The 63,367-nt window shown below is 38.2% G+C and overlaps 6 protein-coding genes and 1 pseudogene across 6 annotated transcripts in view; 4 read left to right on the forward strand and 3 right to left on the reverse strand.

Annotated features, from left to right (window-relative positions):
* The window catches only part of LOC106745466 (protein tweety), a 14,902-nt gene extending 3,196 nt beyond the window's left edge, over positions 1-11,706 (reverse strand). The window contains exons 1-9 of the mRNA XM_014621088.1: positions 10,990-11,706; positions 7,591-7,811; positions 4,564-4,836; positions 3,722-4,056; positions 3,048-3,479; positions 2,699-2,800; positions 2,133-2,372; positions 1,369-1,526; positions 1-1,078 (exon numbers count right to left, since the gene is read on the reverse strand). The exon at positions 1-1,078 is cut by the window's left edge and continues 3,196 nt beyond it. Coding sequence (XP_014476574.1) covers positions 582-1,078; positions 1,369-1,526; positions 2,133-2,372; positions 2,699-2,800; positions 3,048-3,479; positions 3,722-4,056; positions 4,564-4,836; positions 7,591-7,728 — 2,175 coding nt within the window. The 5' untranslated portion in view covers positions 7,729-7,811; positions 10,990-11,706 and the 3' untranslated portion in view covers positions 1-581. The remainder of the gene's footprint in view (positions 1,079-1,368; positions 1,527-2,132; positions 2,373-2,698; positions 2,801-3,047; positions 3,480-3,721; positions 4,057-4,563; positions 4,837-7,590; positions 7,812-10,989) is intronic.
* On the forward strand, positions 5,443-7,109 carry LOC106745465. The gene is made up of 2 exons (XM_014621087.1): positions 5,443-5,871; positions 5,955-7,109. Exons 1-2 carry the CDS (start codon positions 5,861-5,863, stop codon positions 6,871-6,873), a joined length of 930 nt encoding a protein of 309 aa, XP_014476573.1. The 5' UTR covers positions 5,443-5,860; the 3' UTR covers positions 6,874-7,109.
* A 6,744-nt stretch (positions 11,707-18,450) lies between the features above and the next one.
* Positions 18,451-32,984, reverse strand: LOC106745471 (ubiquitin carboxyl-terminal hydrolase 31-like). The gene is made up of 4 exons (XM_014621102.1): positions 31,760-32,984; positions 21,291-21,664; positions 19,618-21,034; positions 18,451-19,484 (listed from the first exon to the last, which is right to left on the reverse strand). The coding sequence occupies exons 1-4, from the start codon at positions 32,666-32,668 to the stop codon at positions 19,362-19,364; spliced, it is 2,823 nt and encodes a 940-aa protein (XP_014476588.1). The 5' UTR covers positions 32,669-32,984; the 3' UTR covers positions 18,451-19,361.
* A 943-nt stretch (positions 32,985-33,927) lies between these two features.
* Positions 33,928-37,269, forward strand: LOC106745449 (annotated as a pseudogene).
* Positions 37,270-38,573: 1,304 nt separating this feature from the next.
* On the reverse strand, positions 38,574-40,281 carry LOC106745455 (major royal jelly protein 1). The gene is made up of 3 exons (XM_014621060.1): positions 39,787-40,281; positions 39,131-39,545; positions 38,574-38,800 (listed from the first exon to the last, which is right to left on the reverse strand). Exons 1-3 carry the CDS (start codon positions 40,279-40,281, stop codon positions 38,574-38,576), a joined length of 1,137 nt encoding a protein of 378 aa, XP_014476546.1.
* Positions 40,282-41,699: 1,418 nt separating this feature from the next.
* Positions 41,700-45,887, forward strand: LOC106745454 (major royal jelly protein 5). Its single transcript, XM_014621059.1, has 3 exons — positions 41,700-41,923; positions 43,918-44,173; positions 45,264-45,887. The coding sequence occupies exons 1-3, from the start codon at positions 41,700-41,702 to the stop codon at positions 45,885-45,887; spliced, it is 1,104 nt and encodes a 367-aa protein (XP_014476545.1).
* An 8,319-nt stretch (positions 45,888-54,206) lies between these two features.
* Positions 54,207-58,798, forward strand: LOC106745453 (protein yellow-like). The gene is made up of 6 exons (XM_014621058.1): positions 54,207-54,228; positions 54,935-55,436; positions 56,490-56,592; positions 56,857-56,945; positions 57,550-57,842; positions 58,425-58,798. Exons 1-6 carry the CDS (start codon positions 54,224-54,226, stop codon positions 58,675-58,677), a joined length of 1,245 nt encoding a protein of 414 aa, XP_014476544.1. The 5' UTR covers positions 54,207-54,223; the 3' UTR covers positions 58,678-58,798.
* Positions 58,799-63,367: the final 4,569 nt, after the last annotated feature.

Raw genomic sequence — 63,367 nt, forward strand, 5'->3', positions numbered from 1 at the left:
CAGCTCTTCTCCGGCTCGACAAGCAATAAATACGTGGCACTGCATTAAATATCCCGTATGTCCCGTCTATTGCTGGATGTACGACACACTTTACGCTCTGCGCAAATCCAACCCAAGTAGAACGCGGGCAACAACAACAGAGAAAGACGATAACGCAGAAGAAGAAGAAGAAGGACCTACCACGATCACTGTACATGATATACAAGTACAAAATCTCGGATATAAAGTGTCTGTGTGTGTGTCTTAAGCATAAGAGTTCCCTGGTACACACAGTATTCTAAACTCTTTCTTTCTCTCTCTCTCTCTCTTTTCGCCCCCGACTTCTCTCACTTTTATCGCAAATCAAACCCGACGATCATCAGTTTGCCATTTCTTTTTTTTTATAGGAACTCCGAATCGCACGATTCTAGCTCTATTGAAAGACGACTCTTGGTAACATGTTGACGCTCTTACTCTGTATACTCTGCATGCTGCGAATATTCACGATGTGCCTCACGACGTTTATGACGGTTGAAGTGATCCGCTTCACGATGTCACGTAGTCTCTCTCTCTCTCTCTTCCGCCCTTTTCCGATCATACGATTAGAGTTCCGTTACAGCATACAGATTAGGATCGCTACCCTGTACCTGGCTCAGTGTGGCCACTGTCGGCTTCTCTTGCCTTCCCTGCGCCCGATTATACGTACCGTACATATTCGGCACCGTCGTATTGTTCTGCGCGCTACCGTTGAACTGGCTACGCGAGAAATTTCTGTCCAAAGTTCTGACCTGATCCTGCATCTGATCCTGAATGCGAATGTTAGGCGCCTTGTTTCTCACTAACGACCGGAACTGATTCATGTTGGTCTGCGAGCGCGACTCGAACTCCCACGTCGGCTGGCTCGTAGGATTCGGCGGTAGCGGCCGGTTCTGATTCCACGCCGGAGTCGGGCCCCTCTTGAGACTCGTCAGGTTCTTCGGGTCCAGCGTCTGCGTCTTCCGAGAGTCTTGGAAGGTAGCGAGATGAGCGGGCCCGTGCGAATTGTGAGACAGGGTACCGGTGAAGGACGCCACGCTGGGCGTCCAAGGTGGTTCTCTACCTGTAATATGAAGTCACTTTGTGAGTCTTTCTATTCGAACGTATAACGCGGGAATTTCTTGATATTCGTTTTCTCGTTTTCTCGTTTCCGACGTTACCGGATAAGGGACGATTGCAACTCAAATCGCTTTAATGGAGGATCCTCTCGATAAAAGAGGAAGAAGGGAGAAAAGGAGAGAAAGAGAGAAAGGAAGGAAGAAAGAGAGACACGAATATGTAAACATTATTACGCTACACTAATTCTAATTCGCTCACCGGGCCCTGCGGGGGCGTGCCCTCAGTAGAAATCACTCGATTCTAGAGTCTTGCACTGTTTGCTCAGAGTCGCGTACTGGCCAGGTTGATCTCCGAGTCCAGAACGGTGCTCAGCCCGTCCGCCCGTTGATTGCTGATTATGCTGAGACGATTTGTGATCCCCGCCTCCTCCGCTCCCATTAACACCCCCACCTCTGTAAATGGCGATGAAAGACAAACCAAGTTGCAGCATTATCTTAGTTTTAGACAGTAGGCCGGTATTGTTTAGCTTATCTAAACATAAATCCAAGTTCAATCACGTCTGCAAGTTCAGTCTATAACATTGTGTTTATGTTGACGAAGGATAAAACAAGAAAGCGCGCTATATACTATCGTCAATAATAATAATAAATATTGTGTAAAAGCAATTAATAAAACTCTCGCAGAGAGAACAATACATATATATATTTTTCGGTTATATATATATATATATATATATTCAGTCTGTCTCAATACTTCTTAGGCTGCAAAAATATATCGAAATATCCAAACAATCAGAACATCAAAGATAAAATCAATGCCGAGAAAATGATGTCTCGTCACGCACAATCGTTAGAAGAAGCGTTTGCTATGTAAATAACTGCGTCGCGATCTGTTATCCTTGGCGGCGCGGAATGATATACATGATTAAAGCGACATTCAGAGAAGACAAACCTAATCGACGGTATTTCACGCGACTTGACGTTTTTTTTTCCTTTTTCCGATTCAACATAGCTAACAACAAACGAAAAAGAATAAAACTGAAAGTCTCATGCACAAACTTTAGCATGCTCTCGTGCAGTTGACGTGCTCGAGCAGTCGCAGTAGCGTAGGACGGTGGGGGCGGCGTTAGCAAGAGAGGCTGCTTAATCGTATTATGAGTGCCAAGAGCATTCGAATTAAGCGGAGGGGCTGTAGGCGGGTACGACCCTTGGCCTCGAAGGGTCCGCGCTGCTATCGCCTGCGAAGCCGCTGACGGTGGCAAGTAAGGATCTTGCTCGTCGACTTGATGGTAATCCCTTCTGGAACAAACGTATCGCCGGTTACGGTTTGTTTAAACCCTCCGCCTAGGCACTTGATTCTGCACACGCAACTCTCGCACGAGTCGATTGAAAAGCACAACTACAATTATCTCGGTGAATTTCCGTTAACGTTAATACCAAGAAATATCTGACTGGAAATAACGAGTAACATTATGTTCAAGTAGATATTTATATCACTGGAATTTTCGTAGTTTCAAGCTCGATAAAATTTCAGACAATTACTGAGAGAGTTCGTCAGTAATAATGACGTATTTGCATTGAACGGAGCGCGTTGAGTGAGAATGGCAGAGGCAACTGGCGCATACCGCTTTCGGATATATATCCACGTATGAGAATCCACCCAAACCAGTATGGTGAAAAAGAGACCCGCGGCTAAACTGGCTAGTAGCATAAAAGTTAATCCATACCTGGAACGCAAATCACAGAGAATATTAGATATTTATATACCTGTTATTTAATGAATGTAAAGGTGATCGCTCGATCTCTCTTTTAGCTACGGTATAAACTAGGGACCCGGGCAGAATGAAAATATTTAATAAAGGTTTCGTTTCTCTGGAATGAACAATGAAAGTACCGGTTTTCACACGGTCCTCGATTCCGGTCCGGGTCCCTGGTACAAACACACATACGCAAGAAGAATAGACATCAACTTACAGTCCCAAGTGGCATAAGCTCTTAGCGGCATGAACGTATTGCTTGTGGAGAGGCTTACAATCGAGCAACGTGGCTAAGCCTGACACGAGTTTATCCACGGTATTAACGTCCGTGGACAGGCTGCTGAGTTTCGGCTGGAGTTGCTGGTCTTTGAACAGCTCTATCGCTAATCGAGTCACAGTGTTCAAATTGTGCCTCATGTTGCCTACCGCGCGCTGACCGTCCCGCAATCTCTGCGTGAACGGATTGCTGCGCGTGTTCTCGCAGTGGGTGTAATACGAGAGCACCTCGGAGGCTAAGGTCGACGGCACCGCTCTGCTCAGATAGCCGTCCGGCGATACGCAGAGATCACCTAGAGCTACAGAAGTGGCCAGGTATAAGGACGCCATGAGCCAAGAGACGATCACGGCGAACAAGCCGAACACGGAGAATCTGAAAGAGAGCCCCATTAGAACGATTCGCATCCCAACGACTTCTCGTCGTCGTCGTCGTCGTCGTCGTGATTGCGTGACGCGCTTACAGAGAAGAAACACAATCGGTCTCTCGAATTCCGTGGAAATTTCGCGCTTCTTTCTCGTTTACAAGCGGCCGAAGTGAGCAGCGAAATACCGTGAGAGACTTTGTCTAGCGCACAGTGAACGGATTAAACTGCCTCTTTTTCATATGGCACGTACGTTATGAGGACGCATCTGGAGTGTCGCGCGACACCGACCACCAGAACCACACAGAGGACGAGTAGAGCGCTCAAGACCGCCATAGTGATAGGCCATCTCAACTGTTCGATTTTCTCGCCCATCCCGATGGCCCCGGCGAGGCTGATGCCGCTCAGAGGCTTTCGGATCTCGAAACTCCGATTTACGGCGATGCTCGTGTTTTGCTTCATGCCGTTGAGCGCCACCAACAGCAGACCCAGCATCGTCTTGTTGCTGACCGGGGCGTCAAATTCGTCACCGAGGGCGGTTAGTTGCGGCTGCATCTTTTTCTTCAAGGTGGCTTCTATAGTGTCAGTCTGCAAGAAGTACGGTATCGACAGGTATCGTACGGTAACAACAGGAACTTGGTGTGCATATTTTATAGCTGGTCGTTATTATATTATAGATAGAGTCACTTGCATAGAACACTAGGAGGACCAACGAACGTGACTTGATCCACTTAAAGAGGAAGTGTATTAAGCAGGATCTACGATAAGAATTTAAGCTCTGAGCCTTAAGAAATTGAGCAATCACAGGTCGAATGTTAGAAGAATAATCGACTGTGATTGATCAATTTTTTCTAAGTCTTAGAGCTTAAATTCTTATTGTAGACTCCGCTTCAAACCTCTCTTTTTGACGAGTTTATGTTATCAGGGAAGAATAAAAAAATTGATATTATTGTTTAATATCAATCTATAGCGTCAGACACTTCTTCTGCACGATATTTACCTCAAGTTGACGAATCGAAAATGACACGGGAAGGATACAGAATATATTGTTCTACCTAATTTATGACAAACAATCGTTTTAGAAAGTTAAAGTACCTGATTTCTCACACCCATGAGGATCCCGTCGACGTTTTTAGCCGCTGCCACGAGCTGTACTAAGCCGTTGTGCACGTCATCGTTGCCGTAAAGACCAACAGCCACTGCTCCGCTGCAGAGCAGTGCCAGGACGGCCAGTGAACACTTCAGCAGGGTTATCGACCTCCTGGGGCGCGGCTTCCGGTCGCAACATCTTGTTACCAAATAAACTAGCAACACCAGCAATGTTAAGATCAACCAGGCTGCTGGAATACTTCCTAGTATCCCGAGACTCTGCAAAGATTACATCCAAATACAGTCCTTTCCTTTTCTGCATAAATGCACTATGCAGAGTGTTATTGAAAAAAAGGTTCAAAATATTGCGGGCTCGCACAGTGCTCTCACGAGATCGAATAAAAATAGTCAAAATAGGTCAATGTTTTCATAGTAAGTAACAATTATACACATAAAAATAGAAGATTAATTCCGTGTTAATCGCAGAAGTAGTTGGTGATTATTTAATAATTCGATTTTAAGATTATTTAATATTGAAGGGAGTATAAATGAATGACCCCGTAAATACATTAATAAACAGTAACATTAAATTAGTTAACAGTATTAAAAGAGTAATTAAAACAGTAATATTATAATTTCCCACTCAACGAAGTAAACGCAATATAACATGTAACGTATATAACAGTTACATCCGTTCAGTGGGAAATAATAACATTGTTCTAATGTAACTGTCAGTTTGTGTTTATCGAAGAATCATGTGATGTAATCACATAATAATTCAATTTACTAATATTTTCTGTTCCAACTATATAATATTTATATCCAAGTTAATAGCGAATTTTGAATTTTACTTAAAAAAAATTATCACTGTATCTCTACTTTTATTTACTTATCATGATCAATAATAATAATTTTAAATGTTGGATTGCCGCTATTGGCTTTTAATTACTTATTAACACGTGCTATTTGCAAATCACTGATATTTATAGGGGTATACTTGACATTTCCGTATCACACGTTCTCCTTCGAAGTCTTTCCGCGTACAAACGACATGCGACGATCAATGCATTTCCGAGCACGGTCATCGATAAAATATGTCTATCGTCTTTAGAACGGCCGTTGTTCACCATTGTCAAGTGCACTTCGAACATCGTAACCAGACGAACACCGATACTCCCGGCTGTGCATTTACCGAGACTATACTGAACGAGTCTATTGAGCAAATAAAGCAAATATTTACGCATGGAAGCAGTGCGATAAGATAATCGTCTACCGTTTCGGCACCGTAAGCGCAGAACAACAGATGTCGGATAGGTATCTCTCTCTCTCATTGAATTAATTAAAATAGAAAATCGCTGCTAACTCTAAGGGGATTGATGTACAGATATATATTTTAGGGTGTATTTTTGTTCGATCAAAGCGAGTACGGCGAGTCTACAAAAATATCGGATACCACCTTTCGATAACACACCGTACGTGCACGGGGTTATCCTAGACGCGATCGTCATCGGCCGTAACAGCGAATTCCCGGGGAAATTTTCGGACGAAGATACCAATGTCTACGGAAATGTCGCTTGGTCACGACAGTTCACGAGCGGGAAATGTCCCGAGATAAGTAAACGTGGCCTCCGAGCGAGGCCTTTATCTCGTTTCTCCTCGGCTCTCGGTCCGGTGATTCCGTCGTCACCTTGGCGCATGCATGACGAAAACGTGCATATCGCGAGACGAAAGTTTCCCTCGCAGGAACGTCGCCGGCGGTATCTTCGACTTCGACGGCCGAAGAAGACGGAGCGAAAAAAAAGGAGGGGGAGGGGGGGACGAAGGAGAGGACACGTGAAGGAGAGTGCAGGAGTCACGAATATGAGAAGAGCGGCGGGGATATACCCGTCGCGTAGCCTGACGTTTCTGAAGCACGTTGAAGCCCGCAAGTGGCTCCGGGCGCATTATGCGAAAGCCCTTTGTGCATTGTTTGAGCTTTCCCGGGCATTGTGCTTTCCAGTTACGCGGCCCGGATTTTTGCACGCTCGCGCGGCATCCACCTGTCCGTCGTTCCTGGCCTTTTCTTTACCAGCTTCTTATTCCGCTTCTTTTTCTTTCTTCCTTTCTTTCTTCTTTTTTTTTCTTCTGCGCCCTCATGTTGCAGCGCATCTCGCATTTGTTGCTTTCCGTGAACGCGTCAAGCGTTCCTTCTTCCCTCTCTCTCTTTTTTTTTCTTTTCTCTCCTTCGTTCCTACGCTGGTAGAAAAACCAGTCGATAACGCGGTCTTCCTCGCTCAACCGTTTCCAGATGTTTTTACTCGAGTTTTAGCAATCTGAATATATACCGATGTCAATCAACGCTCACGAGAGGCACCCCAGTTGAAACGATAATCTAAAACGCTCTCTCGGTGGCGTAGTTACACTAAGAGGATATCCCCGAGGGATCGAAAGTCGCTGGTATACAAGATCAAGGTATTAGCGGAGGATCTACTCGTGCGAAATATCCAATCAATCCCTGTTTACTGAAATTTAGCAGCGATAAAAATCCCCGACTGTAAAACGTCCTAAAATCTAATTTATAATCTTAAATTATATTATAAACGATTGAAAATTGGGGGGGGGGGGGGNACAAAATTTACTCGAGAAATCGAGAAAAGATACTTCAATTTTTTTTAATGTTCACACAAATTCAGCGTTTCTTATAAGTGGAAGTTAAAGCAATGGACATTGGTCTCTCTTTTCTCCGGGCACAGAGATATTTTCCAAAATCGATTTGGAGAATTGCGTGAAGTCCCCTTCGCCGGGCAGCTCGCTTATCAATTGAAATAAAGCTTTGAAAAGTCTCAGGTCGCGTATCTGTTTAATCGGATGCGATTTGTTTTAAATCAACGAAATCGATTTGCGTGCTGCACCAACGGGAGGCGAAAAGCGAATTCGGCGGAGAGCAGAGGAGAGGGTATTCTCTCTATTCCAATAATTGACAAGAAAGTCAGATTGATGAATCTATCCGAGGACACACATACACACATACAGACGGGCATACACATGATCTACCTCCAAATAGATTTCAGAGTGAGGATTGAATGTATTGTTGACCGAATGCAGAGAGACGTTCAGATGCGGCAGGCTGTGGAAGATCCTCGCGAGCTGTGGTACCGTGTATTGTTCCGGAAGCTGCTGACCGCCCGCCATTTTGGAGAATCCTTATCTGCCGAAGACCCTGCCGAAGACCCTGTCGAAGCGCCTCTCCTGCTCGTCAAGACATGCTACGAGCGCTGTAATAAGGTGAAAAAGGAAGTAAATTAATACTTCGTGCCAAGTTTTCTCAAACGTAAGAGATGTATTTTTTCTTAACATTAAAATGCGATAAAATATAATTGGACGATCTTAGAAATTGACTTTTTAACGGAGACGCGAATTTAATGAAATCTTACTGTCTTTCCCAACAAAATCAACAAGAATTACTTATTTTTCGCTGCTTTACATGAGAAAATTAAAATATCTTGGATTCGCATTTCAAATAAAAACGTAAAACAACAGCTGCATATCTTATCTCATTCGTTATCACGTCATCATCAATATAAATTTCGAGAGAAAAAAAAACAAAGAGAAAGAATAATTCGTACATAACATAAATAGATAACATAATTTGATTATTATTTTATTGGATTGTCGAGAATTCTGGCAATCCCGAAAGCAAACTAGAAAATCAAATCAAATTAAAACAGCGAACACAGAAGCAGTTGGTGATTATTTTTCCTCATAATCCAGTATCCCTCATATTTTAGTCTTTTATTGTTACTATAACACGAGGATTTGTTCCGAAAGTCTTTTTAATTTGATTATTATTGTTAGAATAGTGTGCACCCGTGTTACACTCTTCCGTTGTTAGTCATGATTCAATCTTGGTTAAACACATCGGCGCCGCTCAATATCGCGAAATGCTTTGCCGTATCAACTCTTCGTTTAGTGGAAACAACGCGGGGTTTAATTAATGAAGTCTGCGCCAGCTGTTCTCTCCATCTCACGCTTCATTGACATTATAAACGCGTCGGGAGGATTCTTAGCCCACAAATCGATTGAAGTAAACTTAATAGGCACAACAACGCTGTTATCCTCGTCATCAAAATCCTCGACGACTCGGGATGACTGAGTAGTCTCGCATCCTCTTCACTTCAGTTCTATAATTATGCTGAGATAGAAGAGAATAAACTTAATTCGCCAAGTTTATACGAAAATCACTCCGGGAATATTAAGTACGGTTCGCAGAAGCACGGGACGTGGGAAAGTAAACAAACGACCCATCCTCTCTCCCATCGTTAAACCAGCATCAAAAATTTTTGCACCATCTCGTCTGGTTAATGAGATATTGTGATATAACAGATTACGTGACTCGTTCTATGTATAAGAGCTCGTCATTCTACATATAAAAATTGGATTCTGTAAAAATGAATATAATAAAATAGTTGCGATTAGTTTAGTGCATACACTGAAAGATTTCTCCAAATTTAATAAATATTATTGTATCCAAACAAATTTCGTCATGTTCCAAGGAAACTAATGTTTCAATAAGTACGATCGTTAGACTTTTCAACGAATACGTATATTTATCTTAAATAAAAAATTCGCTTGAAACGAAAGATAATTTTCCCACAAAGAAATTATTTGTTTCATTTTATATATTTATTGTAACCAAATAATATTTTATTCGGTTAAAAGATAATATATGTCAAATAATAGTTCTTTCCGTTAAGTAATAGAGTTTTCTCGAATGAGACAATACAATTTTTACTCAAACAAATAATATTTCATATATGTTGTTTCTGTGAGACAAATTTTTGTCAAATAGAAATACTAAATCTAAAGAAACCTTTTCCTCGGTGTGTAAACTTTTCTAAATTGTTCTCTCTCAAATCTATTGAGACATCAAATATAATATACCGACCTAATTCGGTCAACTTTATATACTTTTTATATTAATACTTTATATTTACACCTTTTATACACGATAATCTATATTAAGCTCGTGTAAATACACACCACGGGTAACAAATACTTGTCTCTCTAATAAATATAGCAAGAATCGATAAAGTGCAATGAACATGTACGGTTTATTAACCTACTTTCCTGGTTCTGTTCTATCCTTGAAACGTACATTGTCGCGCCGCAGCACAGCAGACTTCGATACATTTAATACACACTCATACCGGAATATTCGTAATAATAATAATCTCGTTTTAATTGGAACTGCTTTAAAACATGATATAACTTCCTTCATTCGGTGGTACATTATGATGAGTTTTTAATTACTTTAGGGATATAAATTCACTTTCAGAGAATCCAGAGGGGGACTATATTAAATAATTCTAGAATAAATATATATATATGTAGTTTAGCGACGTGTTTCTCTTACTAAAAATATAAATCTGTGTTAAAAATTAACGCCGAGAGACGTCCGATATATCGTTAGTAATCATTAGTTAACCGAACAATGTAATGTAACAATGTAATTAATGGAGCTGCGCATTTGCAATTTGCGATAGCGAAAGCAGTCGTACGTTGAATCAATTATGTGAATAAATTACAATTTGTATTATTTCTTACTACACAAAAACGTCACTCACTCGCTCATTCCATTATTAAATTTATCGCGAATATCCGATCTCAGAAGAAATCGCTTGCGGCATGTGATTTAATAATTCTTCTTGTTCTTTACAAATATAGAGCAGTTGAATCATGCAATTAACTGTACAAATAAGAAGACACGCTTCCCAAGCATTATAGAAAAATTCAATTGCCAAGTCTCGACATAACATTTGAGTATCCGTCGAACATTTGAATATTACTGTCAACACACTTCTGTGAAGTTGACATCGCTTTTTCCAAATTTCAACAATAAATTTTCTAGCTCAGTATAAGCTTTTGTTTGTAAATTACGAAATAACTGTAAGATTGTAGGATCAAAACTGATCGTTCTATTACATGTATCTACATATACATTCTCGCACGTTTTTAGCAACAATAATTATACAGATAAAATTATATACGTACTTTTATAATAAAATTACAAAACGTACGCTAGTAAAGTAAAAGTTTATTACATAGCTGACAATTTTATAAGTAAACGCTTAAGTAAGATTTCAGAACTTTGTAGTCAAGTGTTTCTCTATAGTTTAATTAAAAAAGTGTACTCTTACTACGTACAATAGAATGCACGATTTAACCTCATTATGCTCATAGAGAAGAAAAATTTGGTGAGCCAAATATTTTGAATTCTCCTCAAACAGATCCTAATCCTTCTATCGCACGATATCGCGCAACCGCTAATAGATTCCGTTTAATAAAAACATCAATTTCATTGGAATGTACGATGGAATTTTCATCGCGACTGCAAACGTGATTCACGGCGAAGGGCGGAGGCTATAATATGCGTACGCATTTATACTGACTCACCTCGTCATATAAACGGGAAGTAAAGTCATCACCAATTGCATTGCAATTTTAAATGAACGCCATTAGTATTATGATCGCGCACCCATGCTGTCGTTCTAACAAGGAAACCTATTATAATGCGTCCCCCTCTGACTCTGATCCGCTTGGAACATGTTGCAGTCTAGTTTGGATTGGAATAAGACACACGCTTACGTTTTTATAAATCGGATGTTAAATTCACTGAAACAAATCATAATGTGATAGAAAGATAAAGGCTAAATTTTATATCAAAATGGTCAGTTTAAAATACATAAAACATGACTACTCGGTCACAAGTGTCAAACTGATTCTCAAGATGCGTCTATCGACGCTGTATTGCGTCTTGAAACCGACGAGTTTCTTCACAGAAATACAACAGTAAACGTGAGTTTTTGAATAAATGTCTCGACAATCAAGAGCAGTATCAGAGAAATGTGATGTAAAATCTAGTCACAAAGACAAACTTTTTAGCAATTAGGATATAAATTAACGACTTATTATTAAGAGAGTACAAATAAATTAACTGAATATCAGCTTCCCAGTTAAGCACTTAATTAGTGAGACAAACTTTATAAGGGGCAAATGGAGCGGTGCCTGGATATCCGTTCTGCATAATAAATTTCCGATAGAATCAAGAAATCTTTTGTAGTTATATAAGATTAAAATGGTAATCCCAAACTTATTGTTATAGACTCGAGGGGGTGTCTTATAAATCGTTCGCGTCCTCATAAATAAAAAGTCATCGACCTATCGCGATCATGGGTTGGTTAGTATCGCGACATGCAACTTACTACGATCGATCGACTATAACGCAACTATACTCATCTGTAGTGCTGTTTGCTGGTCCTAAAAGAGCGTCCGGTAACAGTCGCGTGAGGAAACATCGAACGTCGAATTAGTTTCTGGTACGGTGTAAGTTTACATCTCGTTGAAAAGATCAACTCGTTACGCGAAACAGGCGTTAACAACCCCGCATATTATTCAGGCTATCGCCGCGTTTGAAAATTTCTGCCTATAATATAGAAAGAATATAGCGTCGCTCTTTCGGGATTGACAAGAAATGATGATTTCAACGGTAAGAACAACAGGCAGATAAGAAATGATTTAATTGACGAGACGAAACTCGGAACTCTGATAATTTCTCGCAATTAAACGTATACATTTGATATTGAGACGCTACAATGTTTGTCAATTTTCCAAAATTAATATAAAAGTGTCATCGGCATTACGACATTGTTGCGTACTGCGTATTTAAGATTACTTCATGCGAGCGGAAACTTTTTTATTTGTATCACATTGAAAATGACTCAAAACGGGGCTGAAACGTTTGTGTCTATTTAATAGATTTTACTAATCATCTGTTAATTTTGTTTTGCGCAATCAAGGCTTGCTCTTATTGGTCTATTGTTTTCTGTTTAATTGATTTTTTTTTAAATATAAGGAATCCTGTTAACATTTGATTAGTCAAAAATGATTCAAGAGCGATGTGTTCAGAGAACATTCCGATATGTAACTTAAAATTTTATCAATTTCGAAGCAAACCTTGCTTTGTGGATTATTTAAAATCAATCGAATAATTTATCAGAAATAATGAAAATTACGCTCTATTAACAATGACATAGAATATTAGTCTTTTAATATTAAAAGCTTTTATGCTGCACTTAATTAGCGAATACTCGTGCAGTAGAAAATTACACAAGCGATACTAATTAACTCTCTTTCCAACAGACCTAATTTTAAACTTGATAAAAGTCGAGGGCTTAACAGTACAACATTTCATATGTTGGATTAGTTTCTCTCAGCCTTCCTTACCGAAAAAGAAGTCAAGGATCGATTTTCGGACCTACGGTGATCGGGCATGGCCTACAGCTGTTAACGAGTACTATGCCCTTCTCAAGTTCTGTACCTGTTTTTAGTACCTCTTTGTATATATATATATATATATATATTATATATATATATTTGTGTGTGTGTGTGTGTGTGTGTGTGTGTGTGTGTGTGTGTGTGTGTGTGTGTGTGTGTGTGTGTGTGTGTGTGCGTGTGTGTGTGTGCGTCGCATACGTGTGCACTCACACGCTTGTGTATATTCGGATCTTAAGAGAAAAAGAAGGAAGAAAAAGAAAGCATATATTATGAAAGTATAAGTAAATATAGCTAAGAAGGAATAGATCTAAATATAGCTAAAAATAAGTAATCGTAGAAAGACGTAAGAATACACAAGCGACAGAAATATTCCTTCTTACTTCACATGTATTATTCTTTTATATCTTTATTCGCCTTTCTTTCTCATATTTTTTTATATATTCTTTTATTATTTTATTAAGTTAGAAATATTTTAGTAAACTTTATTCATCAATTCACCGTTCGTATCGTATTCTTTGATTCTCATAAAATTGAAAGTGAATTCCTGTAAAATTTCAACCCGAACGAAAAATAGGATGAGAAATATAGTAGTTTACGTTCTCATGAGACGAAGAAAATCCAATAATACAATTTTGGTCCTTTCAGAGATCTTTTCGAAAGATCCCCCTGCAAAATTCACAGATCCCCGGGACGCGAGGGAAAGCTGTTTTTCACCGGGGATAAAATTAGACCATTAGTTTCTGTGCCATTAATCCGCGCATTTCGGCCCGACGTCTATATACCCCCAATATTCCAGCCGGTCGACAGATTTATAACGGGTTTCTAAACTATTCACAGCTTGTGTAACAGCGCGTCTTCCACAATTCCGACGAGATCGCGCGCTCACGAGCTCCGGGTGTCAGACGGATGAGCCGTCAGAACGCGATCTTTGAGAGGTCGAAATTTTTCGCCGGCTTGCACACGATGATACGCATCCCGGAGAGGCCGAGGTCGGTCTCTTCAAGCGCCGGGTGGTCAGGTCGGCGCGCACGACGCGCTTTTATCGTACGTAAAAAGTCATCGACCTGTCGTAATCGTGGCTCGCTCTCTCGTGGACGCTATAAACGCGAGTGACTCTACCTTCGATCATATTGGCGCTTCGCGCTCGTCGCGAGAGACCGTCGCCTTGCATGCGCGAAGAAAATGGATCCGTTCGATACCTCCCCGTCGTAGGTAGAGGTGCAACCCGCCGTTCCGTATCCGCGTTCGTACTCTCGCGCGCGCGAGAAAGTCCTCCTACGAGGAAGAGAAAGAAAGAGAGAGAGAGAGAGAAATAGGAAGAGAGGAGACACAGTTTCGGACTTGCTTTATCCGGCAACCCCCGGCTTTATGAGCGACGGGGTTTTACGAGCTTCTTCACTCACTCGCGCTCGCCTAGCTCGCTCGCTCGCTCGCACGCAACATCTGCCGCTGGGATTTCTTTGGTTTCGGCACCGCGACGAAATCCAGCCCCATGCACTCTCCTCTCTCCGACACTTCTCGTCTCCCCACCCGCGTCTGTGTGTATCTTTCTTTCTTTCTTTCATTCATTCTCTCTCTCTCTCACGCCCGTGGGCTTTCACACATGCACACGCATACGTAGCAGCGGCGACGCGTCTCCACGAGAGAAGCTCGTGTGTAATGTATTCTCACACCCACACAACGTCGTCCCAAGTGTGTACCGTGTATCGATCCCCGAGAGTACACACGAAGGCGACCATGAGCGCCATCAGGTTCCTCTGTTTCCTTCCACGCTCTGTTCTACCTCTCTCATTCTCTCTCCCTCTCTCTCACTCCCCCTTTTTTTCCCGACATCACCTCACTTTCTTTCCCTCGTCTCGCCCGAGTGTAACTCTCTCGAGGACGAAGCGCCTCCTTCGTCGGCGCACTACGGGAAGCACGCACCTTCCGCGTTACCTTCGATATATCGCCACGGTATATATCGTTAGGGCGAGTCCGAGAACGTGTCTCGCCCGGTGATGGCTCTCGCGTGACAGAAGTGCGACAGGAGTCGTTCTTCCCCCGTAGACGAGGTACCGTGTACGGTCGTGAGCGTTAATTCGCGGCGATGACATGCGAGTCTCTCTCTCTCTCTCACGCCGACGACAGGCGTGACGGTGGCCGCGCGTCGTCCCGATCGCGATTCTTACCTCGATTTTTTCAGTGAGGAGTCCGCACGCTCGCGTACGAAAGCGCGATCCACAACACACAACACGCAATCCACGAAGGCTCGAGCCGGACTGACGAGCGAAAGGAAAAGGTGGGGCGGCGCAGTGGCCAATCGCACGCCACCCCTTGCGAGGGGTACGCTGCGCCTGGACGGACGTGCGCGCGCAACCGGCGCGCGCCTCTAAAACGTATTTACAGATGGTGTAAAATGTTGACGCGGCGGTTAACTTTCCAACCAAGATTTTCCCCGTTCCCCGTTTTCGATCAGTTTCCACGAAAGCCGCGACTTACAGATAAATGTCTCTTTACGTTAAGTTTCGTGTAAACAAAACTGCCGCCCGTGTTTGTTTTCGGGAGAATATTAACGGAAGACTGACCGTTGCACGTATGGAAAATATGAGCGTGAATTTATGTTGAAAAAATCCAAATTTTAATCCTCGAACGTGATGATATCGATTCGTTGATATTGATTTGTTTTGATACTTAAGAGTTTACCTTGATATTACAACGCATCGCTTTCACCTTCGTGTGATATTGAATTTTTAAATTAAACTCGAGGAAAGTATAAACGCGATGAAAGAGACCGGATCTATCGTTCACGATAGTCTCGTAAGTGTTCTATACACACCTGTTTCGTTCATATTAACCGGAATTTTTATGTCTCCTTTTAATTTTCCTACTTCCTTTCCTCGTAATGCTTAAGTATACGTTGTCCTAGTTGCAACATATGTAATGTAATGCAGCTAAGAACGAGTGATTAGCATCTCGGCTATCATTTTCAGTTGATTGATCATAGGTTGAGGTGCTTTTTCATGCCGACGTTCGACGCTCATTTTTAGCGTCAGAACAGGTGACCACATAATCGAGATTGCCGATAACGAAAAGGGTATAGCAGCGTCAAATTTTGAACATTACGGCATAGAGTTTCTCTCGGAGAAATACGTCATTCTGGAATAAATATTATAACGTGGTTAAGAGACTGTACAGAAAAAATAATAGAATATAATAAGCAACGTAAGACATTAGGATATTCGCATTGGCAGTTCAAGTTACATGACGCATCGATAAAGTAACATTAAAGACTTTCAGCTCTGCGTAAATTTTCGTGTGATGATAAAAGCCCCGAAGGATTCGGAGATAATTGAAGAAGGATAGCATTATACAATTATTTTTATCCGATATAAATATCTGAGGGAGGGGAAGATCAAGACAATAATAAGACTATTCATTTTATTATTTATAGTCACCCCCCCCCCTCTTTCTTTGATGTTTTTATCGATATATACACATATAATGAAATATATTAAATATTTTCGTGAAACTGCATTTCTGCAGTTATCATTTACGCTGATTTAACACAAATTTACCAACAAATTTATCGACTGGAGGTTAACAAACGGCGAAATTTTCTTATACGCGAAATTCCGTAACGCCAATGGTCTTTAATATTATCTCATCAGTGCGTGACGCTTAGATACGATCTAATTTCTTTTCTTTGACGTTAGCGTCAATGTGATGTCACGTGATTACGCTCGACGCTGGTTTTAACGTCCCATGAATTTACGTCTTTGTACAATGTCGTAGGCGTCATTTATGAGTGTAGCGGCGCTATCTCGCGGAGTGAAAACGATACTACTATAGTCAAGGGAATCGGAGCCAAAAAAGAAGATGATAAGAAATGATAAGAGATTATAGTGAAGTCATATATTTATATATATATATATAGATTGCGTTTTTTGCTTATGAGGCTTGCAGACAAGATTGAAGAACAGATATATTCCCCTTTTACTGCCCACACTGGGAAAAACTAACACCTCTTATTTGTACTCCCTACTTACCGATATAATAAAACTTAAAAAAAAGAACACGAGCGACAAATTTCGTTTTCAAAAATAAATTCTACGCATTAAAGTATACAAATTATCAAAATAGATCTGAGGTGAAAGCGTTATACTATATACTTATTCATTTTAAGATAAATTTCAAACTTTATATATAAACGCGTTAACATATTTATCTCAATTTTTTTAAATAAAATTTGCAGATGCTTATAATTCAACTTTTTTTTTAAATATTTGCGCAAAGGTAAGGCATTTACCAGTTATACCATCTTGATGGAAATGCCTGGAAAACACTATGTTTCATATATTTCGTTTTATCATATTTTATTTATTTTCATTTTGTCATTGAATTATTCATGTTTCTGCCGTATCGTGTCAGTAAGACATTAAAATAGCAGCGATCTCATTTGCTTAAGTCCCGTTTCATTTGGTCCATAAATAAAGAATTTCGCACAGGTGAGCACTAATTCTAAAAAGATATCCGAAAAGACAAGGTATGCATGTACGTCTACACGACGAATTCAGGATCATGTTATTCTTTCGTACTTTCCTTTGTAAACGTGTAACAAAATGCAACGCACGACGAGTGGCACGAAAGGCGTAGGTCGAAAATGACGAAGTTACATGTATGACGTGCACAAAGAAAGAGAGAGAGAGAGAGAGAGATAGAGAGAAAGAGAGAGAGAATAATGTCTCCTCCATATATTTATACATACATACATACATACACACACATATATATATATATATATATATATATATATTTCATTTTATTTCTCCCTTGACGAAAAAATATGTAATAATATTAATAATGCGTAGATCCTTCAGTCAATTATCAAGTATACGTAAATTCTAAAATCATCGTAATTGGGTAGTGACTCGCGATTTACACATGCCCGCTCGCGCTTTACTCGACGTTACTTTTTTTCGCGCGCGTCTCCTACCCCTGTCCACAATAGTTTGTGACTAGTAATAGGTGTTAATTATAAAATAACTTAAATATCTCCCGCTCGATACTATATATAAAATCATATGTATATATTTATAAATTCTCGCTTTCACTCTTTTGCTCTCGTTAACATTCTACTCAACGTCCAATTGGAATGATCTCGTTAAGAACTGGAGGGACTGGAGTATTCAATTATACCACAAGAAACCGACTGTGTGGATGTGTATATTTACGCGCTCTCTCTTGGTAGAAAAGCCATTCTGTACGGAAATCGATTACACTCCCTCTCTTTGTATCGGTGGAGTAACTGTGAAACTTTGCACAGTTTATTGGAAGAACTCGAATAAAGGTTATAATATTATGTAACTTATATATATATATATAGTATTTCCTTTTTCTTTCTAAATAATGCAAATCAGAGAAGGATGCCGGAACTAATATTATAGCGTCGTGACTTTAGCGAAAAGTCTCAATGTCTAAAATAAAACGCTCAAAGTGTGTGTGTGTGTGTGTGTGTGTGTGTGTGTGTGTGTGTGTGTGTGTGTGTGATTAATATGCTAATAATGACACGTGTATCAGTATTAATTATCAAGATAAGGCCACTAGTGGATAATACAAGTATAATATAAATATTACAGTTAAGCACAGATTCAAAGCATGGTCAGAATAACTACACGGTATGTCCAGAAACGATCGATTTACGGAGAAACAAGTGTTGTATATTAATGCAGGACTGTAACGTACAATTGTTATTGTCATATACTTTCATTGTAAGGTGACACAATGCGAACAATACTTATGTCGAAATAATCACATTATAGAGGCGTATTATCATAATTGCACGAAACTGCTTCACAATTGTTTACTTTTTCCTCTGGACATAGGTAGAATTTAATGGCCTATTGCGCGTCGATGATCTAATTATATAAACACTAGAGGTCTTCCCCTTCATTTCACGCGATTCGCGATTTTACTTATCGTATATAAGATTTGTCTTTTTTTTTTAAAAAGCTACTTTTTAGCAGCTATCATATATATATACATACATACATATATATATATATATATATATATATATAATACAATCCACGCGAGCTGTATACAAACACGGTATTACAATTACAAAAATTAATAATGCCTCGTCATTTCTACCGTTTCTCGAAAAATGATCCGTACAGATTTATGTCATGCTCCTCCCTTAGTGGACACACTCGCAAGGGGAAGCAAGCTGCCGGGAAAATCTATCTGTTCGTGTCGTTCTTCGTACAAAAAAGCATTTTCTATATAAATTCGAAGTGAAAGAACGAGATTTGTCGCACTCTAAGGGTGAAATCGTCCAGCAATCCGGGAAAAATAACGGACACGCGACGCTCTACCAGAATTGTCCGTTCTTTTCTCTCGCATCTCGCCGCACTCGATGTTATTCGAAAACCCACATTCACGGCACATCACCAGGCACTGTGCATTGAGCATCGCTCGAGCCAGACCTCTCTCGGTCTGGCTTAAATTGTGTGTTACAACGTGGACTCGTGTATTACTGTTGTATTTGGATCGCTGCTGGCATTTTGGATTATGGCTGGCGGTATATGCGGTGTCAACGTGATGGACGATGTTTTCCGTACAGGTTTCGGAGAGGCCTGCGATCAGATATAGTCAACATATGAGAAGATTATTCAGTTAGTCGATTAATCTGCCTTCTTCTTTAACATTAACATTAACGGATAATTTGTCTCATAACTTTGACGACGATAATATATAAAGATCACGTACCCATTCCCTTCTGCAGGGCGCTTCATCGTCAGAGTAATGATCGATCTGGCCGATGTCGGTTTCCGTCGCCGCGTTCCTCTTCTTTGGCTGCAAAGTCGCGTAATTACGACAACCCCTGGTAAAATTGGTCATGTTCTTCTCCTCGACGATCTTCTCCTGGCACAGCACCTCTTGCGACTTGCTCTGCTTGTTGTTCGTCACGTTGGCGGTGCTCTTGTTGTTGAAGTGAAACGGCGGCATCTTCGACACCCAATGATCCAAACCCGAGCCGGCCGAACTCGTGGACGCGGCGGACGAGTTCCCGGTGGAGTTGTGGGTCAAGCCTCTGCGCTGGTAGAACAGCATGTACGCCGAGTTCGTGATGAGATTGGTGTCGTTCACCGCTTCCACGCGCGTGTCGTCGAAACAATACCACTGCGTGTCGTACGGATTCCTGCAGAACGCCGTGTAATGCCCGCCCTGGAGATCCTGTCCGTGATGGTTGCATATCGCGTAAAGGTCATAGACGTTCTCGTCGTACTTGGGGATGTTGTGCTGCCGGGGCCGTGGTTTCTTCCACGGCGACCAGCCGAGGCCGCCGAGGCTGGCCACGTTGTTGTGCGTCGCCTGAACACCGCTGTGGGCGAGATGCGGCGTCATGTCGAAGCCGTAAAGGGGAAAGTCCACCAACATGGTAAGCTTGGACGTCGAGCGCTGCTTGGACTGCTGACGGAATCGCTTCAGGTGTATGACTAGTATATCGGGCAGCGACCAGAGGCCCAGCTTCTTCACAACCTCTTGCTTCTTGTTGCAGTAGGGACAATGCCACGCGTCCTCCGCGCCCAATATCTCCGCCCTCGTGTACAGATCGAAGCATTCCTCCAGAGTCACCGCGCCGCCCAGCTCGGAATTCGTCTTCAACTGCTTCACGCTGGCGTGCTCCTCGATCTGGTCGCTGTCGTCCTGTATGATGTTGCGTTTCGTCGCCTCGTCCCACTCGAGGATGAGCTTCACGTGTTGCGGACCGGAGTCGTCGGCGCAGAGCGCCAACGCTTGCTCGATTTGCTCCGTGTAAAGCGGGTGTTCCACGCACGGGTCGATGCAAGGGTGTTCGTCCTGGATCGGCGTCGCGGCTGGGTCGGCCACGCGGATATTGAAGAGGCCCGGGCTCTGGCTAGTCGTGAGAACGTCGTCCGCCAGCGTGCTGTGCATCTCCTTCAGCAACAGCTTCTGCAGATCCTCGTACGATGTCTCGCGCGACACCTGCATGGTGTACGGGCTGCCGAATCGTTGTCTCAGGTCCCCCTTCACGAGGACGTTGATCCACACCAGCAAGATGTACGCTTGTTCTGTAGGTTCCTTCAGCTGCGGCAGCTCGATGCAATACAGCGGGTCGTTTTCCATGATCGCGGACAGGGGTTGACAGTCGGAGAAGGTTCTGTGGAAAAATACGAGAGGTAACATAAAAAATTGCATATGCTGGAAAATACAAAATGTTTATATATATATATATATATTTATATATATTATATATATATATATATATGTGTGTATATATATAAAGTTGTCAAGAACGTTTCGGTGGAAACTTTCTTTTAGCGAGAAAATCAGTTTGAATTTATTAAATTCTTCCCTTTTCCTCTCCACCTCCACGGATCGTTTTGCACGCTTTAAGTGTATATATTGTAGCCTACCTGTGAAATCCTTCGTCATGGATCTCGGTCAGCAGCATATGGTTCTCGTCTACGCCGGTGTCGCTGGCCAGGATTTCTCTGAGCTCTCTCACGTTGGCCGCTTGATTCACGCTCACGCCGATCTTAACTTGCCGCGGTTGTTGGGATGTATAGAGCACGTTGACGAAGAAATTCATTTGGCGATGATTCTGCGGGACTGGCACCGACACGCATAGGAAGGGGTCGAAGGTGTTCGATTGCCGGTGACATCTCGGACAGGTCAGGCTGGACCGGAATTGTGCTTGAAATACGGCGTGTACGAAGGAGTTGTTGCAGCGAACATGATTCGCCAGAGTCTCGGCAGCGACAATGTCATCCGGTCTGCCGAACGAGTTCTATAAATAGAAAAAGGTTGACGAACACACGGAATAATGGGGCAATAATCAGTGATAAGATTACGTACACTCAAGATGTCGAAATAAAATCATTCTAACTTCAATGATATAACTTGCAATAATTATTACAATTTTTATACTATACACGTTGTTTTTGATAATATCTATAAAAAAAAAAAACAATTGACACATATAAATGCGTGTACGCGTGGCTCAAAGTAGTGAAACGAGTTAAAGATTCATACTAAAAATACTCTTTAACGCGCTATTATGAGAGGTAGAGAGAAAGAAAGAGAGCGCAATGTCCTTTTAAAGGTATTAGATTGCTGATAATAATTTTTGTCTTTCTCCGTTAAATTCTGTTTAAATATATCTATTGATTTTAGTGCGGGTTTAAATTTTCTTTTTAAGAAAAGAAATTGACCATTGTTAATGTAATGTTCTCACCATTAAAAATACGATTTCTGATTTTTTACCGAACTTTAAAATTACTTTCCAGTTAATGGTTGTGTATAAGAAATTTGAGACTACAGCAACCAATTAGTGTTTAATCAGCAATTATGCGATAAGCTGGAATTCAATTTTTAATGACAGGGGTTAGTAAAAGTAATCGAAAAGCTCCTTCTTAGGAAGAACAACAGATAAATATAAATCTTTTCAGGAAGAACAACAGATAAATATAAATCTTTTCAGGAAGAACAACAGATAAATATAAGGAAGGGGAAGAGAGAAATATATAAAGAAATATATGAAATATATAAATATATCAAGAGAAGCGAACAATGACCTGATCGTGATAGTTAGGAATTATTTCGGGTCCGTATATTTTATTTTCATTTTTGCTTGACACGGAACCGTTTTATTTCACAAATCTCTCGCGGCAATCTAACGAAGTGAATTTTTTTAATAGGCTTACAGCATGTGCGAGTTACGTAACGCAACGGAGTAGTTTTAAGGTGAGAGCTATCCGTCGCGACGAAGCCGTACGAGCGCCGGTGACATATATTTCGCGAATGTAATTCTACAGATTCGCGATTAGTCGCGGCGGATCGGCCGCAACTTCTTCCGGCTGCGCGCATTACGTGAAACTCGATTTACCTCGATCGCTCAGTATACCCGGTGACAATTATTTGTAACGCTGATCTGAGCTATTAATAGACATAGCCGACGTCGCGGTCGTCGCGTCTGACAACTTCTTTCCGCGAACGCGTGTCTTACCGCCTCTCCGTTCTCTTCTTTCGTTTTTCACGAAGAGAAGAAGAGAGACGCGGAATATCGAAGGAAAGAGCCAACCGGACGCACTAAGGAACGACTCGCAGCTTAGTTACAATTGTCGCCGGTATGCTAAAATCTATATATTCATTAAAGTGGGCGTTATGCTTAGCAATTTAAAGTTAGTATTTGTTCAAAGCGATCACGCGATTATCTAATGTCCAGGAACTGCTGCTCGAATGAACTATATTTAGTCGGCTCATAAATCGCACGTGGAAAGAAGTTCTAAACCTGGGTAAATAATTACTCCGACGCTCCTCCTCAACTTCCTCAGCAAATTTTTTTTCGGACCAAGTAGATTTCCGCTTGGGCCGAGTAAATATCTTACCCGGACAATTTACATGGGAAATATTTCACTTGGAGTAATCAAGTGAATATTACGTAATCCAAGTGAAAATTCGCTAAGAGGCGTTGGAATAACTGTTTACTTGAATGTGACACTTTCTTCGGTGCACATTTTTTCAACACGAACGTAGAAAATATTGATTTCTTCAGCTGGTCCGCAGAAAAACAATCGGTAAGCGGCGCATTAGTGGAAAATGCGAGTCACTTTTAGTATATATATAATTTAGTAATGACAAATATAAATATAATATAGAGTGTGGGATTAATTAGCGTTCACTATTTATACGAGGCTATTCCTTAGGAATACTCTCGAGTAGAAAAGTCCTGGGCCACTTTTTCCGCGAAGCTTAGTGATTATTAAGCGGGGTCGGGTTAATTAACAGTGTCGCTTAAATAGGCTTGAAAATTGTTTACACTATCGCATGCTTGAAATTGCACGAAGGCGGGTCTTAGCGGTGTCGCGACAAAACGGCTTCGTTGCTTCGTTGCGGCGTTCACGCATGTTACCAGGCCTCCAGCAGACTCACAGACGTACGCCAATTCAACAACAGCGCTGATTAGCTAGACTTTTATTTAGTAATTACTACTTTATTAAGCCTCGTGTCTCGGGGAAAACGTCTCGGGTCTCTCCGTTTCAAGTTTTCTCCAAGAATAGCGCTGTATAAATAGTAAACGCGAGTTAGTTCACACTTTGTATATTATATTAAAAAGGGCCTGTTGTAAAATATTTTATGTTCGAAAATTAATTAAAAAAAAAACCATTTACGATTCAGCACAATAATGTTTAAAAATAAAGTTCTTACAAAGAAAATTTACTTGATCACAACTCAATTTGAGACCTATTTTTTTTTTTCTTATCCAGTCCAATGCAATAATCTACAGTGCATATATATAGCTTGTCTCACTTAAGTTGATAAGCATTGATAACTTGCTGTCGATCGCATTGTAATGATATAATCGAATGATATAATCTTTGTTGTTACTCAAATTTATACCGCCGTATTCTATTGTTTTATTATCGTTCGGAGTGATGAATTTTTAATAGTAATTGTGCTACTCGCTTTTAAACTTTGACAGTCTTTAACTCTGTCAAATCAATATATCAATGGAAATTGTATTATTTTGACTAATCGAAGGTGATCTTCGATCTTCAGATACAGAAGACTAATATATTATCGGGTCTGTCGGGAATATTACGCTTATAATTACACAGAGGTTTCTCGATGAAAACTGAATGAAGTAATGTTGCATTTATAACAGAATAGTTATTAAGGATTTTACGTTCTTACAAACTGCGACTTTCGCGTGAGGTTAAAATTTTAATGTAACTGCGCGATGAATGTCACGTCAGGGTGGCGGTCGACATTTTTATCCGACGTGACGCTCTTCGAGCCGAGGCATTCCTTCGAATAATGAAAATTCGTTAGCGCGCGGAGAGCATCGTGAACCGATATTACACTGTTTTACACAATGTCACGCGATATCCGTTCGAACATGCTCGCTTTCCGAACCCGTGTAATTTATAACACGCGATAAAAAAAAACCGCAGAATGGGATAATCACCAACAGTCATCGCACAGGATGTATTAGCAATCCGCTTACCGGAAGTAATTCCCGATGCGTATGCTCAAACGACTCGCACAGTTTACAATTGGTCAATGTCATGTCGGTGCGCATGTACCCTCGTAACTGAGGTTACGTATACTGATATCACATGTGTACGCACATGTGTATATGTGTGCGCTCGTGTCGGTCACCTCACAAATATTACATTCCGCCGCTGATCTTCCTAAAAGGATATCGCTAATAGATCAGCTAACGGTGGATTAGAAACGCTTTAATCTATTTAGCGCAAGTCGCGATTGTTTCGTAAGGGTGGCCGCAATAACTCTTTCTATCGGTAACGGTTGTGCATCTTCTGCACAGTTAGCCCCTGATCTCCATGATCCAGCGAGAAGTTAACGACGAAATTATGTAATTTTACATTACCCACGCACTATTGATGACAACAATAAAATACTTTTTTTTTACAGCCAAGAATTTTTCCATGAAAAGTTGATCGGACGATTGGTAAACGCTCCTCCTCGAACCCTATATAATTATCCGGATAATTAAGCCACAAAACTAAATATCTATCATGCATGATTAGTTCCCACTGTTGTGATTTTAAACAAATTAATATAAAAATATTAACTTCCGCGTCTCCTTAAAGTTGCTGGGCGAAAATCAATATTATTTTGATTTTTCAAGAGAATACAAAGAGCAGATGATTATGTACTATGTTCGTTAAATTTTTAGTAGATGTAGTGTGATCCATCTAGGTGGACGCATATATCGTATATGATTTATATTTAAAAATTGTGCAAGAAACTCACCGCGTATATTCATGATATCTTAAGAAAGCGTGTTCTGACTTGCATTTACATAGTTAATTAATTGTATAATTCGGATGAATCACGCTCGTAAACGTGGAGAAAAATTGAGAACGCACGTATCTCTAATCGCGCTTGCTAGGTTGTCGGCTTTACAGAACAACGCAATGAGTCATGTGAGTAAAACTAAAGCAAATCCTTTTAATAGAAGAGATTATAACTTACTTGATCGAAGCACTTAATTGATATTAAAAAAGTCTCTCACAATGAACTTTTCAATGTGAACAACGTGTTGCTCTTATTGCAAACTTTTCGACTTCTTTCTTAAAGCATCTTCGGCCGGTATCAACAAGTAATCTAATCACATGACGGTGTATACAAAATATAATTGCAAAAGAGTTCGGATTTCTAGTCATATTTTTTTTATTAATATTCAGTAACGAGACAATATATGCAATGTTTAATCAAAATATCTGCTATCATTATCCACCGCTTTCTACTATCTCTTGGATAATTGTCTGTCTGATTCCGCGTAAAATGACTTATCTTTCGAGCCGATAAAATCATCAACGGTCGGACGAATTTTTTATAATAACTACCTTTACTAAAGACTTAATATATTATAAAATGTAGATATAATTAAATCCTATTAAGTATGTAAATTAATTCTGTGCCTTTAGCTTTACCCGTTCTCATAAATGACCATATTAAATTTGATTATTTTCTCTCACGCTAATGCGATTTTAAAATACTGTCATTATATTTGCAAAACGCCATTTAATATAACGGAAGAGGCGACACAGCCTCAAAAACCAGCGAAGTGAACGCGATGAGTGCCGATAAAACACACGGTATCCACTTTCCTTTTAATTAAAAAAAAAGAAATGCTGCCGCCGGGTACAATTTGTACGGCTTTTAATGAAGATGCGATATCCCATGCGAAAAGTGATATCAATGGTTTCACGAGGGAAACTTCGATCCGACCAATTACGTTTCGATGAAACCGAAAAGAAATTTAAAGGAGAAGAATTGCGACTGTTATTTGACCAGGACTCGATACAAACTCAAAACGAGCGTGTTGTCTAGTTGGGAGTAACATGTGAAACCATTTTTTTTCCTTCCACGACAGCTGGAGAAAATTTACAAGGGAGGAAAATGGATTCCCTGTGTTCGTTTGATGTGAACAACGAAGAAAGGCACTTCGATACAGTCATGTCTTCGTTAATCTGACTCGAGAAAAAGAATTCACTATATCAGGTTATCACGGATGATAAAAAGTGGGTCATACATGATAATCCGAAACACACAAAGATCACAGATGGACATTGGACCACTGTCAACATCGGCAACGAAATTCAAATATCCACGCCAGAAAATTCCCGTTTCGCGTTGGATGTTTAGTGGAGATATGCGAGGTGTGAGATATATACATGAGCTGTTAAATCTGGGCAGAAAGATTAAAGCGATTCGTTGCCGACAACAGCTCGTAAATTTGAGGGGTGAATCGGAGCGTGCACAAGAGGTCACATATTGACAAAGAAGTCCGCAAAGCGATCCTACTCCGTGACAATGCTCGGCCACACATTGCGAAAGGGACAAAACAGGTCATCTTTAGTTTGGGCTGGGAAGATCTACCGCACCCGGCTTTATTCACCGGTTCCCTCCTTCCACTTCACACCTTCACACTTCTTTCACCTATTTCGGTCGCTGCAACATCATTTGTGCAATACACATTTCAAATAGTACGTTGTACGATGTTGAAAATTGCCTCATCGTGACTTCATCGATCCAAAATTATCGAGTGTTTTCCTCAATGAAATTAAATGATAACCCGAAAGATAGCTTAAATATGATCATCGAGAACAACGGAGGCTGTTTTGACAATTGAAAATGTAACATTTTTCTTTATAGATAAATTTTGAATCTTGTAAGGTATCGAATTAATTTACATACCTGATATATTCGCAAAATATGAAATCATCGACTGAACTATATCCATATCTAGCAGGGAAATTAATAGAAAATTAATATAATTATATGGTCTTAAAAAATCAAACGTAAAGATTATGTAATCTTTCATTTAAAAACTATAATATTGATAATAATAATAATAACAATAATATTAATCATTATATAATAATAATAATAATAATAATAATAATAATAACAATAATAATAATTTCCGATAAGTAACAATCTCACATACTGCATTTTTCGGTAGACAGTTAATGAGCTTACTTCTTCCTTCTTCATTAAGAATGCTGTGTGAGCAATTTTTTCAATATACTCTAGTCTCGTACAGCGATTATTGCAAGTCAGCGTCCGGTAAAATTCCAAGACTACTTTTTATATTGAAACATGAGTAGCGCTTCACACTTAACATCATGATTGAATAGTTCAGTAGAGTTTATTTTACTTTTTCGAACAAATACCGAAATTCCCGATAAATAGGAAACATCAACACCCTGAAACTCTCAAAAATATCGCGGTTGAAAGTTATTCTCGTCAAGCTGACTCTCTCTCCCCCTCCCGCGGCATCCTGAACGTCAAAACAATTCGCACTTATTGCAACATTTAGTATAGCTCATGCGTTAATTAGCTTAACTGCTCTAGTCCCAAGTTTTACGCTCCAACCGTCTAACAGGGAATCGCGATAAAAAAGGAGGATTGGCTCAACGTCCAACTATGTGTGCGCCGGGATGATCACAAACAATAGCTGTTGTGTTTGATAGATCGAAAGAAATTTATCGTAATATTTAGGCACACTGAAAAACGAATAATCGGCAACAAGTACTAAAATTTGATGAATATTTGCCGACCAAGCACTCGCATTACCGCGACCAAAATAATTCAGTTCTACAGCACCGGTAATTCCGTTATATATTGTGTATTTAGCATACGGTACTAAATTATTCGGTTACGGTAGTCAAATGTTTCATCGGCAAATATTCACCGAATTTCACTAACTCATTGGGCAAATCCTTCTTTCGGTGCATGCTCCCGATTTTCCGGGTCATTTGGCGATACTAATAACTAACCGGTAGTTCGCAGTCAGCATCTTATACGGCGTGAAATGCACATTGCAGTCACATTGAGCGAGACACGCCGTATGACAGTAGTTAGCCTACATACACGCGGTAATTCACAAAAGGACTCGGTAATGCAAACGGTAACTGGGACTCCGTGGCCTCGTTCAAGGCCGGTCCTCGTTACGGTACTAACTCCCGTCTACTGTTCAACTCCTCGATTTCTTCGTGCGTTCGACTTTGCGGGGATGCCTCGGTGCAATTTTGCGCCGCGCACGCACACGTGGTTGCCCCGGACGGACGCTTGGGGAAAATATGCAAGCTGTGCTCTTCATTCAAGGTCGCGAGTGATAAAGATCCTACTCTCTCGGCGCCGTTTGGCACCTCGTCGGTGCACCGTGTATCTTTCTCGCGCTACGTAAGACAACAGCGAGATGAGAACGACGCGTCCACTTAATATTGGCCTGATTCCTTCGTATCGCAGTTTACGTTGCCGAAGGTGAAGTGGGCGCAAGCTGGGTGCACAACGCGGGTGAACGAGCGCGCCATTGTGCATCGCTTACACTCGCGAGACACGTGAGGTAATATTTAGCGAGTATCTTATATAAATGGAACGTGAGGAATTTGGAATCGGACCCTCGAATCAGAATGCCGACGTGTAATATTACGAATTGCGAATAAAAGCCGGTTGCTCGTCATAAATCAAATTGGATCGGATATCGTTGATAAATTACAGTGATCACATTCATCGCAATCAGTGGACACTCATCGATGATTTCGTGCATATGAATGTTATTTCTTTCGCATTATTATTAATTATAAAAACGTAACGAGACAAATGACATAACGTGCATTATTGTTATTATTGATATTCGAACCGAAATATTGAGTTCCTCGATAAAGAATACGGCCTTATCTTATACGAGCTCGGCAAATGATTCGGACGCAGCGCAAAGCAAACGATAAGATATCAGCGAAAGATGCGTATGAAATGCCAATGGAGACCAAGTATACCGAGTGTTTTAAAAACCTGACTGCTTCTGCATCATTCATCGACTGTCTAAGAATGAAACGTTATTTTATATAAATAAATAAATAAATAAATAAATAAATAAGTAAATATATATATAAATATATACTCGGGGGGAAAAAAGATAATGTATAAAATTTGCTAATATATGATTATAAATAATCATATGTGTCCATAACGAAAAAATACTGTTGTTTACAAAATATATGCAAATGAAGTAAATGTTTCTAGCCATTTGTGCTTTTGACAGCACATGATGTCGACATTGAATTAAATGACATAACATCATTTTTTTCATATAAACATATATGGTCATATATGTAGCCACATTCATATATATATATATATATATATATATATATATTCAAAACTCACGGATACTAAGAAGCAATTTTTGATCAGATAACTTTAGGTTCGTAGATTAATTTCCTTATTTCATTTCTTCACTCTACATTCTAAAAAAATCTTACAGATATGTTTGTATTTATTATTTAGTCACTTGCATGATTGTGCTGAGCCAATATAAAGCTCAGCATACCGAGCTACTGAAAGCGCGCGACAACGCGATACTTTCCAGCGATAAAGTTGATGATAATTGAGAACCGTGACGTTTATGAATAATGCCATGACGTGTACTTAATCAGTGATGATAAATAATTGATAATCTTTGTGCGCCTACGTAACTTTATAATGTGTGTAGAACGTGCAAATGTCAGTTGCATTTATAATTCAATAGAATTTAGATTATTCAACCTTTGCGATATGGAGTCACGTTTATATCCTTACGTAACAATTAGCTGATGGAGGGCCAAATAATTCATTAGTTTGGCGGAGACAGTGATCTCCCCGCGCATTGTGTATATTTAGGCTAAACTTTTTTTCCAGTCGGTATTTTACACTCTCACTTCGTTTACCTTGGGATCTCGATGTTGAGAAGCGTAGCACGTAATTTCGAACGTAGAATAAATTTGGGTTAAGGTCTCGACGCCACGAATATTGGCAACTGAATACTTCGCTTTTCGAAGCGGCGAATAGAATTGTGGCGGAAAGTCCATTGCAATTATTTCAGTTATAATAAGAAATTGTGTCTACGTATACATAGAAAATGATTCATCTGAAATTTGCGTCCAAACTGATTTTTGTTTCAAACTGAGCATTTTTTGGGGGGAAAAAAATGTTTCAAATAAACGTTTTATAATATTGAGCGACATATCGAATGGTTATTTTGTTTTACAGTTTTAAAGTTTCGGGAAAAACTCCGTTTTTCTCCTCATTTTTCCGTGGATTTCTTCACTTTCCGTCTCGAGAGTACGAAAACTTGTTGTAGAAAAATTCACAGGTTCGCTTAAAACTTGTCACATTTAATTTTTCCCGTAAAGAAGATTAAAGACTCCCCCCCAAAAAATCTGCGGAAAAAATGAGGAAAAACGAGCTCTATTCCGAAATTTTTTAACTATATTTTATTTAATCTCGTGTCAGTCAGATTCGAATTAAAAATATAATATTTCAGTTGTGAAAGTAATCCTTATAATTGGAAGCAATCCTACTAACTCATTGCGAAGTCACCCGACCTTAATCGTCATCGCATGAAATTATTTCAAACTTCCGCTCGTAACGATTTCAGTGACAACTACAAAAATTCCAGAAATCAACAATTGTTTGCTCTCATTCCCTCCCGAGTTTATTTATATCCTCCCTCCGTTTCCCCCATCGAGACCAAGCAAATAAGCGCTTCCCGAAACAACAAAAGTATTAATGATCACAAATACGAAACGATAATAATTTGATTTTTCATTGTCCCGAGCCTTCATATCCTCCGCGTCTTTCGGGAGGGAAAAGCTAGAAGAAAGCTCGAATCGGGCAAACTGGCGTGCACAAAGAGGATCGGTGGCGAGGACGTAAATAAGCGCGCGCGAGCAGTGCGAATCCGGCGTCCGGTGGAAAAGTGAGAGCTACCCGCGGCCGGCTGGCGGCGAGGTATTTCTCGACGACGAAAGTCCGACTTCCACCGTGACCGTCGCCGGGCGAGTCGAGGGACGAGCATGCTCACCTTAATGATCTTGTACTTCTTCTTGGTCGCCTGATTTAGGTCCTCGTGCACCTTGTCGAGCAGCCAGAGCAGGAATTCCTGAGCGTCGTGCTGGAGATTGCCCCGGTACTGGCTGCCGTACTTGTCCACGACGCTCTTGAACGCGGTGCTCATCTCCGGATCGTACTGGCAGCTCCAGATCGCCTTGAGCAGCAGCGCCAGCTGCTCGGTGATCTCGCCCTTGGTGCCGTACTTCTTCGAGTTGATCTTGTTGCGGCGCGACAGGTCGACCTTGTACTGATCCAGCACGAAGTACTCGGCGAGGATGTCGGTGTGCGACAGGCACTGCAGCACGGCGTTCATGAAGCACGTGTTGCCGTGGTTGCGCAGGCCTATGACACCCGGTACCCGGTCGGCCGGTATGTGGGCCGGCCGCGGCGGCGGCACCCTGATGTCGCCCGCGCTCGAACCGAGGTCGTCGCCGCGCTGGTGGTGCGACGTGGCCTTGTAGCTCTGCGCGCCCATGCTCGACATGTGCCGCACCATCTTGTTGATGAACTTCTTCCAGGAGGGCCGGCGGAAGACCTTCTTGCCGCACGGCCGTTCCTGGCAGTCCTGCCCGCCGTACAGCCGAGCCGTCGCGTTCGGCCGTTGCTGCTGCTGCTGCCCGCCGCCGTTACTTCTCGTGTTCTCTTTGCCGGACGGCGCGCCGACGTCCGCCTTGGTGTCGCCGCGGGTCTGCTGCTGCTGCTTCGGCCGTCGTCGCGACATCCTGCTGCTGGCACTTTGAAACGGGTTTCTCGGCAGTGTAAAAGTACGCTTCAGCCGCGATGACGGGCCGCGCGACGACTCGACGAATTTCACCTTTTCCTCCAGCTCACCCTCGGACACTGATTTCATCACCGTGATGCCGCGATCCGCGGCGTTCATCGCCAGCCACCGCCAGCCCCGCGAAAGTCCACGCTCGGCTTATGTGGAAGCGTTGGCGGTCGCCGAGGCTCACATCGCTGCTACCGCACACCAGCTCGATGAGGACGACGGCGAGGACACGGGAGCGACGGCGACGACGAGCTGGCCGGCCGACGGCGATCTCGAGGACGACACGACACGCACGTACGCGGCACTTGTGCACGCCGTGTGCGCCTACGCGTACCCGTGGCCGAACGTCATGCGCGTAACGAGTTGTCACACTGAAACAACACGGCGGCCAACGGCGGCCATTTGCCGCTATCACGAGCTTCCATGATTTCACAACGCCTCGGCCACGGGCAATCGGTAACGTTGGCGGCCGACAGCCGCGCAACCGCCGAATCCCGCCGTCGAGCCATCTCGCGTGAGAAATCCCGCACTGGCGACGCGACGCGATGTTCGCTTTGTACCGCTGGTGGAGTTCGTAGATCCCGTTGCTCGGTAAAGTTAGCGAACCAGCGGGAAACCGATATCGATTATCCTCGTCGAGCGGAGGGAGTGAATTCGATAGTCGGAGAACGGTCGATCGAGGTATCAAAACTTGAGGGGGACTTGGGGAAGGTTAATATTCCGCGGTACGCTTATTTTCCCTGCTGTGAACTTCATATGTTTGCCGTCTTGTGCAAATGCAAGCTTTCAGGTTAGAAATATGCGTGTACTCTATATGTAATTTAAATTTAATATATTTAATATTAAATATATTAAATACATATATATGTGTTTTTTACTTCGTAAAAAATATAAATAACACAAATATAGAAGATATGGATACATATTTATTTCATTTTAATTGTAATTTAAGAGAATTGTTCTTGTAATTGAAGGTTATAGCGAAATAATCCGATTTTAATATTTCAGGCTAATCTTGGAGGCAATGGCATTATCACAGCTAATGGTAGCGAGAAAATAAAATTGGAAAATTGATTGGCGATTCTCGTCTCCCATCTTTTTTTACATCTATAAGTAATATAAAATTCTATAGGTGATTAAAACTTGACGTATCTCTGATGGAAATATTATGCTGAAAATTTTACTGAAAATTTTCCCTCAATTGACCCAATTTCACTATCATTCTGTCGACGTATCACCGACTTTTAATTAGGTCCGCTTGAAGAACCCTCGTCAGCGACGGATTTTTTTTCGCTGACGATATGTTTCGGTGAAAGCAATATCATTAAGTCAGAGTTACCTCGCGCATTCTTCGCACAGTCGTTTCCAACATGATTTGCTCGCAGAGAACTTGGTTTGTTCTCAGTATTAGTACGTTTTACCATCTTTCAGCCAGCGTGTCGTATTCCTGGAATTTAGCGTCCCTAAACGTATCGAGTGATGTTTTAATATGGAAATATGCCGTGTGGAAAAATCGAGCTTTTCTTACGATTCCCAGATAGGTGAATAAAATGCAAATAATCTACCGTGCCTGCTTGATTTGCCTTCCGATTTAGCGCCGCGTCCTTCGTGAACCGGAATATTTATGAAATGACCGTCGGAAATAAATCCGCGAAGGACGTTAACTCGGAAGCTAAATCAAATATTTGTCGTTACCGGGAAAGCCTGAAACATCAAACCTATAGGTCACAGTTGATAATCATATGATACGATATAATGAAACAATAATCTTATGGAGTTATATTGTTTTTCTGTGACTAATATAAAAAATGATAAAAAATAATAAAAAAAAACATTCTCGTATCAATATTCCACCTACCGACAGTTTATGTTATTGACAGCTCAGCTAATTTTATCTCAGTTAATTTCTTCCAGTTATGCGTAAATATTGCATAAACTACAGCAAATCGTATTAATAAGCTAATTACATTTATAACTCTATTAATCATTAAATGTGACAATTAATGTTTCATAATATAGTAATTTTATTAATTTCTGTTAATATCAGTTGATTGCTATAATCTATGCGGTATTTCGACATAATGAAAAAACGAAATGAGCTGAGCAATAAGAGTCGATATCGATCGAACTGTCAGTACAGTTGAATATGATCGTATATGTGTAGCATTGTGAGCCTGAGTACGCGCAAAATCTACACACGCACAGTCGGTGGATAAAAAGTTGCAACACTTTTACCTTGGTGAGTTTCGCAACGCATTTACAATAAGCTATCTGTTAACAGTCTGACGATAGACCGGCGACAGATCGAGACGCGATCTGTTGACAGAGTCCCAGTCATTCGTGCCTGTAATCTGTTGTTCCGTTGACAGCCTGCTGGTGGAATCTGATTGCAGAACGGCGACAGAAAGCGAGCAGGATCTGCGGAATATTCCATTTAAATTAAATTCCATTTAAATACATTGGAACATTAGATCCTGCTCGATTTCTGCCGTTAGTTTGTTATCATACACCGTCATCAGATCCTGTTGTATTTTTGCCAATAAGCTGCTTACAGAGTCCACAGCAGATATTACGCTAAATCTGTTTTCTGCAGGCTTGGCTATCCGGCGATTCTGTATTAAATAAGAGAATTTATTTGTTTGTTTTTTTTTTCTTCAGTAATTCTCAGAAGAGATGCATTTTCTTGCCGGCTGCGGAATGCGTTGCGAAACTTATCAAGATGAAAACGTTACAATCTTTTGATTCTATTGATCTACACGATGTCAATGGCATCGTGTGCGTCAATTTTAATCGTCTGTGTCGAGGAAAGTATATTTATATATTGCGGCCACGATATTTCGGTGTATTAATATGATATCTCATGAGATTTTTTATTTGTATTGACCTCTGAAATATAATGTTCAAATATGTCAAGATATTTGCGGATACCTTATACATTAAACGTATATTTGAATAATAGAGCAGCAAGCGAAGAGAAGGATAAATATATACCAACTTTAGTAGAAGTTCCTTGGCCAGAAATTAATTTACTAGTCGCAAATACGGCAAACGTGGTACCTTTTTCTAAGAGGGGATCAGCGAAACACCATTACGCGACTTTTATGTCTGTAACTGGATTAGACGTGGATCCTCGAGGTCGGTTGTGGATTTTAGACGCACCCGATAAAGACGGTTACTAACTTCAGGTCGTGATTTACGATTTAAAACGAAATGACCGATTGGTACTCTATTTTTTCTCTATTTTGCATATTAAGTCATATATTTTATATGTATGGTGAACATAAAGGTTTACAGTTAATTTTCTAACTCTCTAGACTTTATTTCGCGATAAAGCGGAATTAAACAACAAGTAACAAATTTATGAAAAACTTCAAAGGTATCGTCCACCAAACTGATTAATGTATCGCCGAAACATTTAAAAACTCTCGTAATTGATCCGTTTGAAGATCAGTGGGGATCTCGGGGATATATCGCGGATGCTGGCGACGAAACGATTATTGTTTATTGTTTAGGTAATTTATATATTTATGAACAGAACCCAGTAAGTGCAAGAAACATTAAGTCGATCTTTTGAAACATTGATTTTGTGTGGATTTTATAAACATTTTGACATAATATTTTATAAATGTTACTAAACTGTCACTTGATAACATATATTTTTTTTAATATTAAAATTATATTGTAGAAACATTATTTTTAATATTTCGATTGAATATTGTTAACAGTAACGTTGTATACAATATTAAGAACTACGTATTTGAAAACGTTACATGTTATAAAATATCAATATAACAACGTTAACGATTTCTTGCTTACTGGAAAGTTGCGCATGGTATTATGAAATACTCTTTTATCTATTTACGTGTATTAATGACAAACTAATTGCAGGACAAGACAAGTGGTGGAAATTGAAGATGACGCACGGACCTGAAGTTCCTCGCGTGTATTCCTCCGACCTTGCTGTTTCTCGAAAAAATGCGATTCTACACATGACAGGCCATAACACGCACAATCTGTTCAGTATAAATTTGAAGAACATTAGGACCAGCCAAGCATTTCATACAGTGCCCTCATATGTACGTCTTAGACTACTTGTTCCGAAAATATTTATTTTATATTACCTCTAATATTAAACATGATCACGCGTATCTGTACAGTTTTAAGTTTTGACGAAGTAAAAATACATTTGACATGGGAAACTTATCGCGATTAGTAAAATCAATCTTCTAAACGTTAAATAATTGTGCAAAAAAGGAACTTTCTATGAATTATTCTACGTGATATTATTCTAGAGTGTACAAAATATAACAATGGCATGGCTTAGAAAGAAACTGGGCTCTTCTGTCGGTCTATTCTGCGATTTAAAAGATGGTCTACACTACTTTTTAACTTTGGATAGAGCCAGTGTGCGATGGGATACCAAGTCTCCCATAAGTGTAAATTGTTTAATTTAATTTTCTTGTTTTCTTTTTTTATCTAATAGTATGACTATAAACAGTTGATTAATCAATTTTTAGGCGGAGAGTCATTCGATCTCGATACAAAGCAACAACATTCCGTGGATAACGAATTATGTAATGGATGCACAAAAATCCATATGGGTTCTGGTGAATTTGGATTGTTCCGATGACATGATAAAGCCAAATGTTACGGAAAAATCCAGATTTAGATTTAGAACTGTCAGGATTCCAAAATATCCTTTAGCATCATAATTAACGCAACAATTGTATTCGTATAATTCGCCTAATTTTTATATGACTTTTGTGTAGCTTGTTATTATTAATATAATCATCTCTTTTTCATCCATTCTCTTTTCTCAAGTTTAATTTTTTTTAATTTCCTGGTTCAGTCTTAAATTATTTTAAAGTGGTATTCATTTTAATTCTTTAATTCATAATAATAATAATTTATATATAATAATAATTTTATTTTGCAAACTGATCAAAGGATTTACGTGCAAAAAACATAGGATAATTTTAAGGAATTCTGTATTTTCCAGAAGCGGATACATTAAGCATATCCGTATATTGGGTTACGTAAGACAGCACGTGTTTTTGTATTGTTTTCGTATGCATTTACATAAGCTTACGTTTATTAGTCGTTTGAGTCAACTTATATAACAGTGATTAAGATGTTACAATCAATGGTATGTATATTGCTAACATTAAGTTACTCTTTCTATTTTTTTTCTTCTTTTTGATTTTGTATACCAGCTATCGATCATTAGAAAGATGAATCATCGCAAAGTTTAGAAATTCGCGTTGAAAATTGGCAACCATTTTGCACTTAGGTGTCAACGATATAATTAATTTTGGCACTGGTCAACTTGTCCAATTGTGCTACTTAAATCGTGCAGCGCGCATAAAATGATTTTTATGGAAATATTTTCAGACAATCAAAATTACAATAATTATGACTGAATTACATCTGCTAATTATCTGTGCTATTGAAAAGAAATCCTTCAAACGTATATATTAATTTGAAGAGATTTGTAGAGATTTTAGAGTTTCTATCCAAGTAGTTTAAAACTCAGAATGCTGTTGATTATATGACTAGATTAGCGACAAAACGATCGAAAAGAAGTTTCCACATCGATGAAACTTTCATATTTCTATCTTTTTAATATTTAGCAATAATCGAGATTCTTGGACTTGTAACGATGAATGTTATTATATAATTGGAATAACTAAAAGAATATGTTTGATTGTGGTACAATTTTTACAGAAATCTAAAAAAATGAAATTAATATAAATATGCGAAGTTTTCAATGTTCGATGCTGTAAATGTGGAAAATGTACCTTTTACGCTAATTGTCGTGTTTTTACTGCCGCAAAGAGACACAGGCATCATTGCATGTGTATATCTATACATCCGTCGCATCGGATGGACAGATTTTGAACTTGTTGAAATCATCGATTTGAACTCCCCCTTATGTTCAACATCGATCGAATTGCGCGACGAATGTGACAGCGAAAGTCAGAGTCACAGAAGGAGGAAACTCAAGATTCATGAGACTTTATTCTTCGCAAGTCTTAACTAAGGGATGAATGGTCACTGACGCACCGGCGCAACTCACGGTGTTCTGTATATAATCTTGGAAATTGCTCTCGATCACCCACATGAGTCTCTTGTAACCAGGGACGACTTGTGTCGGTAGCTGACAATCGTTGCCGCTCTCTACCAGAAGGAAGTTCTCAGGTTTGAACAATGTCTCGGTGTTCCACATGTAGACATCCGACTCGCCTGGAATTGAGTGATTTATTCGTATTGAGGTCAGGTGTCGAGATTAAAATAAATTAAAACCAATTAAATGTTCCAAGATCTACATGATTCGTTGGACGGAGAACGTAAACGCCATTTTGAGAAACAGATGGTACTTCACTTTATTTAAATCAAGTATTATTTATTTAAACTGAATAAACATTACTCGGTTTAAATAAAGATAATTTAAATTTAAGTAAATATCGTGTAAGGACCCATCGAAGAAGTATTCGTTTGTTTGTAGATATTTTTTTCTCAGTGTACCGACATTCAAATTACGTTAAATCTTCTACACGAAATACGAAGAGTTACCTTTAAATCGGAAGAAAATCTCGGAGCCATTGTCAGTTCCGAGGAGGACTATCTTGTTCTGTTTTGGTCCAACGTCTACGACCGATCCCTGAGTGTATCCTTTCCTCAAGTTTACGGCCTTGATCGCGAAGAGTTTGTTGGATCCTAAATAGGTAAAGTACAAAATCGACGTGCCGCAGCTTTTTTTCACCAGTGCCAAATAGAGAACGTCTCTTCTCTGGACACCGGCGGTAACAGCGGATGGGAGAACCACTCGGTATCCCTTATCCGCGGTAACGTTGTAAACGATTATGGACCTGGCAGCAGCGTCGGCCACGTACACGTACACTTGACCGTCTTCCGCGTAATCGACTTCCAGATATTGCAAACGGGACAACGGATTCACCAAGGGACTCAGGTCGATTACCTTCACGACCTGCGAAAGATCAAGGCCAAGATTTTTATGCGAATCGTTTTGCTTTAAGAACGACACATTCCCAGTACAAGCAGGGAAACATTAAATTAACGTTTGGAACCGTTACCCAACATTGGGCAACGGTTAGCCGAGCAATTTGTGGTGCTCGAGGTACGACAGCATAGAATTAACATCACGAATTGGAAAAGCAGATATGATCTCTAACCTTTTTCAATTTCTAATTGTGTATGTTCTGCTATACCTTTCCGGATTTCACGTTGATACCGACGACCTTCGGAGAACACCTTCGCACCGGCTGCTCCAAAGTGTTGACGATACCGACGTCCAGCGCCCACAGGATGTCCTGAACATCAAGAGCTATGTCCACCACACTCTGCAAGGCCTCACAGTTACCCTCCTCCTGGATCGCCCAGCACGGAAAAGGTGTCACTTTCGGCGCGCAGTTCTTCGTTTTCAAGGACACGACGCCTAAAGTGAACGGCACGCCGGGCTTGTAGCGCGGCATCGCCACGATGGCGTCCTCCTTGTAGATCTGCATCCTCGTGGAAATGATGTTTCTGGAGATGTAACGCCCGCTGGTCTCGTAGATGTTTTTCGTGCTCTGACATGGCCAGTCCAAGCTTTGCCCTGACAAACTAAACGACAGATCCGGCAATACTTGCTTGTCGCACAAAACTATCGACAAACCACTCGCCAGGATCGCCACGCACAGAGCGTTCATCGGGATCCGCCTCATCCTGCGCTCGCTTCTTGTAATCCGATGTTCTACGAGTACACAATGAAAATTTGCCAACATATCGCTTCCATCTGTCCTACAAATATGAGACTGAAGAGTTTCTCTCATTATTTCTCGAGAAATAATTGCCAAAGTTTATGATACACACAGTATGCTGACGCAAAAGTTTATTTCGTTTTTAATCAGTTCTCCGCTCAGAAATCCCAACATTTCTGTCGGAGAAATGGCAGGTCGTCGAACAAAGTGGCGCATATTTAATTGATTGATTGTATCTTGAAGTAAATAAATATTGTATGCACATGTTGATTAAAAAACGAAACGGACTTTGTATCAGTCTGGTATTTAAAATTACGCGCTGACAAATTGATGCGCTGACAGTAAATGACGTAAAGTTGCGGCGGAGAGGTGTGAAAACTTACAAGATTTCTCGTGCAATCAGTTGGGCGATAATCTTTGAATGTGCGTATCTTTTATACGTCTTTATATTTATACGTGCGTGTTGATTATGTACCGACGGAAACTGCTTACGATTTTATTGCACATTACTACCTCCTCATTCAGTATTTTGCAACGATTTTCCTGCTTCGAACTTGGCCGAATTTGTAAAGAGGAAATACCTCGCGATACGTATTTTTGGTTATTATTAGTAAATAAATGATAAATCCAGGAAGATAAGAGTGGTATCAATAAGCGACGCTTGACCAGGAAATAAATCCCATAAAACAGGAAATACTTCGCTTCATTTACGAGTATTACATTCGGGATTTTCGTTTCCTGTTACTACGTACATATAATCCTTTCCTTCTTCCTACTTCCTTTAGAATTACATATCTTTCTTTAATCGTTTCTTATACCATTCTTTATTATTGTAATTAACATATCTATTCTCTCTCCAGTTTTTTTATCTCAAAATATAAATAATTACATTGCCAAAATCAAAATAATCGAGAAAATAGGATCGTTGTTGTAGAAAACATTTTTCATACAATTTCTGCTATTATTAATAGACTGAAAGTAAATTAATAGACAGAAGGATGTAACCCCCCCTCCAAGGCTATTTTTATATTATTGTAGTTTTCATGATTTATCTTACATTTTTCTCTATAACAGAAACAAATAAATACTATCGTGCTTATTTTCTACATACTATTGATTTTTTTTAACCATTTTTTATCATTACAACTGAGATTATTATTAAGGAAGGATAGGAAGAAGCCTCGTGTCAAACCATTGCGCGTCACGGCCAAATATTTTCCCAACCGGGACATTTCGTAACGCTGCCTCGATGTGACAGGATTATAAAACTGGTGCAATCCGGAGGATCTTCCAGTTTATTCGAATCAATTCGACCGACAAAAGAGACGCGTATCGAGGTGCGTGTCCGTCGGAAGGGGAAGTTCACGTAAAGGGCAGTAAAAATGCTTTCTTCACTGGCGGTGACGTTTATTGTCGCCGTCGCTCTCGTCGGAGGCAATGATTTAACAAAGTGTGATAGGAATCTTATATGGACCGGCGGGTCCTTCGAATGGCCTTGCCCAGCCACAAAGAGCATGTTCAAGAACAGCGGCCGTTACATTTCGAAGAATGTTCTCGCCACCAGAACAGCAATTTACAAGGACGACGCTTTCCTTGTTTTACCTAGGTATGAGAATACTTTGCATATAGATAGGGATTTCATAATTTCATTTTTCATAATTTTATTTTATACCTGTAAATATATATTTCGGCAACGAGGTCAGATTTGTTAAAGAAAAGGACTGGCGGAAGCGACATCACTAGTCATTGTATTGTACGTAAGTTAAATCGTACGTTTCTTTATCGTGATATTTAAAAGAAATGTTTAAGATATAGACTTTTATACATATTTATTTTCTAATTGACTCGGCTCGACGGAATTGCGTTTTCCTTTCTGATTACCTACGCATTGGGAGCAACCGCATTCTTCGGTAGGATCACTAATCCAGTTGGAGGCTTACGTCGAATTAAACGAGAGCTCGGTACAGGAAAAGTACGGTTGTTACGAATCGTGTTACGTCAATAACGGTCAATACACGCATTGCCAATGTCGGTTGTGGGAGCAGTCAAGTTGACTCGACGTGAAAGTTCGTAAACTGTTGCGATAATCATAGTCTTTAGAAGCGGGGAATAGAGGTGTGCGAATCAAGTTTCTGCGTGGTCGAAATCGAGTCGGATCTTTGATAATATGTTCGAAATTGAAGTCGAATCGAGTCTAAACTTTTCATTTCGCCGATGAAATCGAAATTACCGAATTCGATTTTTTTAGATTCGAAAATGGACTCGAATCGAATCGACAGTAATTCGATTCGATTGCGAATTCGAACGATTGCACACCTTTATCGGGGAAAATTAAATTGTCAGTTCACACGTTTTAGAAAAAAAGAACGGCTGCCTTTGGCAGAATAAAGCATTCAAAATGAACAATTAGTAATTCATACATCTGATTGGTTAAATCTTAGCGTATTCGTATAGCAATTAGATTTGCGAATCACTGATTACTAAGCTTTTCGTTCCATTGAACGTAGTCATTGGTTCTTATTTAAACTTCTTAAACGTAGATCAATAGGGTGAATACAATTCGTTAGGGTTTCCTGCGATTCTCAAACCTAATTGTACAATGTTACGGCATATCACAAGTAGCAAGATATCCTCTAAATGACGGTATTTTTGGCCATTCTTCTCACAATAAGTGACATAAAAGCGACGTGCTTTTGTCTCATCCCTGTGATCATGCGAAGAGACGTGTCATTTTCTTTCTCCGCCACCGCTAGATTTTATCAGTAAGCGTTAAGTTAGACCAAGATAGATTACCTGTGGTACTTTCTAATCAAGTCTTCACGGTCTCTTATGGAAGCGCTTTCAGTCTATTTATGTAAATCTACGGTATAGGCACAAGGCCCAAAGGCACGTGCCGCATGCTGCATCATTAATTTCGCCTAAGAACGTACAAGGTTAACACTCGTAATTCGTAAACCGTGTTATTTTTAGAGCAATTAATTTAAGAATGCTGACAAATCTCTCATTCAGGCATATTTGCAAGTATCTCTTTTTGCTATCTATTAGATTATATATAATTATATAATATCTATATATAATTATATATTATATTATATTATATTATATAATTATCTAATAAATTATAATCAAGCGGTAATTATAAAACATGACTGCTTCGCGACATATATAATGAATATATTTCCAGAAGTGTTATATGTTTATATTGTTAATTTATTATTTATTATATTATTATATTATTATATTATTTATTATATTAATTCACCGCACGTACATATTATTATTGTGAAATCACGGGTACAACTTTTGTGAAATACACGTAAATGATTTTCACTTATTCATGAGATTGCAAATACAAAACCATGTGTTGCATGAAATACATAAGTATACAATTTTCATCAATTGTTACATTAATGTTTTAATTTTATAGCGTTTCAATTACAAAAAATAATGATATCTTTAAATAAATATACATTGAAATTGTTACAAAGATCTTATTTCGGTATGATATTTCTCGAAAAATTGGTAAAATTGTGAAGAAGTGACTGGTGATGTCTTTAGAGCCGACGATGATACTAACGTGTGTTTGAAACGTTTCTCTAGGTTTAAACCTGGCGTGCCAGTGACCCTAGCCAGGGTATCTTTTAAAGATAAGAATTGCCAGGCCAGTCTCCAACCTTATCCTTGTTGGTCGCTTCAAGAAGAGGGAACATGCTCAGCGTTGCAAAACGCTGTGGACCTTTATTTGGATCCTCAGGATATCCTGTGGGTATTGGACACCGGCATAGTAAATTCTCTCGAAGAGCCCGTACGCAAATGTCCGCCGAAGGTTGTCGCTCTGAACGTAAAGACCGGCAAGGTGAGATAATACACTTCTAAAATGTGCAATATAAAGCAGGAAATAGCTTGTAGCGCATCTCGTGCTTTTCTCTTTTCTTTGAGGAAATAATTATTATAATTAATATAATTAATTAATAATAATTGTTGGGGGGAGCGTTCATATAAAAACGAGACGAATGCTTTTACTTTTTAGAAGGAAACAAAGAAGCAAAAAGTAATATAAGATACGAGAAAAGCATTCGTTTTAAAATGAAATTAGGAAGTAAATTTGTATTTACATAATACATAAACGTTAATTTTCATCGATTCAGTTATTTTTGTAATATCTGCTAAAACTGTTTGCTTATACATAGACGCAAATGTTCCGATATATTTATTCAAAATTTTCATGTCTTTTCGCACAATAACACACAGATAAAGTAATCAGAAGAACTGTTTGTTGTCCCGATTGTTCCATTTGTTGTCCCGATTTGCTTCGGCTTGTCTATATACGGTTTTTATTAGTTGCACTATTTATATACGCATTTGCGTTACACACTCGTTTCGCTTTTCTTTTTTACCTTTCGCAAAAGTTACACAACACACGAACATGAATTTTAATAATGCTCTTTTCACCGTGACGAACGGCCGCGAAACGTTCGATTAAGATGCAACTTTTTCCCTTACATTATGTCATAATTGGGCTATTGTTGTGTAAAGTGGACACGACATGTAGATATAATTAATAATCCAAATTAAAGGGGGTCCCCGAAGCGAGCAGAAAAATTAAATATTTTCTATATATTAAATCTATATGACATTGATAGATCTTTTACAGAAAATTCTTTGCGCGCGATTAATTACGACTTGGCTCTTACTATCTCTTTTATTTGTTTCTTGATTTCCTTTAGTCATAACCAAATAAGAATTAGTCCGATAAATACACACATAATTCATCGAATTAAGGTCAAACCGACGTCGATCTGACGTCAATATGACGTCGATTCGACGTACGCTTCTCACTGGGGTAGATTCATCATCTTTCAAATATTTGTTCTCTCTTCACGTTGTCTTTCAATTACGCGATGTAACGCGTAACAAAACAACGTGACGGGACGTTTCTCTTCTAGCTGATGAAAAGCGTCGATCTGTCCGGCCTGACCAGCCCCTCGTCGCGGCTGCAGTACGTCGTCGCGGACTACAATCCGGACGGCCATGTCTTCATCTATATATCTGACGCAGCCACACGAGCGATCCTGGTGTACGACGTGACTTCCGACCGAGGATATCGCGTCGTCCTTCCACAGGCTGTGACCATGAATTGCTCTCGCCGAGATGTACTGTACCTTGCTCTGATGCGCCATCAAGACGGTAGCACTTGCCTGATCTTCACGTACTTGGGCAGCAGCCGGCTGTTCTCCATTCGAACGGACCACCTCCGGAGCGGATCCGCTCACGGCAAGATACACGATCTCGGGCCGAAACCCAAGCGAATGATAATCCTCGGCACGGACAACGGCAGCGCGCTCTTCTGCCGGTTCGAAGGCGGGGCCGACGTCTACAGATGGGATACCATCACACCATTCGTACCCGCTAATGTTCAGCAGGTCTACAAGAGCCACGAATGCAACCTGGTCACACACGTAGCGGCCGATTACAAGAGAGGTCGAATGCGCGTGCTGGAGAGCAATTTCGCGGATTACATGCAGGGCACTGTCGGCTGCGGGGCTAATCACGCGTTGAATCTCATGTAGAGTGAGGTGTTCTCGCCTCGCTGACTCGTGAATGTAATTAGTCAAGGAGGAGAGTCGTTCGAACGTTATCGTCGGCATGCGTGTGCGCGGATAACAGTGACAGGTGGCTTCTCAGTTCCATGTCGATCGACACGGGTTCACGAATCGATCGGGAAGTCTAGTCGAGATCGTGTAGAAGTCAATGCCGATTTGATATTTACAATACTTCATCGCCATATCTAGAAGACGTTATGTAAATGCTGACGATCTAGTCGTTACTCAAGACAAAATGATTATATATGATTATATATAATTATATAAAATCATCTGTGAATTTTGTCCATATATGTGGTTACATATATGATTATATATGTCTATACGAAAAAAACGATGTCGATATCACGTGCTGTTAGAAGCACAAGTAGCCAGAAGCATTTACTTCGATTGTATTTGCATATAATTTGTAAACAACAGTTTTTTATTGAGACATATATGATTATATATGGTCATATATATGATTATATATGGTCATATATGGGTCATAAATTTCATATATGATCCTTTTTTTACCGGCTATCCAATTTATAGCATGTCCACATTAAACTGATATATTGATGTAACGGTACGATTTGAATATGATACCAACTAAATAACAACTAGATCGTCAATAAGTGGTCGACATCTATATGATGTCTTCTACATATCATATAGATAGTTAGATATTACCGATAGCTAGATACTATAGATAGCTAAATACTATTGACTATACCTGATATTAACAAAATGTCACACAAAACTGTCGCTAATGTAGCGTCGGTCCTTCTTTATATCAGTGAAAAATCGAATAATTATTAAATCAAACGGTCCGAAAAATCCAATCATCGATTTGCGAGCCCGGGGAGACTAACATTAATAAGATAAGTCGGACATTTTGCGTACGGCGCAACACCTTTAGCTAATTATCGTATCTCCGTTGTAAATATATGTATAAAGATTAATTTCTGCGGCCGTGGCATCGAAGTTACGAACTCACCGTGATTATTTCGATTCCCTTTCGATCCTGACTACGCAACAACTCAAACGGTCAACGAAATGTCAATCGCTGATATTTTCTTTCTCCCTTTCTCAGTGAAGCAATAAACATATAAAAATTCGGTATTTTTTTATGTTAATTTTGTCCTTGCACGCTCAATTTGCGCGCTCTCGGTGTCTCCGATATAAATCTTGTGTTGGAAATTGAATTTTAATTCGCATTAATACCCATTAAAGCCATTCTCTCAATTTGATATTAGTTAATTTTTTTCTAAATAATCAATCGCCCTTTCGAATAATTAATCATAAATCGCATGTCACTTTTTTAGAGATTAATACTTTTAGGACTTTGACTATGTTAAAATTCCATGTATTTCCTTCTTTCATAAATAATGATTGTAATCGGTAATAAATAATGTCTTAACGAAGATAAAGCACTTAATTTTCAACAAGACAATTTGAACAATAGTTTCCCTTTCAGATCTCCATATCTGATTCATGTTTCTGATAATGTTTCATAATGAATATCCGGTTAGCATCTTGATTATCCTGACAGGCACTTTTACGTCGTACTGGAGTGTAAATGATATGCTGAAACGTTCGATGAAAATCGATATTCAAGATCGGATTATCTTCCTGGTCTTACACGACATTCTACGCGAGACGAAAGTTCAAATGTATTTAATTACGGGGTAGATAGATATTTTTTTCATTTTAATTTCCCACGATATCCGAGCTCCGACTTTGAATAACACAGCTTATCAATCTTATTACATTCGATAAAAGCAAATACAGCCGAGTTAAATTTTATCTTCTACTATAGTGCTTTTCAATTGCGATAATTTAAATCTGAATTAAATTATATTACACTTTAAAATGTAACGCAAAATAATAATTCTACATTCCTTAACACGTTCGCTACTGCGTAAATCCAAAGTTGACCAAGTCGGCGTCTCGTTCGCCCTACGTCACTCACTGTCAATCAATGTTCAGTCGTTACACAAGGCACAAGCACGATTTTCTGTACGATTGATTGTATGCTAATTTGCACGTTGCTGTGCGTGCTCCGATACGGACACCTTCGTGCATCGAGCGCGGCAGGCTAGCGTGCATAATTTCCGTGTTCGCTACGATACGATATTTCGTGCTTGCCTACTTGCGTGTATCGATCATTGCACTGGGAGCAATCATGTGATCGAGTTTCATTAGTACATTTAAATCTAGCGTCATGTCGTGTTATAATGTCACCGTCAACGCATCGTTATCTGATGGGTGTGTCGATCGTGCAAAATAACTTTCTCTCTTTCTCCCCTGTGGCGGTGCGCCGCAATATAGAATTACACATATTTAAATTGATATATCACATTGTTTAACATAACCGTAGAAGTTTCTCGCACGAACAAAATCACGTCGATTGATAAGGATCGTTATTTAAATAATAATAATAATAATAATGCATTTATGCTCTTTCAAATCATTAATTCCAGTTTTCATTCCAATCCGCCAATCGAGCTCTGCAGGTTTTGGTGATTAATATATTCACTCGACGTGATAAATCTTAATATCTACGACTTAATGAGCCATTAACGTTAATAAATGTATGTTATGAATATTAATTTTATCTAGAAATGTGATATCGCAAGGAAAGAGTGTCAGACAGCTGAAGAGATAAAGGAAATTAAACCCGAAGGCGTAAATGGTCAACCGATTGGCTCAAAACTCACTTCGGGTTGGCAAAAATCTTGGTCGTTGACGTTACAATGCAGCTCATTGAAAGAGTAATTTAGGCTACTGCCTAAATACCATTTCTCAATTGCCATTTACCAGTTTATTTTATACGGGCGTAAACAAGCATGTACAGATGCATGAAATAACACTGGTAAATCTCGTTACAACCAAAGTAAATTGCCGAGGAGATGTAATCTCGGCGGTAAATATTCGTTAATCACACATCTATCAAACTTTACCAATTAATCACGCATGTGCAATTATATGGGAATTTCAAGCCGTTGGTATTTGCTTGCATACCTCCGTTAGACTTGAGCATGAAATAAATGCCGATACCGCTGAGTCGATTTGATATCGAGGCATTTTTTATGAGATACGAGACACATTACTAATTACGTCGTTCTTCTCGTCAGACTTTTTTGATTTATGCGTATTATGCGACTCTTTTAATTATACGTAAAAAAAAAAATGTGAAATTTTAATTATTCTACTCTACACTATTCTCTGTGTGATTGATTCTTCGTTATTCGAATGAATTGAATTTAAAATAGAATTTGGTAGTGGAATCTCGTTCGTACTTTATATAGCATGTGATACCGCCATACTAGGTAACTACTATCCAGGTTACCTTAGGTTACCAGGTTAAGTTACCTTTTAAAAGCAACTCGTTGCCATTACTCGTTACCTGAAAACCGATGACTCGTTACCGTTATCGTTACTCACGAATTAACGAATCATCACAACTTCCTTCTTCGTCAGGTTTTAAAGACCTCTTTCTTCACGATTCGCCGCCATCCATATATGTGTATTCTACATGTGAAAAATAACAACAAAGGTAACAATTATATTCCATATCATTAATAAAAAAAAATATAATTTCGTTACCATTACTGTTACTAACGAAAGAAAGGATAATAACGTCGTTACCCAGTCAGTGTTGAAGGAAAAGGCAATTCGTAACGGTAACGAATAACTCGTAACTTTTCAATCCTGGTGCTACCTGTATGCAAATATTTCCTATAAATATTCGCTCTTATCCATGCGACAGGACATGAGTTTACGGCTTCGCAGGTTATCGGTTATTCCAATCGTCGTTGCACTATAGTCGACCGACGAATAGTGAGCCGCTTCCGCTTTGTCGTGGGAATGGAGAACAGTTGTGACCGCGCGCTATGGTGTTTCTCGTGTTATTCCACGCGTGGTGTTGAGCAACGACCGAAGTATTCAATCTCCCCACGTTGCACACACGTTGAGCCTGAGTTCGCGATAATTCACCACCACATTAGGTCCCTTTCGCTGAACCAGTGTACATTTACACACTGAGAAAAAGAATATCTAAAAAAACATACCTAAAAAATATCGAAAAGCAAACGAATCGTGGTGGGTCCTTACACGATATTTAATCTTAAATCTAAATTCTCTTCGTTTAAATCGAGCATTATTCTCTCGGTTTAAGTAAATAATAACTAGATTTAAATAAAGTGAATTTAGATTTAAATAAATATCGTGTAAGGAAATATTCGTTTGTCTTTAAATATTTCTTCCCTCAGTGCAGAACTTAAAAGAAAACAGATATGCAATTAAGATTTGATGGGAGAAAAAGGAAAAGAGAATTAATACAAGCTGATGCAGCCAGTTCAGCGAAAAGGAAGAAACCTATTGTGTCTATGCTTATTTGATAAATTATGCATGTTATCCGTAAAAGATCGTGTTACTTAAGTTTCCGATTAAATAATCCCGATTACGTACGTGGTTCGAGCGTTTAGCTAATAACAAGGATCATGAATGCCACGCATGCACACAAACGCACGTGTGAACTTTAAATACAAACAGCTGCCGGTAAGATAAAAACAAAGAGACTAAGAAGAACTAAATTTGCAGCTGTTTGTAAATAAATATACGATAAATATCGATAATAAAGTTTAAATTCTTACCCGAAGATTTACGAGAAGTGTTTCAATCCACGAACACAGAGTTCTCGTTGGCCTTTTTCTTTTTATTCACTTATATATTCAAAAACTTTTATCTTTTTTTTCGGATTTTACTTTGCGATTAGTTGAAAACAAACTTTGGAAAAATGAAATATTTTTATTTCTATTTTATGTACAGTTCTTTTCTTATATCAAGCATCGTTTCCCAACTGACTTATTTTTTATTATTTATGTATTTTCCAAAAATATTTTTCACGTCAAACACATGAAGCACATTGTATATAAAATATACTCGGGAAAAAGAAGATCATATATGAAATTTGCCATATATGATTGTATATAATCATATATGTCTACAACGAAAAAAATATTGTTGTTTACAAATTATATGCAAGTACAGTCGAAGTAAATGCTTCTGACAGCACATGATATCGGCATTTAATTAAGTAACATATCATTTGTTTCGTATGGTATATATGATCATACATGTAACCACATATATGGGCAAAATTCATATATGATTTTGTATATATATATAATTATATATAATCATTTTTTCCAGAGTAGAAAATGCGTGATATCCGCCGAAACTGGTTGTCTCGGAATTATACGAGAAAGTCTTTTCTGAAAAAATTTGTGCCACTGAGTTACACTGAATATGCTGAGTTTTAATAGATCATAAATTTATCCTCGTAAAATGTGCCACGTATACGGTAGCTCGAATTGAAGCATTCGATACGCGAAATACGAAGGCCTTACGGAGTGTAAAGAGTAGAGCAGATCGGTATGCACAGAACGCGAGTTCTGTTTCGCGGAGAGAAAGTGATTTATCGGCTGGATATAAAGGTTAGCATCCTGGAATTTGAGCGCACAAAACACATGTGATGCATCAACCAAAATAATGTACATAAAAATATCCGGTGATTCGTAAGAATATAACTTTCCGAATATCTTCATCTTTTTCTGTGGAACTGTGGAAAATCTATTCATTACGGAGAAAGGAAACACATTTCAAAAGGAACGCATATCGTTCAATTTGCATTCCAATTATTTCTACATGTTTGATGTTGTCCGGATCTCTTTGAAATTTCATGAAAATAAGTTTATTTGGATACAAAAGACACTTTAAGGGAATTGCGACATGTAGAAAATTTTGGCGCTTCTATTATTTAGCCACAAAATTTATAAAGTTAATAGTTGCACGGTGCATCAGAAGATATAACATTATATTAGTTTTACGCGAATTCTGTAAATCTGCTCAAATGAATAATTGAGATTCATCTCAGTCCAACGAAAAGGAAGTAATTTGCTTTGACAGCTATGAATTAAATTTGTTTTTAAATGCCTACGTCGTGTTTTACCTTCACTTCTATACGTTCTACACTGTTCTAAAGATTGAAATTTCCATTTCAATTAATAAAATGCCTTAATGCTAAACATTAAAATGCTAACTTGAAATTATATCATTTTTGCATTAGCACGATGAGAGATAATCCTATAGATTGCTTTATTTTCATTTTCATCTTAGCGGTAAAAGAACAGCTTAATGGGCCGAATGAAATAAATATGTCAGGGAGACAAAAGTTACGAAACAATGATCGCTGGATCAAGATCGTTCAGTTTATTTCTATGGTCGCACCAATACACGCCCAAATGTATCTGTAATAATGGGTGCGGTCTTTAGTTCTGGGCACTTTCGATCGATAGTAGTTCAGCCAAGGACATCTACGTAACGGTTATAATTCTATAGTTCGAACAAGTATTATTTGATAGCATTTTTATAGTGTTTTGTAACGTCATGTTTGTACCGATTTATGTACCGAAGGTACATTGTCAATGCTGTATATCAAGTATCATATAAGCCTTAGCACTTATGTATGTTAGAATAATAAGTTAAGATTTCCTGTAATTTCCAAACCATATCCCCTTTTTGTTACTTACACTAAATTTATTTGTAATAACATATTAAAATGTAGCACGATCCGATGTGTTGTCTGTTATTTAAAGAATGAGATATTTTATTATACATATTATATGACGCGATGTAAGGGGATTTAATTGATAGGTCAAACTGTTGAAATAATTTACTTTTTAATTTATACGTATTTAATACGTATATTTTAGTGCAAGTGTGCAACAATAAGCCCGAATGTCTTAATGGATTGTAATAAATGTCGATAATATGTGAAACAGTACAATACTGTACATATGTACACATAGCAGGTCGCGTTACGCCTCATGCATATTAAAACCATGAAATCCATAATGGATTTTTTCATGGCTTTATGGTTTCAATTAACTTCTCTTCCGGTATTACCAAGCTCTTTATAAATTCTATAAAATACGATTGATCATTAAAGTTACTTGGATAACTGTAATCAAACATACATTACGCCCGATAAAAATCTAAAAGACGCCGATGTAATACTATACTTATACTATACTATAATTGCGTTTCTACATGAATTACAGGATAAATTTCCAGCGATCGAATCTCTCAAGTTCTTGCTTACAAATCATAATTGGTTAAAAGAAGGAAAGTTAAGATGTTTCTGGGGAAGTAAGGAATAGAAAATTTGTCAATAATTGTAATATTTGTCTCAAGGCTTTCGTGGTCATTGGTACAATCCACTTGCGTTGCTTCTAGAGATACGCCACGTTGAAATATTACAATCCACTTAAATTGCTTGCAAATTGCAATGTTTGCGAAACGTTCGCAGAACGCTGATTTAAGACGCGCCATACTTCCAGAAACACCGCAAATGAATTGTAATATTCATGAGTGTAATATTTCAACATAATAACTCCATAAATATTCCGTCTTTCGACTGCCATTGTTATTACTGTTCACTTTTTTATTTTTTTTATTTTATCTTATTTCTTTCATTTTTTATTTCATTTTTATTTCTTTATTTTATTTTTATTTTATTTTTATTAATAAAAGAAAATATATGTTTACTTTTTGGGAAGTACACATAGAAGGTAAATTTTATTTCCAACGTACGTTCAGAGTTACTGAAAACTAGACATATTAATTTTTGTTTTCTCACCACGAAATTAGTTGCATCTTTATTAGTTCAAGAAAACGTCTAATGATATCACTGCTTGTCGTGTAACCGAACATTTGCGAAACGCGCCCGTTGTTGCTGATTTTCCGTCACGTTTTATTCCGGCGTTAAATTACCAGCTTTCGATACACACGAATGCACTAAAAAGAAGAAAGAAAAGGGGCGCATGAGGGCTCGAATGTCAAGTAGCCGATTATGGACCACTCTCTTCTCGTTGCTTAACTACGAAGGATTAGCACGAAACTGGTTAAAGTTCACGTTGAAATCCATAGTCTCCGATTAGCTTGTTTGAGGGAGGTGGAGATGTAGGTGTGTCGCTTTAGGAAATAGCGAACGGTGCGTACGGGTAAAAGTACGTACGCGTTTCATTACACAATGCATTTGAGTGTGGTCTCCGGTCTCCCAAGTCGATACTGGCAAATTGGATCAGTCGGTGCTCAGTCGGGAGAACTCGTGGTACACCTCCGGTATACTTATATTCGCGATAGCTAACGCCGCTAATGTAGTTCTGTCTGGCTCCAATACTTACTATTCGCTCTTTAAGCGTTCGAACAGTGGTGAAGCCTTGATCTGCACTTTAGATTTTAAGCCTGTGAATATGAGGTGAGTAATCGATACCAACAAACAGTATACAGTCAACTGACAATTTGTCGCAATTGACGTTTGAATACAGGGAGGTTTGATCAGTTTAGAGAAACATACTTCTTAAAATTCGTAAGTTAAATATTTCAAGGACACAACGTTTGCAGTCTGTCATTCTTTAGCTGGACAATGTTCCTCCCCAGTAAGCAAGGAACATTAAATGAATCTTTTATAATATTGATTCGATATGGATTTTATAAATATATTGACGTAATATTTTATAAATGTTTTCAAACTCTTACTTGATAATATTTAAATGTTCCGGTCAAATATTGTTAGTATTAACGTTGTATACAATATTAAGAAATACATATTTGAGAACGTTACATGCTATAAAATATCATTATAATAACGTTGTGTTAACGATCTCTTGCTAACTGGGTTGTACTAAATAATATTTTATAAACGAATTTAACAAAACACAAATGTTTCGTAACTCTCGCACGTTAGAATTTAGTCATTTTCACTTTTCGAAAGAAATGATGTTGCCTCGGAATGACTATGTCTGATTTTCTTATTCTTTCTCTCCGAAACATTTCGAGGAACGTGTATCTTCTTGGCCTCTCCTATTTTCTATCCTATTATCCCAAGTTATCTAAAGCTTAAATATATTCTTTCTCGAATAAATATTAATTCGAGCACCTGTTCGTTCATTGTTTTTCCGTAGTTACGTCGCGCTTGTTGCGATCATTCTACCACTACTGTACGGCAGAGCACGGGCGGAAAAGTTAGAAACCTTGGCCCAATGGTCGTTACTTGATTTTGCGCTGCCGTACGATCATGATTTTCACGATCAATATCGGCCGGAAAACGTGGTGATGACCGGCATCGAGATAGACTGCGATCGAATTTTTATCAGCACACCTAGATTACGCGCAGGTGTGCCGGCCACCTTGAGCTTCATACCGAGGAATGTACCTTTAGGAAGCAGCCCGCAACTTCAGGCATACCCTTCGTGGGACTGGCACGGTGCCGGTAAAGGCGAAATTAACTGTACTAAGTTAATTTCAGTATACAGAACCAGGCTGGACAGGTGTAACAGATTATGGGTCGTTGATGCCGGTGTCGTAACGTCAATCGATGACTTTATGCCCGTTTGCCCACCGAAAATTGTGGTCTTCGATTTGAAAACCGATGAGGTGGTGCGTTACTTCACTTTTCCACGCGAGGTAAGACATAACATTTTTTTATGATGAAAAAAATGAATACATCAATGAGTAATAGATGAGCTTACAATAGTACATTTATAATTAAGAGGAACCTGATAATGAAATAAGTTTAGTTGTCATTTCCTCTCAAGCACATATACACGCATTTTAATAATGCCTTTAAATGAACAATTAGAAAACATTCATACTTCCGCGTTGATTGTTTCTCTATATTTAAATATACACATATTTGATATAATAATAAAGATATATATGTATCTTTTATGAATCAAAAAATAAAATTCGATCATTATATTTTGCAATTTTCCTTCATACAAAAATTCGAGAACAAAAGCATTAATAATAAATTAACTTCTTTTAAGTTTGTTAATTGCTTTTTAATTTGTTTCCTAAATTTCTTCTAATTTCTAATTTTTTTAAATCTGTAGTTAAATTAACTATGCACAAATTTATTAAGATAAAATACCGAATAGTGCTCATTTGCTAAAATTCATATACTTGTCATTTCTTTCATGTCAACTTTGTCGATGTTAATGTTAACTCTGTCAATTATGCAGGACGTACACTTTACATCAATGAATTATTTGTTTACACTGAAGACAATAAATTGATATTTCACCCAAAAATTAAGACAAAAATTAAGACAAAAATTAAGACAAAATTAATACAAAATTTAAGACAAAATATTTTGACTGATACAATGTATAAATTTATATATGAGTAGTACTTATATGTAAATTTTCAAATTGTTTCAATTGTTCGCTTTGTTTGAGTAGGTGCATTATTGTATATCAGTAATGCAAAGAGAACGTTGAAAGTGACGAAATCATCAGTGAATGGCCAATGGGATCGTTTTAATTTACAATTATAGTATAACAGAAAACCGGTTATGTTGCTTTATATAGCTAGCGGCGAAGGAACGTAGAATAAATATGTAAATATGTGACACTGTTTTACCTTAGAATAGAAAACAAGTTGCATTTATGTCATTCTTGTGCAGAATTATATAAAAATATTTAATTTAAGCAATTATTACTGTATAACTTGTTTTAGGTTCTAAGACCAAATACTTTGTTGACCAATCTCGTCATCGATGAAGTTTCAGCAAAAACATGTGACGATGTATTTATTTATATGACTGATACACTCGGTCCAGGTTAGGTTTACTATATTCCTTTCCTTAATGTAACTTATTAGTATAAGTATTTTAGGTTAGATTAAAAATAAATTTCAAATACAGAGGCAATCTTACTAATCCTTTCAAAAATCATATATTTTTTATTTCGAGATATTGACTGTTAATCGATATCAATTGATGCCGCTGCATATGTATAACAAGCTTTAGGCATAAAATTTAGATAATTATATTTTTCTTAAATATCTATGTTGAAAATAAAAAAATGTGTCAATATATTTTTAGGAATTCTCATTTTCGACGGTGCTACGGATAAAAGTTGGCGGCTTCTTCACGCATCGATGTTTCCTAATCCAGATGAAGGAATGATCAAGGTATGTATATATGTTTGCATAAGTATGAGTGTTTGATTATTTATATAATATAAGAAAATATGGCAAATTTATGAGTAGTAAAAATTGGCGTAACTTGATAAAATTACTGGAAGTATTTGTGAGATACGCTGCAAGCACGAGTATTCGTGTAAACCATCCGGGAAAAACTGACTATATATGATTATATATAATTATATAAAATCATATATGAATTTTGCTCATATATGTGGTTATATATGTTTACACAAAAAAAAAGATGTTATGTTATTCAATAAAATGTCGATATCATGTGCTGATCAGAAGCGCAAGTAGCCAGAAGCATTTATCTCGATTGTATTTGCATATAATTTGTAAGCAACAGTATCTTTTTGTCGTTGACATATATGATTATATATACTCATATATGGGCAAATTTCATATACAATTTTTCTTTCTCCGGGTAAATAATAATACATAATCAATACCTAACTAATTATATTGTTTTTATTGATTTGATGTTTACTTTTGAGCAATGTTAATTTTATAATGTCATATGTACAGGTACAATTCTTTTTCTAAATTCCTTTTAACACGTATATATTTCTGTTATTAAACGGACGTTTAGATCGGAAGCGACACCTTCGAGTTCCTGGATGGTGTGGTGGGCATAACGTTTTCGCCGAATCTTGGGACCGTATATTATCAACCTCTGGCGACCAATCGTATCTTCAGCGTGCCCACATCAGCGTTGCAAGCCGGACCGCTACCTTTCGGTGAACAGTTACCTGTGACCTTAGTTGGTAGAAAGTCGAGTCAAGGTCTGGCACTGGCCGTGGATCCTCGAGATGATTCAATCTTGTTCGCTCCCTTTACTGAAACCGCGATCGCATCGTGGCAACCGCAAACAAATCAACAGAGGTACTCCGACCGAATGTTTCTCTAATTAAGTACTAAATTATTTTCAAAAACATATTGTAACACAATATTGACTTGATAAGTGAGACGAAGCTAAAAGTATTACGTCACACACACGCACACATACATATATACACACATGTGCGCACGCATGATGTTAATTTCCTATTGTAAAAACTAAATAATAGATCCGTACGTTCATACTAATGACAAAATAATTCTATGGTATACTCGCTGTAAATTGCACGCTTGCTATAAATCGCTTGTGTTATTAAAACCGCTTCTACGTTTGATAAAGTTAGTTTACGGATTAACAGATATGCGCATATTCATTCAACGCCGAAATTTGTGACAAATATTAAACATAAAAATTATACATAATTATGTATAGAAATTTATTAAGAAGACTAAGTATAGTAAAAGTTTTATATCATTTATTTTATACGGTAATTTCTGACATATAAAAAAATGAATAAAGTATAAATTATTATTTTGTATAGAATATTATATTTTATATATAATATTGTATATAATTATGATCATATGTGTGATCGCAAATGTTATTTTTTCTTCATCGTTTTTCAGGATAATCGTTTATAGCCCAGAAGAATTGCAATTCATTGCCGAGATCAGATGGGTGGAACGCGACAATGGTAATTTTTGGTTGATGTCGTCGAAATTCCATAAATTCTACATGAAACAAGTCGACACTCATCAAATTAATATCCGCATCATGAGGATCAGAATGGACCACCAGACACCGATCTCCGCACTTTATACTCAATACATTAATCCATATTTTCCATTACATTTCTACAATGAAACTTTACAATACTAAAATGGAACATTGATGTAATGGTGTCAAAATTGTAAACATGGTGAAAGCATTTGCGATAGGGAATAGAAAATGAGCGTATCAGTGGACAAATTATCGATGAAACTTCTCAGAAAAATCTTAAGGCGCCCTAAGACGTCATTGAAAAACGTCTTTGAAATAATAAGACATCTAGAGGACATTTCCGAGACGTTTTTTACACGTACGTATGGATGGTCTCTCTGAAAAGAGAATCTTACATAATTATCGCTGCAGCGTATAAATTAGACAATTATCGCAATCATCAATTATAGCGTTTAATATGTTAAAAACAGCGTTTTAAGCGTTTAAAACTACCTTTCTTCCTGGTTTGCAAAAGTTAACGAGTTATTTTTCCTTTTTGAAGAATTTTCTAATATTTTGTTTACCTCTCAAAGATAAGTTAAAGATAAAGAATTATTATTAGTCGGACGTGTTCTTTTCTTTTTAAATTTATATACAAAACGGAGATCAAGTGTGTCAGGATATTTAATAATAATCCCAGAATTCTGTAATATTGCTTTTTTTTATTACTGTAGGATATTTTTGTAGGAGTTTTATACTAATTTCCAGTAATGTTTAATAAGAACTATTTTTTATTCACGAGTTGTCTGATTTTGCCTAGTAACTAGATTTAACTCAATATTGCCAGGCTTGCAAATTCTTCAGTACGTAATAACGACATTCGCATTCTTTTATAATTTGTATGAGCGATCCGACATAAATATCTTACGTCGTCGGAAATTTACATTTATAAGGGTTCGATTTGCAATATTTTGTACAATAATGTATTATACTATAATTATTAATATTAAATTTTACAAGCATATGTTATTTTATATACGAGCACACTTTTGAATAATTTTTCTTATTTAACATTAATACAATATAATAATATAATTCACATCCAGATATTTGTATATAAATTTATATTGCACGAAAGAACTAAGGACGATATAATGAAAAAATAATAGTTCATAGATGTACAAAGTAAAATCATAAAGTAGACATGTATATGTATTTTGATGTGCGTGTAAACGAGTTCGAGTTTATTTAAAATACGCTCACACATACAGAATCACAGAAATATGTATAGTATATTATAGATATATAACAAATCAATTTTTCATGTAAATGTTAAATCGAAACGAAATAACTCTTACCACAACATTTCTGTGTACATATTTCTACATAAGATATTTATGATTCTTACGCGATACTACTTCCTACTTTATATTTACGATTCATTTATACTTTATATTAAAATTATTTTTATGATTGTATTTATGATTACTCAATACCTCAATATTTATAATTACGATTACGACTTTTCAGTTGTTTTACAATTGTAAATCTTCTTAAGCAGTCTCACGTTGTCCAAATATGTAACACTCGCGCTGTAATATTTTTCAAGAGCAAATCAATTGACAAGTTTACGATTTCGTGTTGATACGCAGCGACGTTCAGTCTTCCGGTGTTAAATCTTCCAGTATCTTGTTATTTTATAACAAGAAAAAGCCCAGTCATTATTCTATGTCAATAATTTTTTATCTACTTCATTTTACTATACTAATCGCGAACACGGTTTCGTTTCAACCGTATTTAACGGTTTAATCGAAGGTACAATAAATTTCGTTACTTTATGGAGACGTACAAGCGCCAGCTGTATGTAAATAAATTGCGAAGCGAAGAATGTGCCGCGTGTAAACAAATCGCAAACTGAAGATTACACAGTTGTCTCAACATTTTTATTACGTGTTTCGCAAAAATTCTAACTTTTAACAAAAGAAACAACTATATCGAATTTAGCGGGAATTCTTATCGAATTGACGTTACGACCTATCACAGTTAAAAAATTTGGAATTGGTGACGACCACAAAAATGGTCACGAGCAAAGTAATCCCAAATTCTGCGTGTACTGGAGCAATACTTGTGCGCAAGTCAGACGCGAAATTCAGTTGCATATTTTATTTACCGTTCGACCAACGGTTTTGCTTCGACGATTACGCCTCAGTTTACGATCACGAAGGGTTAAATGCGAGGGAATGGGAAGAATTCTATAAACTTATCTTCGAGCCGACGCTGCTCAGCGCGAACCGGATCTTCCGGTATCTGCATCCGCTGGGAGCCGCACCCAATATATTGTTAGTTTCGTCAAATCTTTCAAAGAATATTTATCGTATTGATTTCCATCTTGGCTAGTAAAAATGTTTATTTATAGTTTTCACAAATAATGTATTTATAAATATTAGTGTTAATCTATATATATGTATATTTGATAATATTATTTTATATGTTAGTTGTGTAATGTAATTATCAATGCAGCAACTGTATCCATACGAGATACGTGTCTTATAAAATAGGTCAATGAAAATAAATATGAGAATATCTAACGATTTGAATCGGAGGTGTTCTTATGTTTATATTATTGCTGCTGATAGAATTCTAGAGATAGCTGTTTTAAGACATACAAACATGCGACTAATATTTCGATTTGTATTCGTTGGATCTCTTAGTTACGGCAAATTTTTAAATATGCAATAAAATCAGTTATTGATTTACAGAAGGTTCTCTGATATATAATTAAATTCCTCTCAAATATGCTGCTGGCGTCGTTAGGACAAAGGTACTGATATCTCCATGTTACAATGACTCAATAGCAATAAATATCATATACAGTCCCTGGCCACATTATTAGACGCACCTTAATATTTTACAATTCATTGACTTCCGAAGATCAGCTTTATAATACGGCTCGCCTTTCAGACGAATTATGTTAAAGAATCATTGTTTTCTAAAAAATATTTTTTATGGTGTCATTTCACTTAGCTGTTGCAACGACCTTGACCAAGTATGAATCCACGCTAGTTGCATCATTGATAATAACGAGACGTGGGTTTTGAGTGTGTGTCAATTTAATTTCATTTTCGTTTATTTGTGACTTGAAACATCAAATTCTTTGCTTACCGACAGAAAAATACATTTTTGTGTAAAAAATACTAATATCGTTGACAAAAATTATGAGTAAAACAAATGATCTGACACCTCAGGAGATTGCAAAGGTAAAAGCGCTGATTGACACCGAAAATGATTCTAATCGAGTAAACATAATATTAGTAGCTTTTTTTCTCCTCCTAACCTGTATTCTATTAAAGATCAAAGTGCGTCTAATATTGCCAGGGACTGTAGATAAACGTTTGTTACAGTTATAACGGTTCATGATGATAGTAATTACGTGATGAAAAATCTATGTTTTGCAATTTAATAGCAGTAACGCAGTAGATAGCAAGTTCTTCTTTGTCCAATCAGATTTTTTTCTTATTTAAAAATTCCCGATCGTTCGAGGAAGAGATAAATGGGTCGTCTGAAACGGTACATCTCAGCACTCCGCAACGTTAAGTCAACGTTATGGTCCATAAAATTGCATTTAGTCAAACGTGGTTGCGTCTGCCTTCAAATTCCGGAGATATTCTTATTTCACTTTATCATGGAAATTACACGTTGTGTCAGATATTACGCGTGTCGAGCAGGAAGACGCAATATCATAAAAGAATAATAAAACGGGAAATACGCGCTCCAACGTGTAAAAGGTAAGGTAATTCCGTCTTTTCTATGATAACACGATATTTTTTTTCTACGATAACGCGGTTATTGTGATTCACATCTTTTAGCGCTTATCTGCTCAAAATAATAGTAAAATTTGTTAGTTACAACAGTTTGAGCATTAATTTATATATTAATATATTTGATAATCACTCTTACACAATAAATTTTAAGATTAAAGAGTATTATCTAATATTCCAGATATAAAACATTCTCTAATATCCGCTGTTCAGAACAATTGAAAATTACATTAAATAAATAGTTCGATTGTACAGTTGCAAAAGATTGAAAAATCGAAATATCGCAAAAATAAAATCTAGTTAGTTTACACAAATATTTACTATGCGATACTGACATTCGAAAAATAATCTCGTAATCGTTTTCTGCCGCGCATTTTCAGTTAAAAAATTACACATAACTTGTGCATATTTTGTGTATATGCGTTATTCGTTTGTATCTGCGAATCCAATTTAAATATTGATAATATTAACACATTAACGGTGGGCGATCTCGACGAAAGTAGAGCGCCTAGAGCGGGCGATATTTTGTGTGATCATAAAAACTTTAAGGTACAGTCGAGCTAAATCGTATTACTACAACTCCCGCCTTTAAGCCGCAGTCGAGCTAAATCGTATTACTACGACTCCCGCCTTTAAGCCGCAGTCGAGATAAATCGTAGTACTACGACTCCCACCCTTAATGTGTTAATTAAAAATGAATATTGAAATATTTTGTGTATTGCGTTTTTTTGCTCTTACTTAAACAATGATTACGTTATAATATAAGTTATTAATATGCGTGACTAAAAATATTAATAGTCGTTGATTCCTCCCATAGGCGTTATTTATTCTTGGTGGTGATAGAAACGAAAAATCATTCTTCTGCTTTATCCGGATGCAATCGCCGTGAGCATTACGCATTAGAATCTCCCATAATGACTAATGCGTTGACTGAAAACGGCCCACACGCAAACTCTATATATGCATATACATACGTACATACGCAATTTTCGTTTATCGATTACACGAAGAAGAGTATACAATCGACAAAGTCACATTACTAGAAAAACACA

The sequence above is a fragment of the Dinoponera quadriceps genome, unplaced genomic scaffold (genome assembly GCF_001313825.1).
Source record: "Dinoponera quadriceps isolate SergipeBrazil2010 unplaced genomic scaffold, ASM131382v1 scaffold1280, whole genome shotgun sequence".
NCBI lineage: Eukaryota > Metazoa > Arthropoda > Insecta > Hymenoptera > Formicidae > Dinoponera > Dinoponera quadriceps.

Bases quoted from the DNA above. Each gene is read 5' to 3' on its own strand.
- LOC106745471 (XM_014621102.1), bottom strand. From the start codon at position 32,668: ATGAACGCCGCGGATCGCGGCATCACGGTGATGAAATCAGTGTCCGAG. The intron at 21,665-31,759 runs GTGAGCATGCTC...TTCTATTTATAG, and splicing joins AGAAGTACAAGATCATTAAG to AACTCGTTCGGCAGACCGGA. The intron at 19,485-19,617 runs GTACGTGATCTT...ATCTGATCGCAG, and splicing joins CGCCCTGCAGAAGGGAATGG to GCCTCTCCGAAACCTGTACG.
- LOC106745455 (XM_014621060.1), bottom strand. From the start codon at position 40,281: ATGAGGCGGATCCCGATGAACGCTCTGTGCGTGGCGATCCTGGCGAGT. The intron at 39,546-39,786 runs GTATAGCAGAAC...GATCTTTCGCAG, and splicing joins TCAACGTGAAATCCGGAAAG to GTCGTGAAGGTAATCGACCT. The intron at 38,801-39,130 runs GTAACTCTTCGT...ACTCAATTCCAG, and splicing joins GATTTTCTTCCGATTTAAAG to GCGAGTCGGATGTCTACATG.
- LOC106745454 (XM_014621059.1), top strand. From the start codon at position 41,700: ATGCTTTCTTCACTGGCGGTGACGTTTATTGTCGCCGTCGCTCTCGTC. The intron at 41,924-43,917 runs GTATGAGAATAC...ACGTTTCTCTAG, and splicing joins GCTTTCCTTGTTTTACCTAG to GTTTAAACCTGGCGTGCCAG. The intron at 44,174-45,263 runs GTGAGATAATAC...TTTCTCTTCTAG, and splicing joins TGAACGTAAAGACCGGCAAG to CTGATGAAAAGCGTCGATCT.
- LOC106745453 (XM_014621058.1), top strand. The intron at 56,593-56,856 runs GTTAGGTTTACT...ATATATTTTTAG, and splicing joins GACTGATACACTCGGTCCAG to GAATTCTCATTTTCGACGGT. The intron at 57,843-58,424 runs GTACTCCGACCG...ATCGTTTTTCAG, and splicing joins CCGCAAACAAATCAACAGAG to GATAATCGTTTATAGCCCAG.